The following is a 67003-nucleotide window of genomic DNA, read 5'->3' as shown; positions in this document are numbered from 1 at the left end:
CCTGATTGGATCCCCTGTGCGTTTAAGCTAGTTCTGCCCTCCTGCACTCCCCCCAGGCCTTGATTTCCCCTTCGAGAAAGGGAAAAGAGTGGGGCTCCTTAACTCTGCACGTCCTATAAGTCCAAGAATTATCTGGTTCCTGGAACCTCCCAAGCAAAGGCTATGCCAGGGAAGGGTGGGACCAGGAGTCGTGTGAGGGGTCGTGTGTGGGGCCTCCTGGCAAGCGTGGGTCAAAGGATCCATTACCTGGGGAGTGACCACACCCAGCGAGACACAACCCTATTTTCTCCTTTGAAGACACAACCCTATTTTCACCCAGCCTATTTTCTCCTTTGAAGCTGAAAGAAGACAGGATAGTCTCAGCAATTGACAGAGGAAGGAAACAGGCTCAGACCCGAGTAAATTGACCAGAAATTAACTAGCATCTACGACTCCTCATGGTCAGTTCTTCTCAGGCATGTAGTCACAAAGAGAAAACCTGGCTTTGAAAATCAGACAGACCTGATTTAAAAGTCTCAGCTTCTGCAGGTTGTGCCTGTGTGACTTTGATGAAGTTACTTCTCTTTTACAGAAACTTTGGTTTTCTGGTCTGTAAAATGGGATCAGTAATACTCTACCTGGCTCCCAGGTGGCTCAGTGATAAAGAATCTGCCTGCCAATGCAGAAGACACAGGCGATGCAGGTTTGATCTCTGGGTCAGGAAGACCCCCTGGAGGAGGAAATGGCAACCCACAACAGTAGTACTGCCTGGAAAATCCCATGGACAGAGAAGCCTGGTAGGGTACAGTCCACAGGATTGCAGAGTTGAACGTGTGTAAGCAACTGAGCACATAATACTATGCCTACTGAGTTATTGTGAGGATTAAATGGGGCAGTACCTATAAGACAAGTGCCATGAGAATAGTATCCCAATGCATGGGAGCTGTTGCTACGCTCTTATCAAGCTGGCGCATCAGATCTATCCTAGGCAGAGAGCTACTGCCTAGTGCTGCTCCTGCCATTTGACTCCTGAGTCCAAGAAATGACACCGACCGTAAGGCCTGGTTCCAATCCTACCAGGGTCCTGTTTGTCCCTCCTCCCAGGCCATACCTTCAACCAAGTCCTGGTAATATGGTAGGCATCCAATAAGTATTAAATGAATGAATAAATAATCTGTCGTGGAAAGAGGGGTTTGAAGGGAAATCTGAAGGAGCTAAATGTCAAAATGACTGAGATTCTGGGCACAGGCTTGCTTGCCTTGGAGGCAAGGAGTCAGGTGGTGGAGGGCAAATAGGAGAAGACTTTGAAGAGCTGAGCCTTGCAGGGTTAGTGAGAATAAAAGCATCTCAGATAGAAGGGACCAGAAAACAGAAGCTTGCTCAAGGGGCAGGTAGGAGAGTCAGATTTCAGCTCACATTAAGGAATAACTCTGGGGGCTTCCCTGGCAGGCCAGCAGTTGACTCTGTGCTTCCAAAGCAGGGGGTGCTGGCTCCATCCCTAGTTGGGGACAAGATTGGACTAGATGCCTTTTTAAAAGGAATTTATTTGGCTGCAGCACATAGGATCTTCAGTCTTCATTACAGCACGTGGGACCTTTAGTTGTGGCAAGTGGAATCTAGTTTCACAACCAGAGATTGAGCCTGGGTCCCCTGCACTGGGAGTGCAGAGTCTTAGCCACTGGACCACCAGGAAAGATATCTTTTAATATTCTTCTCGGGTCAGAGATTCTAGGAGAGTTATTAGGCAACTCAAGGGAGCCTGATGGATAAAGGTTCTTAAAGGTTCAAGCTGGTCTTAATCTGCTGTGCATCTGTTTCCGCTCCAACTGCTGCCTTATTCCTTTGTTCATATTCTTGGGTCCCTGAGAGTAATTGATTCCAAGTTTTGCAACCCAGGGTTTAAATGCAGTGGACAGGAGAAAAGGAAAAAGGCTATGCTCAGGGCCAGACAGAGGGGTTTTCTCCATCCTGTACCCCTTTTTGCTTGCTAGTTTCTTCTAATATTCACTCTCTCCAGCTTCTTCTTCTTTTTTTTTTTTTTAATATTTATTTATTTGTGTCTTAGTTGCAGCATGTGGGATCTAGTTTCCTGATCAGGGATCGAACCCAAGCTGCCTGTATTGGGAACGCAGAGTCTTAGCCCCTGGACCACCAGAGAAGTCCCTCTCCTACTTCTTTTAATAATAAAACTCTCCCCCAGTTTGGGCTAGCACGTGGCTAAGTAGTTATGTACTACGTGTCCCAACCTCTCCTGTAGTTGGGTGTAGTGATATGTTTAAATTCTGAGCAGATGCAATGTGTTCTGCTTTTAGGTTATGGCCTTAAAAATATATTATTGCGGCCTCCTTATTATTGGTCCCTTTCCCACTCTATTTACATAAGCTGAATGCAGATGAAATGGCAGGTACTGGAGCAGCTAGGTTGGAGTGCAGAGTGGTAGCCATGTTTGAAAAGTGGCTGAAAAACGAGCCAGAAGTAACTGAAATCCCTGACATGATGGAGTTGCCACTTTAACCCCAGAGTACCAATCCTTGGAACTGCTTTGTGATACAGAGAGAACTTTCTATCCTGCTTTGTTTGAGTCTTCATTATAGCAGCCTGAGTCTCTTTCTCAATCAACACACCCTACCAGCTCCCAGCATGCCTCTTACTTACTCCACATTTTTTCTGGAAGTCTGGCTCTAAGACTGATAACACTGGATAAGAATTTTCCTGCTCACCTGACTTTCCAGAACACTGTCCTGGTGGCCCCCTTGGCAAAGGGACCTACCTCACACCTGAGGACAATAAGAATCCTTGAATTTGAGCCCTGAGTAACTTGGGGCAAGTCCCTAAATGTTTTAAATCCCACTTTTCGCCATTTTGCAGATGGCACCAATAAATAACATTCATTTCAAGAGGTGGTTTGATACAAAGACGACATAAACAACAAGTTTGTTGTTCCAAAAATGGAGAGGAGCTGAGGAGGGGGCTTGTTTCATGGGCAGCATCTCAAAGAAACAGAGGAAATTCTCATACACCTCACGAGAAACCACAGAAACAAATGTACCCAAACACATATACACCAAAAGAAAAAAAAAAAAAAAAAGCTCACCTCTACGCCCATACAAAATTAGAAACACCCCTCCCAGACACAGCTCAAAACAAACACTCACCAAAATGCTCTCATTGGTTCACCCCAACGCAGACACTTGCAGGCAAGAAGTGTGCACCCAAAAAGCCACACAAAGAGAACAAAAACACACAACGCACAAACAGTCGGCAGCTGCTACACTTTGTTTATTTTTCACCGTCACCCTGGGGAGCTCCGGCTCCTTCTTTCTTTTTGGGGGGAGGTACCTTCTTGACTCTGCCTCTGTCTATGCTCTGGCTCTTGCTCCCCATCTTGTCCTTTCTCTGGGGCCGGGGGTGCTTCCTCCGTGGCACCCCCGGAGTCTCAGTCAGGTGGGGTTAAGTCCTGGGGTTGGGGTGGGGCAAGCAGGCCTGGATCCCGCCCCCAAGGGCTGGTTCCTCCTCGGTCCTATTTCCATTGCTGTGGGTGTCCGTCCTCTGGCCTCATCTGGGGGAAGGAAAGCAGCTGGTGAAAAATCCAGAAGCCTGGGTTCGAGTTCTGCCTCTCCTGTTCACTTGCTCCATGACTCTAGAGAAAGACCCTACCCTCTCTGGGCCTCAGTTTTCCTGTCTGTAAATCAAATGTTGCTCCACTTGCAAAGGGTCTGTTTCTCCCTTTGCTCTGGTCACTAGGCAACTCAAACGTATGTCTCATTTTCTTCTATGTTGAGACAACAATTCTTGGCTCCCTCCTCCCCGCCCAACCTCGCACACTGAGGTCTGTCCCGTCCAGGCTGAGGGACCTGTACAGGTGCTGGGGGCCCCTGATTCCTTACCTCCAGTCCTGTCTCAGGGCCGCGCCCCTCGCTTTTTCCGCTCCGTGTTCTGAAGCTTGGTCACCAGCTTCCTCTCGTGCCCACCAGGGCTGTGGCGGTTGGTGTTGATGGCAGCTTCTCTCTTGCTGCGACCTTTCCGGCCTCCCACTCCTGGGAAACGAGGCGAGAGTCCGTGGTGAGGTGGGCAGAGGTGTGAGGCTCAGGGGGTACGGAGGGCAGGGGTGGAAAGAGCTTGGGTTAAAGTCGGGAGGGCAGGGGATCGTCACCACATAGATTCAGGGCAGTCTTTGTCCCCACTTCCGCATCTGTGGATTGAGGGACTTCCCCCCTCCCTCGTGATCTCCAAAATTCTAGAAGTATGTGAGGTCCCAAGGCTGAGTAGGACAACACTCACTGGATGAGGGGTTGCGGGGAAGGGGGTGACTCCAGGGGTCAAAGAAACAGGCTGGAGAAGGGTGATGAGTGGGCAGGAGCCCAAGGAGGGATCCTAGTTTGGGGAGGTGGGGTTCAGTCCACTTGTGAGGGTGGGCATTGGAAATGGAAGGATCCAGAAGGTGGCGGGGCCAGACCTTACCCGGGTAAGAATGAGCCAGGCTGTAGAGGTCGTACTCATCTAGGATGGCATCTTCATCCTCTGGGCCTGGGGGCTGCCTGGACGGGCTGGCTGCTCTTGGGAAGGTGGCCATAATGTCTCTCTGTCTGTCTGTCTCTCCCTCTCCCGTCTTCTAAAGCTTTGTTTGTGTCTGGTTTGCTGACACCTCCCAGTTCACTGGCCTCAACTTATAAAGCCACGTCTCCTCCTCAGCCCACAGTCTGGCTCCGGCCCCTCAGGCCCGGTCTGATGCAATCTGGCCTTTTCCCAGAACCCAGCCCAGTAAGCATCAGTCACGAGAGAGAGAGCGGGGTGGGGGTGGGGGTTGGGGGGTGGTGGAGAAGAGCTGGTCCCGTGAGTCCCAGCCCCCTTCGCCTTCTTTCTCACTGGGGCTCGCCCAGCTGGGTAGTTTTCCATGGAGGAGATCCCCGCCCCTCAGGGGGGAGGAGGTAAGAGACAGGGTTTGGGCATAAACAGTGCTTGTGGTCAAGGCCCGAAGGGAACTGAGGGCCTCACCTGGCTGATTGCTTCCTTATCCATCTCATGCCCTCTGCCCTCTGCCACATACGCCTCCTGGGCTGGGGGTCATGGCCACACAGCTGAGCCCCACCCCACCCACTTCTGGCTCAGATTCAGGGCCCTGGTGGCAGAACATGGAGTGAAGGATCCAGGAGAGGGTCCAACCCACCATGTGTTGTCACTGATCCTCACACTGATCACACCCAACCCTCCTTTTTTTTTTAAATATAAAAAATATCCTGAAAAAAAAAATATCCTGAAAACCCCCCTTAACATCCTGAACTGGGGGTCCCTAGGTAATCTCCCTCTCCTGAGAGGGAGACTAGCAGAATGGTTAAGCCGATTCTGGAGCCAGATGTCTTGGATTTAAACCCTTGATCCACTACTTCCTGTATGACCCTGGACAAGTCAATTTACCTCTCTGAGCCTCCGTTTTCTCCTCTGTAAACTGAGGGTAATCGTAACTGTATCTACCTCATAGAGCTGGCATTTGTGCCAAGTCGCTTCAGTCGTGTCTGACTCTTTGCAACCCCATGGACTGTAGCCCACCAGGCTCCTCTGTCCAGGGGATTCTCCAGTCAAGAGTACTGGAGGGAGTTGCCATGCCCTCCTCCAGGGGATCTTCCCGACCCAGGGATGGAACCCATATCTCCTGCATTGGGAGGTGGGTTCTTTAGGACTAACACCACCTAGAGTTGGGGAGATCAAATGAGATAATCGATGCCAAAGTACTTGCCACAGTGTAAACTGCATTGCTCTCCTTGAAATGTAAAACAGACATAAAAGGAAATCAATTTAAAATAAAGTTATACACGGGGCTTCCCTGGTGGCTCAGGGGTAAAGAGTCCACCTGCCAATGCAGGAGACACAGGTTCCATCCCTGATTCGGGAAGATTCCACATGCCACGGAGCAACTAAGCCCGATCGCTGTAACTACTGAGCCTGTGCCCTAGAGCCCGTGCTCTGCAACAAGAGAAGCCACCACCATGAGAAGCCCGGGCACCGCAACTAGAGTAGCCTGCACAGCAACAAAGACTCAGCACGGCCAAAAATTGAAAAAAGAACAAAACCTTTATTAAAAAATAAATAAAATAATACATATTTCAAACCATGGATATACTGAGGTAGAGACCATTGTGAAGTAAACAGATGTTTGTGCTAATTTAATATGAATTAAAGGAAGGGGATCGGATAAGAAACAGGGGAAAGTGGAAATTTCCACTCTTGCCTGAAGGGCCTGACCCTGTGGGTCCGTTGACCCAGATGGGCCACACCCTGAGTTGCTTTAGCTGAGGCTTGAGCACTTTGGACAGTGAGGGAAGCAGACTGCAACATTCCATTTTTCTTTTTCTTTTTTTTAGCTCCGTGGTCTCAGTCCAGGATAGGTTTTAGGTGTTAATTCCCTGCTCACATTCCCACTTCGCTGTGAGCCGACTGAAACACTGTTCCATTTCAATATTACCAAAACTTCCGTCTTCCCCCCCCGAGCCTTATAATAACCCAGTATCATTCTCTGTTGAACAAGAAGGGACACTCTTGCTTGCATTTCTCCCTGGCCTGAGCCAGAATTAGATTTAGCTTCTGGTTTCCCGGGGATCATAATAACAGAGCAGATGATAAGAGAAAGAGGAATTTAACCGTAACTTAAACATGGGAGAAGGAAATGGCAACTCTCTAGTATTCTTGCCTGGAGAATCCCACGGACGGAGGAGCCGAGGAGTCCATGGGGTTGCAGAGAGTTGGGTGCAACTAAGTGACTAACAAACATAGTAAACAAACATAGCAAACACACCAAGGCAAATTAAGGTGGAGAAATTAGGAAATATGGAGTTCTTGCAAAATAGTGGGCTTTATCATGAAGCGTTGTAGCAAAATAATTCCCTCCAGCATGACACAAGGGGGCTTCCCTGGTAGCTCAGTGATAAAGAATCCACCTGCCAGCGCAGGAGACAAGGGTTTGATCTCTGATCTGGGAAGATCCCCTGGAGAAGGGGATGGCTACCCACTCCAGTATTCTTGCCTGGAGAACCCTATGGATGGAGGATCCTGGCCGGCTACAGTCCATGGGGTCACAAAGAATCAACACAACAAGAAGCATAACACAAGATGGGATAGGCTCGAGGGTAGGTTCTAGGCTCGGGTCATTAAAATAAGCTTTATTTTTATTTTTTTAAAGACTCATTTATTAGGTTATTTCATGAGATCAGAAGTGTGTGTGTGTCTGTGTGTTAGTTGCTCAGTCGTGTCTGACTCTTTTTGCGACCCTATGGACTATAGCCCGCCAGGCTCGTCAGTCCATGGGATTCCTCAGGCAAGAATACTGGAGTGGGTTGCCATTTCCTTCTCCAAAGTTTTATTTTTAATACCTTCATGAATGTCTAGCAGGATAGTCAGATGTCGTGACAATTCTGGGCAGGATGAACTGTTGTGCTCCAATCCGAGGTCATCGTGACTACCAACATGCTCACAAATTCCTGAGCTGCCTCTAAGGGGCGATCTTTCCACTCATTCACTTCTGCTGCCAGTCCCCGGCTAGCTGCTCGGAGATCTTGAATCCCCTCTGAGCTTCAGTCGGGTCATCTGTCAAGGGAGAAGGCAACAGGGCCTGATGTGGCAGAGGGCTTCCTCCAGACCCGAGCGTGGTGCACTGCTATTTCCCCCAGTCTTCAAAGAAGGAAGGGCTTCCCTGGTGGCTCAGTGGGTAAAGAGTCTGCCTGCAGTGTGGGAAAGCCGTGTTTGATCCCCGGCTTGGGAAGATCCCCTGGAGAAGGAAATGGCAACCCACTGCAGTATTCTTGCCTGGAGAATTCCATGGACAGAGGAGCCTGGTGGGCTACAGTCTATGGGGTCAAAAGAGTCGGGCATCACTGAGTGACTAACACTCGAAGGAAAACTGAGACTCAGAGAGCGACTTGCTCAAAGTCACACGACTGATGAGTGGTGAAGGGTTCCTCCCACCGTTTGTCTGACCCTAGTTCCAGGCCTCATTCTAAGTCAGCACAGCTGACCAAACACTGGCAAAGATTTGACAGCCGTGTGTATGGAGGCAGCTGTCAGAGTTTCCTCCTTCTTCCCCTCCTCCCAAACAGTGCCTACCTTGGACCAGGCCAGCTACCCAAGAAGAGAGGAATGACATATGTGCCCTCTGGGAGAGGCGGGTCTTCAGCAAATCAGTGCACATTTCCTATCCATAATACCACACAATCTCTCAGTACATTACCTTTTCATTTTACTTTCTCCATGGCATTCAATTATTACTAATCAAAACTATCTTTGTTTACTTCTCCATGATTTGTCCCCACTAGTTCTGTTGCTGTTGTTCAGTCGCTCAGCTGTGTCTGACTTTTTGCGATCCCATGGACTGCAGCATGCCAGGCTTCACTGTCCTTCACCATCTCCCGGAGTTTGTTCAAATTCACGTCCATTGAGTCAGTGACACCATCCAACCATCTCATCCTTTGTTGCCCCCTTCTCCTCTTGCCCTCAGTCTTTCCCAGTATCAGAGTCTTTTCCAATGAGTTGGTTCTTTGCATCAGGTGGCCAAAGTATTGGAGCTTCAGCTTCAACCCCACAAGTCTAGTTAGCAGTTAAAGGAGTAGGCTCTGCAGTGAGACTGCCTGGGTTCAAAGCATGGTTCTATTAATACCAATTGTACCCTTAGACAAACTACTTAACCTCTCTATTCTTCAGTATCCTCATTTGTAAGATGAGATTGATAATAGTACAATACCTACCTGGGAGGATTGTTGGGAGGATTAAAAGACCAATTTTTATAAAAACTTAGTACAATACCTAGGTGGCTCAGATGGTGAAGAACATTCAGTTCAGTTCAGTTCAGTCACTCAATCATGTCCAGCTCTTTGCAACCCCTTGGACTGTAGCACACCAGGCTTCCCCGTCCATCACCAACTCCCGGAGCTTGCTCAAACTCATGCCTATCGAGTCAGTGATGCCATACAACCATCTCATTCTCTGTTGTCCCCTTCTCCTCCTGCCTTCAATCTTTCCCAGCATCAGGGTCTTTTCCAGTGAGTCAGTTCTTTGCATCAGGTGGCCAAGTAATGGAGTTTTAACTTCAGCATCAGTCCTCCGAATGAATATTCAGGACGGATTTCCTTTAGGATGGACTGGTTGGATCTCCTTGCAGTCCAAGGGACTCTCAAGAGTCTTCTCCAACACTGCAATTCAAAAGCATCCATTCTTCTGCACTCAGCTTTCTTTACAGTCCAACTCTCACATCCACACAGGACTACTGGAAAAACCATAGCTTTGACTAGACAGACATTTGCCAGTAAAGTAATGTCTCTGCTTTTTAATATGCTGTCTAGGTTGGTCATAGTTTTTCTTCCAAGGTAAAGAACATAGTAAGTGTTCAATAAATATATATTTTGGCTTCAAACATGCAGGACCTTAGCTCCCCAATCATGGTTTGAACCCAAGCCCCCTGCACTGGAAGTGCAGAGTCCCAACCACTGGACTGCCAGGCAAGTGCCAATGGATGCAGTATTGATAAGACTGTTAAATACACATACTCCCCGAGAAATCTCCTACAGAAATACCCCCAGCTTCGTTTGTAGTGATGAAAAACTGGAAACAACTGAAGCGTTCACCAGTAGGTGATTGATCAACATCCTTCTGTGAAATATTCTGTAACCATTAAAAAGAATAAGCTACATTGCTGGCCTTGATGAGAAAGCTGTCCATAAATCATTGTTAAATGAAAACATTAGGTTAACAGAACATCATGTATACTATAATTCAAATTTTTGCATTATATCTATTGAAATAATATAGATAATGAGTATTTCATTTCAGCATAAAACAGGTGTGACATTTCTCTTGGTAAGTAAAGAAGATACATGACCAGATAAAACAACAGTAGAAAACTCTAGAATAAGAAATTCTATTACTGTAAGTCTCCCTAGAGTCAGCAAACCAAACCTCATTTAGCAAACAAGGAAGTATGGACCAGAGTGACTAAGATTCTCTGCTCTACAGATGTGAGGGCATTAACCATATGCTAGGGACTTCCCTGGTGATATAGGCTAAGACTTCATGCTCCCAGTGCAGGAGGCCTGGGGTTTGATCCCTGGCCAGGGAACTAGATATAGATACCACATGCTGCAACTAAGAGTCCATATGCTGAAACTAAAGATCTTGCATATGGCAATGAAGACTGAAGATCCTGAGTGCAACATTTAAGACTCAGCACAGCCAAATAAATAAATATTAAAAACACAAACTGTATGCAAGTTACTTGTTTGGTGCTGGGATATAAAAGTAAGTGGAACATGGTACCCACCTTCAGTGGGTTTGTAGACTAGCTACTGTTATCAGACAGTGGGATAAGTAATGCAAGAAAAACAAATTCAAACTGCAAGGTGGACCTCATCCAGACTGGTAATTCCCAGAGTAGGTTATGTGTTAGCTGACCTGGAAAGGATGACCAGAAGTCAGACCAGGAGGCTGTGAAACAGGGTCCCAGGAAGGTGAAAGGGGAGAAAGTGTAGTGCACTTAGCTAACCAAAGGAGTTGGAGTACAAGGAAATTCTATGCCTGGATTTAGGAAACAATAGCCTCCTGTCTTCCAGTTCAGGGCTATTTTTTTTAATACTGCCTGGCTCTCGAAGTCTACTGACAAGTACAAGATGATTCAGCATGTCTACAATTTTCTGACATAAAGAAAAGAAAACATACATGACTCATGCTCACCCAGGTGTAGACATTAAGGTTTTCTAGGAACTTCCCTGGTGGTCCAGTTGTTATCTGCCTGACAATGCAGGGGACGTGGGTTCAATGCCTGGCTGGGGAAGAGCCCACATGCTAAGGGGCACAACTAGGCCTGTGTGAAGCCTGTGCACCACAGCTAAAGAAAGGCCACAAGGAAGACCCTGTGCAGCCAAAATAAATAATTAAAAAAAAAAAAGATTTTCCAAACCCTGTTGCTTAAAGTGTCTTTTTAAACTGGATAGCTACATGTAAACAAATGAAATCAGAACACTCCCTAATACCATACAGAAAAATAAACTCAAAATAGATTAAAGAGCAAAGTGGAAGACAGGATACCATAATACTCTTAGAGGAAAAGATAAGACACTCTATGATGTAAATGGCAGTGAGATCTTTTTCGATCCACCTCCTAGAGTAATAAAAATAAAAACAAATGGGACCTAATTAAAAGCTTAAGCACAGAAAAGAAAACTATAAACAAAATGTAAAGACAACTCTCAAAATGGGAGAAAATATTTGCAACCTAATGCCCCTCTGACTGGAGAAGACTCTTGAGAGTCCCTTGAACTGCAAGGAGATCCAACCAGTCCATCCTAAAGGAAATCAGCCCTGAATACTCATTGGAAGGACTGATGCTGAAGCTGAAGCTCCAATACTTTGGCCACCTAATGAGAAGAACTGACTCACTGGAAAAGACCCTGATGCTGGGAAAGACTGAGGGCAGGAGGAGAAGGGGACGACAGAGAATGAGATGGTTCGATGGCGTCACTAACTCCATGGACATGAGTTTGAGCAAGCTCCGGGAGTTGGTGACGGACAGGTAAGCCTGGTGCGCTGCAGTCCGTGGGGTTGCAAAGAGTTGGACACACTGAGCAACTGAACTGAACTGCCCCTTCCACCACTGGGTGCCAGCCCAGGGCTAGATACCCAAGGGGAGACCCTCCCCTCCATCCCTACCTCCCACTCTCTCACCACAGGGAAAGCCTGGGTCCAAGGGATTGCTGCCCAAGCATGTCTATAATCCTATTTCTATAATAAAAACTATTTTAATTATTGAAAAAAAGGGGAGTGAGCAGTGGGGTCGTGTACCAAACTCTCCATAGAGGTTATATCCTCAACTGGGATTCTGGAGAACTTTTACTTCCAGATGCTAGATCCCGGCAACATTTGACTTTTTCACAGTGTATGAGGAGCCTGGTGGGCAAGAGTTCATAGCGTCGCAAAGTTACCTGTTTTAGAAGGAGGGGAGAAAAGGAAAATGTTAAGGGTCAGTTTAATTCATCCCTTTCCTTTACTCAATTCCACGCATACTATGCCACCTTCTGGTCAAGATATGGCTTTTTGTCTGTGTCAAGGAAAATCACCATTAAAAGTGAATACAATGGTTACAGTACCTCCTACCTCCCGCCTCCCAAGGTGAAGAGAAAACTTTTTGTTTTGCTCAAATGGGTGAGGAGTGGGTGTGAACAGGGTCAAGCTGAGTGACTGTAGGTTTTTTTACACAGAAAGTGCCTGAAGCCCTCATGTAAAAAAGCCAGTCCTCAAGCAGGAGAAAGCAAAGAGGAGAGACAGATGAGAGCATGGCCTTCAGGAGTGTAACTCTGTCAAGGGAGGAATTAGTAAAAGGATGAGTAAAAGGAAAGCACTCTGTGTAACTCTCTCCATGTGCCCTCAAGCGACCTTCAGTGAAGATTGCTGTGACTTTTCAAGGCTCTTTGGGAAAGCATTTCAGATGTGTTAGATGAAGAAGGATAGACAAGGAAGCCCCAGATTCCTTTGCCACATTGTAGCTTTCTCAGAAGGGCTTCCCAGGTAGTTCAGTGGTAAACAATCTGCCTACCAATCCAAGTGCCCGCGGGTTCAACCCCTGGGTGGGGAAGATCCCCTGGAGGAGGGCGTGGCACACAAAGACCCTGGTTTGGTAAAATAAGGTTCGGCCGAAAAGCCGGGAGCAGTGTGTCACAGTGAAAAATACATTTCCCAAAGGGCAGCGCGGCACGTCACAGAGGATGACGGCGCATGCGTAGAGGGGTCCTCCGCGCTGCGACTAAGCTCATAAGAGGGAAAAAAAGCTGTGTGGGTCTCGTCCTGCCGCGAATCTTCGAACGTAAAGGGCGTTGTCATCTGCAGACTCTGAAGAGCATTCGAGGGACCGCGCGCCTGCTCCCGCCGTCGCAGTTACCAGCGCGACGTGCTTGTTCCACCCGTGGCTCTGTAGGTAGGTATGGATCGCGGTCTGGGACAACCCCCTTCCGCCGCACACCCCCGCCTGCAGGATGGCGGGAGCGGAGGGCTGGTGGTCTCCATGTCCCGGCCTCGCTGAGGCGGCTCTTGAGGGGCGGCGCGCATGCGCCTTGGGGGAGAAAGGCGGGGCGCCGGGAAGGAGGGCTGGTGCAGACTGTCTGTACCGTCTGCGCGTGCGCCTGCCTGCTCTGCGCGGGTGGGAAGCCGCCGCATGTGGAGCTTGGCTCAGTGGCCTGGGGAGGTGGGGTACCCAGGCCAGGTGCTAGAAGACAAAGGCAGAGGATGGGCCCCGAACCTTGATAGCATTTGTTATTTGCTCACGATGTGCCCATCTTAACCGAATGACCTCATTCTTCATTCATATTTCTCTTGGCGCCTTGTTTCTCTGCCCTTGTTTGCAGCCAAAATTTCGGTCTGTACTCACTAGCACTTTTTCTCCTCCAAACCCACTCCAGTCGGGCCTGGGCCCCCACCCTTCCACTGAAATAGCGCCTTGTCAAAGCCACCAGTCATCTCTAGGTCACCAAATTCAGTGTTTAGTTCTCAGACCTGTAGCAGTTTTTGATGCAGTTGCAGGAGGAGAAGGGGACAACAGGGGGATGAGATGGCTGGATTGTATCACTGACTCGATGAACGTGAATCTGAGTGAACTCCGGGAGTTGGTGATGGACAGGGAGGCCTGGCGTGCTGCGATTCATGGGGTCGCAAAGAGTCGGACACGACTGAGCGACTGAACTGAACTGAACTGATCTCTTTTTGCTATGGAATGTGCTGAAGTGTGACAAAACTTGGAAGGAAGAGTATAGATTTTATAGTTTGCAGGCTTGCAGTGGCAGCTCGACTACTTGTATTTCCTGAGTTACCTAGCATAACTTCATCCAACTGAACTAAAGCTTCCCCAGCTGTAAAGAAGGTGGGCTTGTAGCATTGATATAGGCTTAAATGAGAGTCACCTATGTAAGCTTCAGTACCAAAGCCTGGTAGGTATTGGGTTGGGGTGCAGGGTGGGATAGGTGGAAATCATCAGGTCTCCTTAATTTTAAAAAGGAAGCGAATTGAGGGACTTCCCTGGTGGTCCAGTGGTTAAGAATCTGCCTTGCAATGCAGGGGACTCAGTGTTTGATCCCTGGTCAGGGAACTATGAACCCACGTGGTGTGGGGCAATTAGGCCCAAGCACCACAACTACTGAGCCCATAGCCACAACCAGAGAGTCTATGGGTCCCACATGATGCAACGAAGATGCTGTGTGCTGCAGCTAAATGAATGAATAAATAAATATTTTCTAACAAAACTAATGTAGATTCTTACCGATGTGGCTAAATGGAGGGTATGGGATCTGAATGTAGTCTTGGATCCCTTGCTTCCCTTTGATTCATGACAAAGCTTTTATTGTCCTAAGTCCTATGTGATTATTTTTAGAGTGGTTTAAGTATAGACTATTTTCATTTGTTTGAGAGGGTCAGAGAGCAGTTTTAGGCTGTATGTATAGCAGTTACTATGTGCTTTTCCTCACAGCCTTGGTCCCTATGAATTACCTCTTTTTTAGTCAAACTTCTTAGTTGCATGTAGCCCAAACTAGCCTAAGCAGAAAAGGAGTATCTGTTGACTCTAACTAGAGTCCCAGGTGTACCAGCTCCAGGTATGGCTGTGTCCAGAAGCCTTGGTTATGTCACCAGTATTTTCTGTGTCTTTTCAGCTCTGCTTTCCTGGAGAATGCAGCATTAGTCTTAAACCAAGGAGCAGTTGCGTAATCCCCATAAGGTTTCAGAATTCTTATGAATTTTGAGGCAAGGCCCAGTAACCCTAAACCCCTCAGGCAGGCAAAAATCTCCATCAGTTCTAGGCTTCTATGCTACTCTTCTAGCCAACAGAAAGAGGTCTTTTTTTTTTTTTTGTAGATCGCTTTGGCAAGAGATTTGAAATTGATGTTGGCCAGATTTGGGTCACATATGGTGGCTCAGAGGTTAAAGCGTCTGCCTGCAATGTGGGAGACCTGGGTTCTATCCCGGGGTCAGGAAGATTCCCCTGGAGAAGGATATGGCAACCCACTCCAGTATTCTTGCCTGGAGAATCCCATGGATGGAGGAGCCTGGTGGGCTACAGTCCACAGGGTCACAAAGAGTCGGACACGACTAAGTGACTTCACTTTCACTTTCACTTTCATCTCTTCCAGAACCAGTTGTGCTGGACAGGAAGACTAAAACTTCTGTGGACCCAGGTGGTGTAACCAGCCTTGGAGCCAAGATGAAGGATGGTTTCCCAAAGGGAAATTAGAGTACTGTTACAAGACCTAAATGTTTACTTAGGGAAAAGGAACAGGTTTCTTTAAAAAGATTCACATGTGACTGCTCTTAGCAGTTTTATTCATAATGGCCCAAAATGGACATAGATGCTATTTAGAGAAAACAGGTTAGATAAACTGGTTTGTTCCTACAATTAATGCAACTCAGCTATAGAAAGGAACAAACTCCTAATACACACAGCAACACAGATGAGTCTCAAAACACATTAAGTAAAAGAAACCAGACACTAAAGTATACAGATGGCATGATTATATTTCTGTGAAGTTCTGGAAAGGGCATAACTGGTCTGTAGTAGAACGTAGCAGAACAGTGGTTCCCCTTGTGGGTAGAAGTAGAAAGTCAGTGGAAAGAAGAGGGTTCTAGGACCCAAAAGGTTTAGGGTTACTGGGCCTTGCCTCAAAATTCATAAGAATTCTGAAACCTTATGGGGATTACGCAACTGCTCCTTGGTTTGAGACTAATGCTGAGATCAACTGGGACCCTTGAACTTGGATAACAGGCAGTTTGGGCTGAACATTCAGTTTCCTCCCAGCTGGGAGCTCCTTGGCCTTTTTGTTTAGCTGTGGTTCCAAGTCTGTGTTCCCACTTGTTTTGCACCAGCAAGTTTAGTGTTTTCAGAGTGGAGAGCTACAGGAACCTTTACTGAGAGTGTATTTTCTGGGGAAATTCAAGTTCACAGCTGACTGGATCTGGAGATAGCAGTGTGTGCATGCTCAGGCACAGAGTTGTGTCTGACTCTGCGACCCTAGGGACTGTTGCCCACCACTCCTCTGGCCATGCATTCTCCAGGCATTTGCCTGGAGTGGGTTGCCATTTCTTCCTCCAGGGGATCTTCCTGACCCAGGGATCAAACCACATGTCTTGTGCATCTCCTGCATTGGCAGGTGGATTCTTTACCACTGAGCTACCTGGGAAGCCCAGAGATAGCAGTAGTTTATTGTAAAATCATAAAATGAGGTGCTTCTCCCAGGCAGGGTGCTACCTAGTGGACAGAGCTCAAGCAGGGGAGGGCCCCTTAAATGATGGCGGCCGTGATCACTCCCCTATGCTTGGGATGTGTCAGCATTTTCTGTTGCTTGTGCCTTTGACTGCTTTGCTCAACTTAATAATACAGTCCCCTGTCTTTTCCTGGCACTGCCTTATTTACACTTCAGAATTACTTCACATCAAATAGAAAGAAGGTGAGATGAGAGCATTTAAAAAGTTACAAGTGAGGGTTTTTTTGGTGTGTGAGTGCATCCTGACAGTTGGTGTAGGGTCTTCCTCTGCCTTAAGACTGGCCTCTCGTCTAATTTGGGGCCCTCCTTTCCCGCTGCTGCCTTCTGGTTGCAGGATGAGGCCCTGCCTGGCTTGGTATTTGACCTACTCCTCCCGACCAGGTGGGTCAACTTTTTCACTTGTTTGCTGACAGTTTCAACCGCAGTTTCGTGTGTCTGTTTCTGCATCTACTCATTGCAAAAGGTTTTATGAGACAGCACTTTTTTTTTTCTTAAATATACATGGGATCTTTGTGGAGAAATACCCAAGAAACAACAGTGTTTGCTTCAAGGAGTGGGCAATTTCCTGACACTGCTTATCAGTGGGGTTATTGATGAAAGGGGCTTGTTGAAGACAGCAGAGATGACTGTTCTTACCTGTGGAGCTTTCTAGGCTGGGTGGAGAAGAAAAGATCTACCTACATCTACTGGCTGAAAAGCTGTTATAGATCTAGGTGAAAGTGTTAGTCACTCAGTCGTGCCCAGCTCTTTGCGACCCTGTGGAATGTAGCCCTCCAGGCTGCTCTGTCCCTGGAATTCTCCAGACAAGGATACTGGAGTGGGTTGCCATGCTCTCCTCCAGGGGATCCTCTCAACCCAGGGACTGAACCCAGGTCTCCTGCATTGCAGGCAGATTCTTTATCTTCTGAGCCACTAGGGAAGCCTGTAGGTCTAGATAGGTTCCAGGAAAAGTCAAATAAGAGTAAGTTAGGCTTCTTTAGGGTTAGTCACACAAAGCCAGTCTTGAGCTGGTTGTTGAGGAAAATGGACCCTGACAAAGAAGGAAAGGGTAGGTTTTCCCTGGTGGCTCAGTGGTAAAGAATCCGCCTGCCAGTACAGGAGACCTAGGAAACATGGGTTTGATCTCTGATCCAGGAAGATCCCACATGCTGCAGAGCAACTAAGCCCGTTTGCCAGAACTACTGAGCCTGTGCTCTAGACCCCAGGAACTGCAATTACTGAAGCCCATGCACCCTAGATCCCGTGCTCCACAAGGAGAGAGTAGCCCCTGCTCGCCACAGCTAGAGAAGAGGCCGCACAGCAGGGAAGACCCAGCACAGCCAAAAATAGGTAAAATGAAAAAGAGGGGAAGAATGTGCCTTTCAGGCTCTTTGGAGGGCAGGGTGGGATGGGACAGGACATCTGTGTTTGTGAGTCTATAGATAAGACACACTGGAAGGAATGTCAGCAGATGATGACACTAGATAGGCCTCAGGGCTGGACCCATCCTTCACCCTCCTGTCCCTTCACATGCAACCCTGTTCTCTTATCCTGGGACTTGTTCTCGGTGTGCTCCTGCCTCTCAGCCAACATGCTTCCATTTCCTCCACCTGTAATCCCTTTGTCTACTTGCCTCCCTCTCAAGCCTCCACCGCTGTCTCTGGGTCACAGCCCTGCTAGGTGGGAATTGCTGTCTTCGTTGCTACCACACCCCTCCTGCCTGGTCCCTCCCATTGACAGTGTTTTCCTCTCTCCCAAGGTCATCAGTAACACCCTATTCAGTTCTGGAGACAGTCCTTTTCTGTGGCATGTGGTATTATCCATCACCCTCTTTAACTTTGAGGGAGATTAAGATTTGGAGATATCATTGCACAGACAGGGCTGGGGGAGGAGTTACCTAGGAGTGAGAGGGGACAGCAGCCCGGCTTGAGCCCTGAGGAGTGCCAGCGTTTATGACTCTCTTGATTTATGTATTTGGCTCTGCTGGATCTTTGTTGCTGTGCGGACTTCTTCGTTGCAGTGAGCGGAGGCTGCTCTGTGGTTGAGGTGTGTGGGCTTCTGTCTTTGCAGAGCCCAGGCTCTAGGACACGTGGGCTTCAGCGTGAGTGGCATGTGGCTCAGCAGCTGTGGCTCACAGGCTTAGTTGCTTAGTTGTGGCGCCATGGCCTGTGGAACCTTCCCAGATCAGGGATCGAACCTGTGTCTCCTGCGTTGGCAGGCAGATTCTTTATCCCTGAGCCACCAGGGAAGCCCAGCTCCAGCATTTAGAGAATGTTCAGGAGGGAGATCAGCCCAGGAGACCAAGGAGGAGCTGAGATGAGGTGTAGGCAGCCCACACAGCAGGGAGGCCCTGAAGCCAGAGGTGGAGGAGGGAAGGGACACCTGTGCCTGCATGCTGACACGTCAGATTGGATAAAGCAGGAAAGGATCCAATGCTCTGACCTGTAGGAAGTGATTCACTTTTCTCGAGAACATTTTTGCTGGACTGGTGAGGATGAAGCTAGCTGAAAGTGGGTTGAAAAGAGAAATAGGGGTGAAGAAGTAGAGAGGCACATGCTTGGACAACTTTAATTTTGAAGTGGAACCAGGGATGGGTGGGTCTGTGAGGAGAGCATGCGGTTCAGAAGCTCTTATTTTTAAGATGGGTCCCTGCCCCAAAGTGTGCTTGTTTGCTTGTAAAGCATAGGAAAAACATGTCAAGTGGTACAAGAGGAGATGGGGTTCAGAGCACAGATGAAGGAGGATTTAGTCTTCAGTAAGTGAAAGGACAGTCTTCTGTCTTGAGGGGAAGGTGGAATGGAGCTCTGCTGCATGAGGTCATGGTTTTGATGATGGGATCGTTTCCAGAGACCTCATGATCTCTGGCTTGTCATCTGAGCAAAGTAGGAACCTTGGACATCAGTAAAGGGGACCCAAAGTCAGGTATGAGGGCAGGAGCAAAGGTACTGAGGAGAGAACAAGTTTGAAGTGTCCAAATTATCAGAGAAGGTAACTGATTGTAGTAGCAGAATGGGAGTGCTTGCTGTCAACATTTGTATAAAGTAAAACCCACCTGTCCATTTGCGGGGCTTCCCTCTGTTTTAATATGCACAGCGTAGGCATGTAGAAGGCAGGTGGTTCCAACCAGGATTCTGCTTTGTGTGGCAGGATTTGTGTGGCAACATTTTTCCATGCTGATCTGGTCTTTCCCAGGATCTTCCCATGGGACTCATCCTTGGTCCACACCCTCACCTTGGTTGTGGTTCAGTGGGGGCTCTTTCCCCCTTTTTCTTTGCTCAGCAGATCATCTGTAGCCTCATCAATGACCTTTATGCTATTCATCCTCAAATTTATCCGCTTTGAATCTCTTAAACTCTAGATCTCTGATTTCATGTGGTTCTAATTAGTGCAACTAGACTTTTTTTTCTTAAGGGACATGTTATTCTTTGTATTAAAATGCATTATATAAGGCCTGCAGTGGTAAAAATAGCACTGCACATGTGAGGAAAAAAAGATGGGTGGCAGCTAAGTTGAACTTCATAAAAATTGAGGACATGTGCTTTAAAGGACACAATTCAGTAATCACTTTTATAAAACCAGTAAAAATGGGCAAAGGGCAGTTCTCCCAAGACGATACAAAAATGGCATTTAAACACATGAAAAGATGTTCAACATCATTAGCCATCAAGGAAATGCAAAGCAAAACCACTGGTTAGCATTTCATACCCACTCAGATGGCTATAACAAAAAGGCAGATAATATCACATGTTGATGCAGATACCAGAGATAGCAGAACCCGCCTGTGTTGCTGATGGAGATATAAATGGCACATCCACATTGGAAACAGTCCAGCAATTCTCAAAAGCTTCAATATAGAGTTACTATATGACCCAGCAGTTGCACTCCTTGGTACATGCCCAGAAAATGAAAACATGTCCGCAAGTATTTATAGCAGCGTTGTTCATAATGGCCAAGAAGTGGACACAGCCCAAAATGTCCATCAGTTGAGCTGATATACAAAATGTAGTATATGCAAACATGGAATATTATTGAACAATAAAAGAAAATAAAGTGCAGAATAGGTAAATATCTAGAGACAGAAGGTAAATTAGTGTTTGCTGAAGGCTGGCAGAGATGGAGATGGACATGTATTTAGAATGTATAATTCAGTCAGTTCAGTCGCTCAGTCATGTCCGACTCTTTGTGACCCCATGGACTGCAGCACACCCGGCTTCCCTGTCTATCACCAACTCCTGGAGCTTGCTCAAACTCATGTCCATTGAGTCGGTGATGCCATCCAACCTCTCATCCTCTATCTTCCTCTTCTCCTCCTGCCTTCAGTCTTTCCCAGAATCAGAGTCTTTTCAAATGAGTCAGCTCTTCACATCAGGTGGCCAAAGTATTGGAGTTTCAGCTTCAACATCAGTCCTTTCAATGAATATTCAGGACTGATTTCCTTTAGGATGGACTGGTTGGATCTCCTTGCTGTCCAAGGGACTCTCAAGAGTCTTCTCCAACACTGCAGTCAAAAGTTTCAATTCTTCAGTGCTCAGCTTTCTTTATGGTCCAACTCTCACATCCCATACATGGCTACTGGAAAAACTATGGCTTTGTCTAGACAGACCTCTGCCGGTAAAGTAATGTCTTTGCTTTTTAATATGCTGTCTAGGTTTGTCATAGCTTTTCTTCCAAGGAGCAAGCATCTTTTAATTTCATGGCTGTAGTCACTATCTGCAGTGATTTTGAAGCCCAAGAAAATACAATTCAGTGGGTTTTAGTATATTCAGAGTTGTGTGGTCATCACCACAATCAATTGTATAATATTTTGATCACCTGGCCAAAAAACCTTATACTCATTAACAGTCACTCCCCTTCCTTTTTCAACTATCTCCACCCACCCCCTGCCCTGGCCAACTTTCTGTGAACTTGCCTATTCTGGCTATTTCATATAAAGGGAATCATATAATATGAGGTTTATTGTGTCTGGCTTCTTTCACTTAGCACAATGTTTTCAAGGTTTGTCCGTGTTGTCACGTGTATCACTACTTCATCCCTTATTATTGTAATAATATAGTCTGTTGTATGAATAATACATTTTACTTAACCCAAACCCACTCATACAGTTTCTCCACGTCCTCAGCAGTGCTTGTTATTACGTCTCGTTTTCATTACAGCCATCCTAGTGAGTGTGAACTGGTATCTCCTGTGGTTTTGATTTTAATTTCTGGATGGCTAATGATACTGAGCGTTTTTTCAGGTGCTTGTTGGCCGTTTGTATATCTTAGGAGAATTGTCTAATCAGATCATTTTTGTATATGGTCTGAGGTAAGGACCCACATTCACCCTTTTACACGTGGACATCCAATTGTCCTTGCACCACTTATCAAAAAAGACTATTGTTTCCCCATTAAATTGTCTTGGCAACTTTGTGGAAAATCAGTTGACCATGGATATAGGTTTATTGGTGGTTTCTTGATTTTGTCCCATTGATCTTACGTCTACCTTTATGCCTGTACCGTACCACCTTGATTACTATAACTTTGTAATATGGTTTATAATTCAAGATTATTCTGGATCCCTTGGATTTTCATGTAAATTTTCAGATGAGCTTGTTAATGTCTGCAAAGAAGCCAGCTAGGATTTTGATAGGGCTTTTGTTGAAACTATAGATCAATTTGGGGAGTAATGCTGTTTTAATAATATTAAGTCTTCTGATCCATGAATATGGGTGTCTGTTTATGTAGATCATCTTATTTTTTTTAAACAGTGTTTTCTAGTTTTCAGAATAAAAATTCTGTACTTTTCTTATTAAATTTATTCCTAAGTATTTTATTCTTTTTGATGCTATTATAAATGAAATTTTTTCTTAATTTCATTTTTTGATTGTTCATTGCAACTGAATAGAAATGCAACTGACTTTTGTCTTAGCAATCTTCTCTCCTCTAACCTTTGTTAGTTCTTATAGTTGTTTAGTGAGTTTCTCAGGATTTTCTTTAACTTTTTATATTGTATTGGAGTATAGCTGATTAACAGTGTTGTAATAGTTTCAAGTGAACAGCAAAGGGACTCAGCCATACATAAACATGTATCCAGGGTTTTCTGTGTACAAGGCCATGTCTTCTGCAGGTGGAGATAGTTTTACTTTTTTCTTTCCAATCTTGGTCCTTTTATTTCATTATATTGCCCTAACTAGAACCTCCAGAACAGTGTTGACTTGTTGCTGATGTTAGGGGGGAAAGTTTTAAGTCTTTCACCAGTAAGTATGATGTTATCTATGGGTTTTCATAGATGCCCTTGATGAAGTTGAGGCAGTTCTCCTGTATTCCTGGTTTTTATATTACTTTTTAAATAAACAAAAGCAGAAATTTTAAGATATGAATATTTACATACAAGGAATTCAGTTTACTACTAGGAGGGGTGGGGGAGATTCAGTGTGAAGCTGATCTTTGTGGATATGGAGATGTATTAATTGAACCACCTTTCCCAGAAGGTAGGGGGATCATGTAAAATTTCAACATCCTAAAAAATTTTCCTTTTTTCTTCCCATCTCCTTTTCTCTTTAAGCATATTGTCCATTTTTACCTAGTTACAAAAGCTTACTTAAAAAAAAAATTTTATTGAGGTATAGTTGATTTATAATGTTGTGTTGATTACTGCTGTACAACAGAGTGATTCAGTGTTATTTATATATATATATATATATGAAAGTGAAAGTGAAGTCACTCAGTCTAGACCCCATGGACTATATCCTACCAGGCTCCTCTGTCCATGGAATCTTCCAGGCAAGAGTACTGGAGTGAGTTGCCATTTCCTTCTCCAGGGGATCTTCCCGACATAGGGATTAAACCTGGGTCTCCCGCGCTAAAAGCGTCTGCAGACGCTTTACCCTCTGAGCCACCAGGGGGCTTATTTACACACACGTTATTTTTTCCTTAATTTTTAAAATCATTCTTTAATTTATTTTTACTTTCTGGCTGTACCATACAACTTGTGGGATTTTGTAGTTCCCCTGACCAGGGATTGAATTAAGGCTCTCAGCAGTGAGAATGCAGAGTCCCAACCACTGGACCACTAGGGAATTCCTGAAATTCTTTTTTAAAATATTCTTGTCCATTATGGTTTAATCATAGGATATTGAATATAGCTCTCTGTGCTATAGAGTATGACCTTGTTATTCATCCATTCTGTGTATGAAAACTTATATCCCCTAACCTCAACTGCCCACTCCATCTCTTCTCCAGTCCTCTTCCCCTTGGCAACTACCAGTCTGTTCTTTGTGTCCATGATTCTGTTTCTGTTTCATAGATAGATTTCATTTGAATCATGTTTTAAATTCCGTATATAAGTGATATCATATGGTATTTTTCTCTCTCTTTCTGACTGATTTCACTTAGTATGATAGTCTTCAGTTACATCCATGTTGCTGCAAATGGTATTATTTCATTCTTTTTTATGGCTGAGTAGTATTCCATTGCATACCTGCACCACATCATCTTTATCCATTCATCTGTTGATGGACATTTAGGTTGTATCTTGGCAAAACAGTAGCTTGCTTTTAAAATCGCCTGTTATTGTCTTTTATCCTGCTTATCTACTGTTGCATTTTATTCATCAGAATACATTTATCTTACCTTAAGTTAGAAACTTTTAGTAGTTAATTTCTCTTCCCTCTACAGTAAAAAAAAAAAAAAAAAAAGGTAACAGTACTTTATGACTTGGAATGTGTCTTCATATAAGACCTTATTTGAGTCTTCATTTTACAGATTTGAAAAAAGGGCAAAGTGAAAGTCTCTCAGTCGTGTCCGATTCTTTGCAACCCCATGCATTATACAGTCCATGGAATTCTCCATGTCAGAATACTGGAGTGGGTAGCCTTTCTCTTCTCCAGGGGATCTTCCCAATCCAGGGATCAAACCCAGGTCTCCGGCATTGCAGGCGGATTCTTTACCAGTTAAGCCACAAGGGAAGCCCAAGAATACTGGAGTGGGTAGCCTATCCCTTCTCCAGCGGATCTTCCTGACCCAGGAATTGAACCAGGGTCTCCTGCATTGCAGGTGGATTCTTTACCAACTGAGCTATCAGAGAAGCAAAGTTTAAAAAAAAAAAAAGGCGGGAGGAGGGTAAACCAGAATGCTTGAATCCAAGAGCTGCTTTTGGAAGGTACTTACTAAGTACTCCTGACTTGTTTGAACATACCGAATCCAAGCATCATTGGACTGGGGAAGAATTCCAGGACCACTTGCCACTGTATTAGTTTCCTAGGGCTGCTATAAACAAATGACCATAAACTAGATGACTACAAACAAAAGAAATGTATTCTTTCACCGATCTGAAGGCTAGAATTCCAAACTCAAGCAGTTCTGTTAGTTGCAGAATCAAGGGTAGGGTCCTTCTTGGGGGCTCAGAAGGAAAATATGTTCCATATCTCTCTCCCAGTTTCTAGTGGTTGCCAGCAATCGTTGGCATTCCTTAGCTTGCAGCTGCCTACCTCCAGTCTCTGCCTCTGTCAGATGGCTGTCTTTCCTCTGTATATGTCTGTCTGTCCACCTGGCATTCTCTTTGTGTATCTCTTGTTTCTTCTCTTACATGGACACAAGACATATTGGACTATGTGTGTGTGTGTACACAGTCGTGTCTGACTCTGCGACCCCATAGACTGTAGCCCACCAGGCTTCTCTGTCCATGGAATTTTCCAGGCAAGGAAATTGAGCATGTTGCCGTTTCCTACTCCAGGGGATCTTCCCGACACGGGGACTGAACCCACGTCTCTTATGTCTCCTGCCTTGGCAGGCAGCTTTACCTGTGTGTCTTTACCACTGTGTCGCCTGGGAAGCTGCATGAACCACCAGGGAAGCCCTCATGTTGGACTAAGGCCCACCCTTTTCCAGTATGATCTCATCTTAACACACATCTTAATTACATCTGCAAGGATGCTATTTCTATATGAGGTCACATTCACAAGTACCAGAGGTTAGGACTGCAGCGTCCTAACCAGAAGAATGGTTAAACCCACAACAGCCACTAATAAGTTCTCTTTTCCTCCCCTCCTCGCAGGCGCCTCTGTATACCATGGCCCTCGTGTCTGCTGATTCCCGAATTGCAGAACTGCTCACGGAGCTCCATCAGCTGATCAAGCAAACCCAGGTAAAAAGCCACAGCCCTCCACTCCTAGACGGGATCATGGGCTGTGATACTGAACTGTGGAGGGGGCAGGGGCGGTGGTGTTCAAACAGATTGGACACGCGGGAACCACAATGATGTCATGAAGGTGAGAGGAGGAGCATGTAGGGTATGACCCGCCGTGCCTATTGGATTTTCTGTCACGTGCAGGATTTCATGGTTCTTTTTGGTTAGTAACAGCAATATTGCGATACTGAGCTGTATTCACATACGGTTCACCCACTTAAGGTGTACAGTTCAATTTGAAGCCAATATTCAAAGTGTTGTGCAACCATCACTGTCATCAATTTCAGAACATTTTCAAAAAAGCCCCATACCCAGTAGCAGTCACTTTCCGTATGCCTCCACCTCCTTGTTCCAGGTAAACAGAGACACTCTTATCAGGCAAAATATTCCAGGTATGTTTGGAGGTTATTTCCCAAGAGCTTGTCAAGGGCCAACCTTGTTTTGAAACGCCTAGCCTTCGAAAACCCTAGCCTGCTGAATTAATCCTTAACTGCATACCCACCTCCCTTAGCCCTTGGCCTAGGCTCTGTTACAGCAAAATAATCATTTCAACATTTACATTTAGTATACCATTTATAGACAAGGGCATGGCAACCCACTCCAGTATTCTTTCCAGGAGAATCGCCATGGACAGAGGAGCCTGGCAGGCTACAGACCATAGGGTCACACAGAGTTGGACACAACCAAAGCGACTTTGCATGCATGCACAGCATTTATATAGCAGATACAGGTATACCTGATAGAGTAGTATCAGGATGAATATGCCTGACATTTGCAGGAATCTTTGTAGGGTCGAGATAGACTTAAAGAAACAACTAAATCTGTTCTATAGAACCATTACGTGCGCTTTCATATTTTTGTGCTAACTTGATTACCCAATTTCCTCTTTCATCTTCCACTCTCTGTGCCTTATGAGAGATTTATGTGAAACTGTTTAGCGTTAAAATTAGCTGACGAGTCAAATCCAGTTCCTCCTCAGGCTAGTCATTTTTTATCAGTATTTCATTCTCAAAAGACTTTGACTCAATCTCTTAATACATTTGGTCATCACTATCAGTATTAGCTTATGATTTACTTAAAAAAAATAGTTAAATCTTACTGACAGTACCAGTGTGTTATAACATAATGAAGTGTGATCACAGTAAAATTGGTTTCATCATAGAACAGTAAGAATTACAGAGCAGTTTCTTTTACCTTTGCAACAGAATTGGCCCTGCCCATTTACCAGATTTATGAACAGGCTTTAGTACAGTTGGCCATGATTCATTGATTTCTGAATTAGTGGGCTGTTTCAATTATGTGATATAACTGCATTCACTCTTAACTCCATTTTGCCAGATGGCTACCCCCTCAGGTTTTTAGAAATTCTGACATAAAGGTTAAAAGGTAAAATTACAATTTCTTTCTTAGGAATCATCCTAGCTCCCAGCATCTTCACTTGCAGCCTTGGTCCTAGGATCACTGATGTGGGGAAGAATTGTACCAGCTTCCTTCCCTACCCCCGCTTCCCCAGATGAATTGATCATAGATACATGTGTTAATTTCTAGACTCTCAATTCTGTTCCATTGATTAATATGGCAGTGTCACACCCTTCGACTACTGCAGCTTTGTAGAAAGTTCTGAAATTGAGAAATGTGGGTTCTCCCATGTTATTTTTGTTTTTTGAGATTGTTTTGGCTATTCTGGGTCAGTTGAATTTCCATATGAATTTGAGGATGAGCTTTTCAGTTTCTGCAGAGAAGTCAGCTGGAATTTCGATGGAGGTTGCGTTGAATCTGTGGATCACTTTGTCTATTTTGATAAAGGAGTGTCATTAAATGTATAATCTGCGATTGAACTTTAATGCCTTTTGTACTGCTTTTGCATTAGGTGGGGGAAAAAATCCTGTTGCACTTAGGGATTTGGAAGTTGGATTTACAAAATGAGGGCCCTATTTATGGGGCCTCTGGCCAGGGCTGTAGGGTACTTAGCACAGCAGCGTGAAGGGCCCCGTCATGTCCTGTCAACCTCGTCCTTGCAGGAAGAGCGTTCGAGGAGTGAACACAACTTAGTAAACATCCAGAAGACCCACGAGCGGATGCAGACCGAGAACAAGAGTGAGTAGCTGGGCTCAGCAGAGAAGGGTGAGGAGGGGCTGGGTGCGAGCTGAGACTGGCTGGCCTCATTTTCGAGAGCGACTTCTGCGTGTGTCTGCCTGATCCGAAATGAACTGCTGCCTAGGCCTGAAGGGCAGTTTTCACTCGGGCCAGGTGACCCAGGATGACCCGGGAGATGGATGACAGACTCCCGTGCGCCCATCTCCCTGTGCTTACTCTGCAGTCTCTCCCTATTACCGGACAAAGCTGCGTGGCCTCTACACAACTGCCAAAGCTGACGCGGAGGCTGAGTGCAAGTGAGTACTGTCCCTCTGCTTTGCCGGTGCCTCCCTCCTCACCCAGGTGCTGGGCTGTAGGAGCCCACGGCCCCAGCCTGCCCACCCCCCCTTCAGGGGTAAGCAGATCCTGACTCCCAGCCTCTCCTGTAGGGCCCAGCTTCTCTAGAGCCCACTCTCGTCCCTCTTCCCCGGCCCCACTGTTGTATAAATGGCAGAAGGGTGTATATCAAATCGCAGCTCTGCCTTTTCCCTACCACTTGACCTTGGGCGGTCTCTTGAGCTGAGACTCAGTCACTCCCCCATTAAAATAGGGATAATAACTCCCTATAGAATTGTCAACATAAAATGTGGTAATGCATATAAAGTCACTAATATCTGTATTTTTCAAACCGTTTTGACCATAACCCACGGTGATGCCTGGTGCTGGGCAGTCTCCACAGAGACACACAAGGATGGTGAGGGGTCTGCCTTCAGGGGCAAGCCATCCAGAAAGGACAGATGCGCTAAAAAAGTTACAGGACAGTATAGTTGGTGGGCCGGCAGAGAATCTGGGACCCTCTCAGGGAGGAAGAGAAACTTGAGCTAAGGATGGGTAGGCAGACAGGATGGAGTGTGCCAGGGCCGTGGAGGAGCACGTGCAGGGCACGGGCATTTGGGGAGTGAGAACAGCCCTGTGTGGCTGGGAGAGGGGAGGGCCTTCAATACTCGGACTTTATCTTGGAGGCAATAGGAAGCCAAAGATGGTACAAGAGCAGGGGAGAAATGCCCGGGTGCCACACAGAGAACAGACTGGGTGAGATTCAAGCCTAGCTTGGAGACCAGGCATAAGATATGATGGAGTTGGGCTGAGGCAATGTCAGTGGGGCTGGAAAAACAAGAGGCAGGTTCTGAGATCAAATTGGGGACCAGATGGGAGAGGAGAAGCTTTCCAAGGTTTTTAGCTTAGACAAAGGGGTCTGATGGGGAGCAGAAACAAAAAAGGGTGGGGCTGACTGGCAGGGAGGGGACACGGTGAATTCTGGTCGGAGGTGTTGCTTTCTTGGCTTTCCAGCCTGCCCTTGCCCACCCCCATCTTCTCCTGATTAGAAGGTTCACTGTGGGGCCCTTTCCCACTAGAGGGCCTGGAGTTTGGGTTGTGTAGGTCAGAGTGACTCACACTCATTTGAAAGTAAAAGGCAGACGTTCCCTTCTCAGATTGACTGCCGGCAGAGTGAGGCAGAGAGGTGACCGCTTCTGCAGCCAGATGGTGTGGGCTCTTCTCTGGCCTCGACTTTCCAGAGTTTAACACTTAAAGCTTGTTTCAGAAGTACAGGTCCCTGGCAGTTGTGCTGCCGTTTGACTTTTTCAGACTCTCAGAACTTCTTACGTTCAGTCACTAAATATTAAGTAAGGAGTCCTCTCCTCCAGATACCACACTGGGAACAGAAGAGCGAGTGAGGCAGATAAGACACCAGCCATGCCCACAGGAGCTCTGCGTCTGGGTGGGGAGAACGTGGTGGTATTCGTACCCACATGGCCCTTACCGGGTGCTGTGGTGCCTGTCAGCCCTTCTTCCTGATATTTGTGGTAAACCTCTCGTGAAACTGCAGAGGCCCCAGGAGCACATGCTGCTTCATCACCTACTCTGCTCTTCCTTCATCTGAGCCTTCAGCTCTTCCCAGCAGTTTTCCTCCTGCTTTTGCAGAAAACACAAAACCCTCTGTCTTCATTTAACAATCGTCTCTTTTGGCAGGAGTCAAAGGAGACGGATCAAAGATGTCACTTTCCATGTGCCAGTGGAGACTGGTAGCCATTCCAGGGGGGACAAGATATTTTCTTTTCCTGTTTTCAAAATGTATTTTTAAAATCTTTTTGTTTTGTATTGGAGTGTAGCCAGTTGACAGTGTTGAGATTCTTTCAAGTGCATAGCAGTAACTCAGCCATATATATACATGTATCCATTCTCCCCCAAACACCCAGACTGGTGGGAACAAGATATTTTCTGACACTGATTCAGAAGGCATTTCTCCCGATGCAGCTTCAGAAGGGCAGAGTGTCAGGGATGGTGTCCTCTATGACTCTTTGGCCACAGATACTAGCAGCCTCGCTCAGAGTTCCATTGAAGGAAGGTAGTTTGATGAGTAGTTAATCCAGTGCAGGCAGAGGTCCAGTTTAACTTTGTGAGGACCTGGGTGGTCACAGCCTTAAACGTTAAGTGCCTGGAGCAGAGAATGAATGCCTTAGCGCCTGGACTGTCTGTCTGAGCCAGGCGCCAAGGTCTGGTCAGCAGGCTGCTTATGTGTGGGCACCTGAGGCGTGGACACCCTCCTGTGGTGCTGACGGTGGGGGAAGGGTTCTCATCTCTGTTGAGGTCCTTTAATGGATCGGAACCTGGTGGTCCAGAGTCGACAATAAGAAAGTAAAAGAGAGAGAGAAAGAGGCTGATGTTCCTTGGTTTACACAGAAAACCAATAAAGCCCTTGACACGGGGCTTCCACTGCTTCACGTAGGCACAGGACACCCTCTCGCGAGGGTCTTGCAAGACCGGGCAAGGAAGTGAGCTCAGCGGGCTTCTGCGCTCCAAAGAATTAGCCTGAGAAAGAGAGAGAAACAGGAAGAAAGACACGGGGACCCAAGCTCTGATGGAACAAGGGTGTTTTATTCAACATAGTGTGGGTATATATACTGTCTTACAAGGTAGCTTTGTTCAGCTACCTTGTAAGATAAAGATCAAAAGTCCAGGCTTACAAATTATCAAGGAAACATAAGGCAACCCATATCAAAGAGAGAGGGTTGTAAATAATGACTTTGACCGTATGGTTCATAAAAAGGAAGAGGGTCGTAATAGTTCCACTGTATGGAAAAACTAACGAAGGAAATGCATGCATTCCTCAGCCCCGAGAGTGGTTTGGAACAGAAGATTCATGACAGATCCAAAAGAGCACATAGGAAGCCTCCTGTTAAATGCTTCATGACAATTCCCCCTATTTTATCATGTTTGTAAAAAAGGTCCTGACCAATTGAGTTTGCTTAGTATTAACCAGCCTTATAGAAAGGCAATGATGAACAACAATGACAGTCACCAAAGTTACAGTTCCAGACCCGATGCTGTGGGTAATACTTTGAAACCATCCTTGTGGGTCTAGCCCAGATAATTGGTCAGCTAGTTGTTCAGCTAAAGTTTCCAAATTAGTGGAAGAGGGCAGACGTTTAGAAAAGGTTTCAAAGATTTCCTTTTGCAGTAATTGTACATTCAGAGAGGCATTATCATGTACGTTTTGTAAATGAAATTTGATTTGTTCCCAGTTGTGGGCACTATGATTGAAATGAACAGGAGTAACACAAAATTGAGTAGAATTCCAATCACATTTTAGTATCACTTGTTTTTGCAGATCTATTAATTGATCTCCGACCCATTTGATGGCTGTTTTTAGTTCCTGTATTTCCTCTTGAATATCCTCATCTACCTGAGCCTGAGTAGCCCACATATTATGAGCATCTTCAGTCCATGATAAAATCATGTGTTTGAATCGAGGTGTGTAAAGCAGCAACAGCAGCAGTGGTGCAAATAGCTGTTAACCCCAAAATGCCAAGAATCAGCCATCCAACGAATCGTTTAGATCGTTGGAGCAGTTTAGTAAGTAGTCTGGAAGCAAGTCCAGCCATGGGACCTTCTTCCCAGGGTTGTTGGAGATTTATCGGTAACCACAAATTACGTCGAGATCGAAGAATCAAAAGGGAATCATTTCTTAAAGAAATAGAGGACTTATGTATATAGTTTGCAATTAATACAAGTTACAGAACGTAAAGTCTTATTGAATTGTAAATTTCCTATGGCTATAACAAAAGGAAGTGGGACACAGGCCTGTATAAAATATGATTGATTATAGTGAAATAAATAGTTACTTTGACTACGACTGGTCCCTGTGAAATGTCCCGTCCCAAGTCCCAAGTTCTTTGGTGCTCGCAGCAAGTTTCCAAATGTCCCATTGTTCAGGCCCACTCTGTTTATCGAGGACAATCCTAGGACTAGGTGGGGCCAATCCACCGTCAAGCCACCCAAGAAGCCCTCTGTCATGGTAGTGCTCCATCGCAGTGTCATTAACCTTCCATGCCGCTTGAGCAGTGTGGTCACACACAGTGCTGTTAACATCTGAGCAGTTAGATAACCACATACCATGGGGTCCCCAATCAACAGTTATATGATTAGCCACAAACATTAATTTTCCTGATTTGGCTTGACATTTGTCCCAACAAACAGGAGTATATGTAAAGTTCTTATAAGTAAACTCTTTGCATAATGTTCTTTGTTCTTTCCCTAACTCTTTCCCTAAAGTCTCAGTAGTATAAACATGGTTCACAGACAAAGAAAAGGCAGTAAATAATCCAAACAACGTCCAAAAATCTTTTTTGGGAGGCAGGGCAAAAGCCCAAGTTTGTTAGCTAACATTTATGCATAATTCTGCTGGGCCCAGGCACAAAGGAAGGACTTCACAACCTAGAGAAATATTAATTAGTTTTCATTCTTCGAAGGGTGTGAGGGCCCTTTAATGTTCCAGGGAGCAGCCATTGTATAGAGTCATTGGTTGAAATGATTGGTCCTCTCTCCCTCCATTCAACCACCTGTGGTAGAGGGGGGCTGGGTATGTAAGCCCAGTAAGTATGATTAGTTAGAGCTTGAACGGGGGAGGCACAGGCAAGCAGACTGAGCATTGCCAGGAGAATGTATTCAGGACTCCGAGGTATTCCCTGTTGAGAGACCAAATTTTCAGCTCAATTAGTAAGGGTTTTATTTGTCCCCAAGTGGGGAGATCATAAGGTTGATGCCACCAAGGGCGGTGCTTCCCAGAGAGCTTTAGAGCCGCCATGGCTGGTATTGGAATTTCTTCCTCCTGGGGCTTTTGTTGTTTCATCTCTATTTTGAAGGCCAGAGGCCCCCTTGGGTCGAATCTTCCAAAGAGGAAGCCATGTGAGTTCGTTGGATCCATCTGGGGAAATACAATCATACCCCTTTCCCTGTAAGATTAGTTTCCCAGATTTCCACTGTTTTGTTAACCCGTCTTCGTACCAAATGGGCAGAGGAAGAGAAGTGTCCTTCAATTCCTCGAAATGCTTTTCTGCTCTTGTTAAGGTATCTCCCTGTGGTAAGTTTAAAAAATTTAAAACAAATAAAGCTGTATTAACAATAGTTATAGGTTTAGAAAATATCTTACGTTGGAATCTAGTAAAGTCTGCTTTAGATAAGAAAGACAGTAGTGTTCCTGTGTATTCCCCCTTTTAAAATTTTTTTATTTGCAACTTTAGTGTGTGATGTGCTCGTTTGACTATGCCTTGTGCTTGTGGATTATACAGAATACCTGTAATATGTTTAATAGAAAAAGATTGTAAAAATTGTTTAAAGTGTCTAGAAATATAAGCAGGGCCATTGTCTGTTTTTATAGAACTAGGAGTTCCCATTACAGCAAAACAAGCTAATAAGTGAGTTATAATGTGTTGTGTAGCCTCACCACGAAGAGGTGTGGCCCAAATAAAAGAAGAATTAGTGTCGATACAGACATGCAAGAAAGAAAATGGAGAAAGTTCAGGGCAATGAGTTACATCCATTTGCCATAGTTCATTAGGTTGCAAACTGCGAGGGTTAATACCTTGTGCAATGGGTCGAAGATATAGGGATTTACAAGTAGAGCTATTACTAATAATTTCTTCAGCCTGGCGGTATGGGATTTTCCATAGCTGGTGTAGGGAGCCAGCATTGTTATGCAACAGAGCATGCTTCTCCTCTGGAGTGTCATGAGTCGTGGGGCCGGGAAGGCAAGACTGTGCTTGAATATGTGTAATATAAATGGGAGAATTGCAGTTTTTAACAACAGATTGTAGTTCAAAAAAGAGTTGTTGAATAATAGGCTGATTGGAGTTTATGGTGGAGGTTTCTGTATTTTGTAATACAAAAACTGAATATAGAGTCAGACTATATTAAGGGGGTAAGGATGTAGGCAAATAACTTGAATAACAGCATATAATTCATTTTTGTTGAGCAGAATGAAATTTAGTATAAAAGACTTTATATTCCTTAAGAGACCAGAATGAAGCTTTGGCATTTTTAGTCCCATCTGTATTAAAAAAAACCTCAGCTTGTGGTATAGCCTGTGAGCTGATGATGCAGGAAATAATAAATTCAGTATTTTTGAAGAAATTCCACAGCTTACCAGAAGGATAATGAAATGAAATTTCTCCAAAATTTTCCAGAAAAGCTATTTGGAAATCAGTAGAAGTTTGTAATGCGTTCTCAAACTGAGATTTATTGATATGTACTACAATTTTATGAGGATCAGAGCCAGTTAGCGTTTTAGTCCTATTTCTTCCATTGATAATGATTAGAGCAATTAAATCAAGGTAGGGTATAAGTGACTTTAACCCTAAAATGGGTATAGATCCATTCTACTGGGTGTTCTTGTTGGGTAAGAAGTCCTGTGGGAGAATGAAGAGAGGGGAGTATAAATAATTTTAGACGTAAATCTAGTTTGACTCGAGTAAGAAATTGTTTTCGTAATTCATTTTGCACTAAATAGAGTTCGTCTCATGCCTCTTGAGAAAGTGAATGAGGTCTATTTAAATCAGGATCTCCTTTTAAAGTATTAAATTGAGTTGATAATTAGCAATGCCTAAAGAAGGTCTTGGAGAAGGAGATGGCACCCCACTCCAGTACTCTTGCCTGGACAATCCCATGGATGGAGGAGCCTGGTGGGCTGCAGTCCATGGGGTCGCAAAGAGTTGGACACAACTGAGTGACTTCACTTTCACTTTTCACTTTCATGCATTGGAGAAAGAAATGGCAACCCACTCCAGTGTTCTTGCCTGGAGAATCCCAGGGATGAGGGAGCCTGGTGGGCTGCCATCTATGGGGTTGCACAGAGTCGGACGTGACTGAAGCGACTTAGCAGCAGCAGCAGCAGCAAAGAAGGTCTAATCCAATTTATATCACCTAAGAGCCTTTGAAAATCATTTAAGGTTGATAATTTATCAGTACGGATCTGAGTTAGTTGAGGAGTAATAGATTGTCTATTAACAACAAACCCCAAGCAATGGTAAGGTGTAGAGGTTTGAATTTTTTCAGGGGCAATGATTAATCCAGAGTTTTTTAAGCATAGTTGAGCTATATCAAACATGTGTTGAGTTTCTGAGATAGATGGAGCCGAAAACAATATATCATCCATATAGTAAATAACAAGAAAGTTAGGAAATTGTTTTCTCACAGGCTCAAGGGCTTTAGCTACATAAGACTGACACATGGTGGGAGAATTCATCATCCCCTGTGGCAGTACAGTCCATTGGTACCGTTTATGAGGTCCGATATGATTAGGATGAGGGAGAGAGAAAGCGAATCTCTCTCAATCTAAAGGGTGTAAAGGTATATTAAAAAAGCAATCTTGTAAATCAATAATAATAATGTGCCAGTTTTGAGGAACAGTGGTAAGTGATGGGATTCCTGGTGCACCCATAGGTTTCATAGATACATTAAGTTTTCTAAGGTCTATTAGGAGACGCCATTTGTTAGATTTCTTTTTTATAACAAAAATAGAGTTCCAAGGAGAACAAGATTCCTCAATATGCTTTAATTCTAGTTGTGTATCTATAAGTTCCTTCAGTTCAGTTGCTCAGTCATGTCCGACTCTGCGACCCCATGAATCGCAGCACGCCAGGCCTCCCTGTCCATCACTAACTCCCAGAGTTCACTCAGACTCATGTCCATCGAGTGCGTGATGCCATCCAGCCATCTCTTCCTCTGTTGTCCCCTTCTCCTCCTGCCCCCAATCCTTCCTATCACCAGAGTTTTTTCCAATGAGTCAACTCTTTGCATGAGGTGGCCAAAGTACTAGAGTTTCAGCTTCAGCATCATTCCTTCCAAAGAAATCCCAGGGCTGATCTCCTTTAGAATGGACTGGTTGAATCTCCTTGCAGTCCAAGGGACTCTCAAGAGTCTTCTCCAACACCACAGTTTAAAAGCATCAATTCTTTGGTGCTCAGCCTTCTTCACAGTCCAACTTTCACATCCATACATGACCACAGGAAAAACCATAGCCTTGACTAGACGGACCTTAGTTGTGCTATATAGGTTGGTCATAACTTTTCTTCCAAGGAGTAAGTGTCTTTTAGTTTCATGGCTGCAGTCACCATCTGCAGTGATTTGGGGGCCCCCCAAAATAAAGTCTGACACTGTTTCCACTGTTTCCCCATCTATTTGCCATGAAGTGATGGGACCGGATGCCATGATCTTCGTTTTCTGAATGTTGAGCTTTAAGCCAACTTTTTCACTCTCCACTTTCACTTTCATCAAGAGGCTTTTAAGTTCCTCTTCACTTTCTGCCATAAGGGTGGTTCCTTAGCCACCTGTAATTTCTCATTCTTGAGGGGCCACTGCTCTGTCCAAATAGGCTTGTCATTCTTCCAAGTTATTTTAATAATTGTATTGTTTCTTAAATGAGCAGTGGTCCCTAGGAAAAATGTGGAATGTATATCTGAGTTTGCCATTGCATAAGTAAGTCCCTTCCTATTAGATTAAGGGGTGCATCTATCACATAAGGTCTTAATGTTGCAGGTTGGGTTTCTGGTCCCTCACATGGGTAAATTTGAGTACTCTGATAAATTGGTTTGAGAAATCCCTGCAGTTAGGCAAGAAATTTTTTGTACAGGCCAGGATTTGGGCCATAAATGTTTGGAAATACTAGTAATATCAGATCCAGTGTCGAGGAAACCAGAAAATCTTTTACCATTAATTTTGATATTTATAGTCGGTCGGGCAAATTCAGATACTAATGATGTCCAAACGGACTGTTTTTGATCTGTACTGCCGAATCCACCCGTCCGTACATCATTAGAGGAGTTAATAGAAATGTAAAAGAAGTAATTGAGCAATTTTATCCCCCTTTTTGAATTGCTGTAAAATCTGAGATGACATCATAATTTGAATTTCTCCTTTATAATCTGAATCAATGACCCCAGGGTGAACAGTAATTCCTTTAGAAGTCAAACTAGATCAGCCAAGTAAAAGACCAAAGGTTTGTGGGGGGAGATTTTTGGAGGTTTTTTAGTAGCTTTCTTAGGGCAGTCCCTTTTTAAATGGTTCTTATCTCCACATGTAAAGCATCCTTCATTTCCCTTTCTTAAGGCAGCAACCATTGTTTCAGCTAGCATTTGCATCTTTTGAGTTTCTGATCCTAGAGTGCAACAAGCCTTCACATAATCCTTTTGACATTCCTGATTTGCATTTTCATAAGCAAGTAATTTCTCTAGTTGCCTTTGGCTTCTTCTCCAATTACAGTACGGGAAATAGCAGTTTCGAAGCTAGCTAAATTATCAGCATATGTTTCATTAGGTCCTTGTAATATTTTAGTGTAGCTACCTGTAGGCTCCCTTGAGGAGTAACTTCATCCCAAGCTTCAAGGGCCACTGTTTTTAATTGTTCATGTAACAAAGGAGGGCACTGTATTTGAGCTTCTGTAGTGTCAGATTGTCCTGTACCAGATAGCATCTCAAATCCCATGGACGGAGGAGCCTGGTGGGCTGCAGTCCAAGGGGTCGCTAAGAGTTGGGCACGACTGAGCGACTTCACTTTCACTTTTCATTTTCACACATTGGAGAAGGAAATGGCAACCCACTCCAGTATTCTTGGCCTGGAAAATCCCAGGGACGGGGAGCCTGATGGGCTGCCGTCTATGGGGTCGCACAGAATCGGACACGACTGCAGCAACTTAGCAGCAGTAGCAGCGTCAAATTGTCCTGTACCAGTTAGCATCTCAAAAGTAATTTGATTTTGGGGAGCACCAGCTCAAGCCTTTCTGTTAGCCTGGTCTCTGGCTTTATCATGAAACCACATTATCCACTGAAGATATTCTCCTGGTTTAAGGAGAGCTTTTAATTTGTTGCATGTGATAAAAGTTAATACCCTCATATTGAGTGTCAGGATTTCTAAAAAACTGGAAAGGCGGAGAAATCATCGGCTTCAGAGACTTGTAAAGCCAGCAATTCAGAAAGCCTCTGTCATGAAGGAGAGTGAGTAGGTAGCAAATTTTACAATTAAGAGTATGTGGTAAAAACTTACTATTGTTATTTAGAAAGGTCTTGTCGGTTTTAATGTCAAAAGGTGTCTTAGGGGAGTTATTGCCGGAATCATTAGGTTCTAGCAAGGGAGAGACTTTGGGATTTGTGCCCACTGGCAGGGGAGGAGTGCTTGGAGCAACCAGGGCAGGGCTTATAGGAAAACTCTGAAATATTTTATGTTCTAATTGGGCCTTTTGTGAGGTTTCATCATCTAATTCATATTCATGTAATAAGTGTTCTGCCTGTTGCTGAATATCAGGAGGGCTAGAATTTACCTTGAAATGGCAGAATCACAGCTTTAATGAGAGCCCATAGGGGCCAGAAATCTATCAGAATATTTTTTCCCTGTCTGGCGGCTTGTTCAACATTCTCTTTGACCTGGTGCGAAATTTCTAAATCAAAACTACCTTCGTCAGGGAACCAAGGGCTACATTCAACCACTGTCTGAAGGCAAGCCTCTATTCGCTGGCACGAAACTGAAAGTCCCTGAAGTTTTAATAAGTGATGAAGTAAAGTAGAAAAGTGATGGGGCTTTCCAGCCGTTTGTCCCATGTCTTAGTACTTACCCACCTCAATAGGTCACTCCGTCCGAATCTGCCACATGTACCAGGTCCCTGTTCTGGGCGCCACTTGTTGAGGTCCTTTAATGGACTGGAACCTGGTGGTCTGGAGTCAACGATAAGAAAGTAAAAGAGAGAGAGAAAGAGGCTGATATTGGTTTATGCAGAAAACCAATAAAGCCCTTGATACGGGGCTTGCACTGCTTCACGTAGGCACAGGGTGCCCTCTCACGAAGGTCTTGCAAGCCTGGGCAAGAAAGTGAGCTCAGCAGGCTTCTGCGCTCCAGAGAATTAGCCTGAGAGAGAGAAAGAAAGGGAGAGAAACAGAAAGACATGGGGACCCAAGCTCTCTCTGATGGAACAAGGGTGTTTTATTCAACATAGTGTGGGTATATATACTGTCTTACAAGGTAGCTTTGTTCAGCAAAGATAACGATCAAAAGTCCAGACTTACAAATTATCAAGGAAACATAAGGCAATCCATATCAAAGAGAGAGGGTTGTAAATAATGACTTTTACTGAATGGTTCATAAAAAGGAAGAGGGTCGTAACTAGTTACTTCTCACTGTATGGAAAAACTAACGAAGGAAATGCATGCATTCCTTAGCCCTGGGAGCGGTTTGCCACTCCTCCTAATTCCTGAATATTCAGGAATTAATAAGAAACAGAGGATTCACGACAGATCCAAAACAGCACACAGGAAGCCTCCTGTCAACTGCTTCCTGACAGTCTCTATCCATCATAGGATGTGTCCGCTGGGAAGCTGAAGGGAAGGTATTGTCCCTTCTCAGGCCTGACAGGGTCATACGCAGACACAGACCAGTTACAGGGGGGCAGAGAAGCCATGTGCCTGAAAGTCTAGAGTCTATTGCGTTTATCCTCCCATGGGGCCTGGGGCTGAAGGAGACCCCGCAGCCAGCACCGCTGCTAGATTCCTTCTTCTGTATGTGGCCAGAGGGTGGGCAGCTCATGGGCAGTTCCATCTGTGCAGCACCCCTTGGCTTATTAGCTGCTTTCTGTCTGCGTCTGCAAGCACAATTCCAGCTATCTCAGCAAGAGAGAAGAAAGCCCACAAGGAATTTTAACTCATTTTCTTTTTAAAAGTTCACTCGAATCAAATAATTACTGTGAGCTGGTATGCAGCAGTACTGGATTACTTTAAAGAGCCCACACTGGTTAGGCCCTTACTAATGGTTGGGGAGGGAAGTTAGGGCTCAGGGTTCTTGGCTGAGGACCCTTCAAAGGATCAGCCAGCAAGAGGCCTTTCCTCCACTATCCCAGGGGAAGCAAGCCTCTTGGGGTGGGCCTTCCCTGAGGGGTGCTGATAGGCTGGCAGGCTGCCTGCTAGAAGGTACAGACCCATGCTTTGCTGGTTGGTCATTCTGGTTGATCTTTCTGGTTGGAGAGGCAGAAATTTCAGTTCCAGAAAACTGCTCTTGAAATAGTAAAGGATCTTAAAACATTGTTTCCTCAGACCTCCCCAGTGGAATTTCAGTAATTTTGTTGTGGTTCAGTAGCTAAGTTGTATGAGACTCTTTGCAGACCCCCATGGACTGCAGTAATGTTACATTCCTTTCCTTGGAGATTCACAATGCAAATTAAAGTGGTAAAGGCTATGCCAAGTTCTGCAACAATTTCTTTAACTCAGTATTTCACAAACTTACCTGCCAGTGGAGTACATTTACACACTAGTTCTCAAGTCTGGCTGTGCCCAGAGGTTCTGATTTAACTAGGGTGGAGTTCTTGCACTGGTATTAACTTTTTATATGATCTGCTGCTGCTGCTAAGTCACTTCAGTTGTGTCCGACTCTGTGCGACCCCATAGACGGCAGCCCACCAGGCTCTGCTGTCCCTGGGATTCTCCAGGCAAGAACACTGGAGTGGGTTGCCATTTCCTTCTCCAATGCATGAAAGTGAAAAGTGAAAGTGAAGTCGCTCAGTCGTGTCCGACTCTTTGCGACCCCATGGACTGCAGCCTACCAGGCTCCTCCATCCATGGGATTTTCCAGGTAAGAGTACTCTATCAGACTTATGTAATGATCAGACTTATGTAAATCTGTATATGATCAGACTTATGTAAATATATATTTACCACATTCGCTTTTATTGCTCTCTGTATAGTCAAAAATTTTTTTTCTGAACCTTGTATGTTGCAGACACCATGCCTGATGCCTCTTGACCTCTAAACACGTTAGTCAGCATGTGGTTTACAAAAGGACATTCTTAAACAATCATAGCACATTTCTCAAAATTATGATATTATGCTGATATAAAACTATTAACTGAGCTACAGGTCTTAGTTAAATGACCTTGATAGCAAAAGAACAGAATATTTTCCTAGCGCAGATTAGTTTTCCTGTCTCTTTAGTCTCTCAATGTGGAACGGTTCCCAGGCTATCTCTGCTTTTTGTGACTTTTACATTCTGAAAATGATAAGCCAGTGTAGAATCTCCCTCAGTTGGGTTTGTCTGCTGTTTCCTTACAATTAGATTTCAGGTTTTACACTTCTGGAAGTGATGTCCTCCGCCTTCATATTAGAAGGCAAAACTCTCACTGGTAAAGGCGGGCTCTTCCATATTTCTCCTCAAGTTAGGACTATTTTCATTGTGTAATTGACAGGTATCTTAGATACTTTGAGACTATGTACATAGCCCATTTCACATCAGACTCCCCTACCCCCTACTAGTTTTGGCATCTGCTGAGGATTCTTAAAACAATTAGGATTCTTTTTAAAAAGCTCCCCAGAGCATTCTGCTGTCCATCAAAGGCTGAGAACCACGCCATCAGTACCTCACAGAATATAATTTGGGACCTAACTACATAAAAGGATGTCCTCCCAACAGGCCCAGAAGCAGTGATCAGACTTTCCAAGTTCCCTTTGGCCTCCTGGAGCTTACTCCTCTGCCTGGTTGCCCTGTGTCCCAGTGCTCACTCACAAGCCCATGGTGGGTCTGGCCGAGTGGTCCCTGTGTCTGACGCCAGCCACACTGAGCTTCGATGCTCTGAGCCTGCGGCAAGATGTTCATCCCTCGCTGCTTCTATTTGCCCAGTTCCCTCTGCCAAGGCTGCCCCTTGCCCAGCCTTCTGGCCTTTGCCTGACAGGTCCACAAGAGTCACACCCTCTGGGACACCTTCTGTGAGCCTACTATGCTGTGTTCTCGTGGGTCTCATGCTGAACCAAGGCTTTCCTTAACACGTGGGTTTTTACTAAAGGTTTGCTAGAGCCGTGGGCTGCGGAATAAATGACCTGAAGTGGATTCAGCACTGCTCGCTGCTGTTGAACTACTCTTTGGGGGAGGTCCCCCATACTCTGGGATGAAGAAGCCTTTTTCCAGCAAGGACTGGTGTGCACTTCTGCTAAGGTGTCTTGGGTCCCAGCCACTCTGGAGCCCCCATAATTGAACTCCAGGGGTTTCCAGGGGGTGGGGACAAGTTCCCGCCACCCCCGGCCCTGCTGTGGGCCGAGACAACTCCCCATAGCCCTGCAGAGTGTCTCCTCTTACATGTGTGACTAGGGCAGACTGCGAACCCTAACTTCTGTCCTCCAAAATCTCAATTGTTAGAGGCTGCCAGCACCCCAACAGCCCTTCCGCAGCGTTTGTGTGGTGCCCTCAGGCAAAGGGAGCCCTCCACTTCACTTACCAACCCTCTTAGGTTGTTTATCCTACTACTTCCTCCCATCTCATCCGCTCTTTTGTGCTTTTAAGAATAAAAAGTACCCACTTAGGGTTGATGGTTTCCAGCAGCAGGCTTGGTCCAAGCTGGCCAGCCTGCCGTAACAAGAAACGGAAGTCCGTGCTTTGTGCTTCACGCAGACCTCTTCTCTCCCTTCTCCCCCCACCTCAGCATCCTTCGGAAAGCCCTAGATAAGATTGCAGAAATCAAGTCTCTGTTGGAAGAGAGGCGGATTGGTGAGTTAGAGACCGCCCTGTTGAGTGATGGTTCCTGAGAGCGACAGTCGGTCTCCCTGTGGGGGCGCCTGTGACTTCAGTCCAGTGGGATCGTCCAGGGGCTTCTGACGGAGCAGGAGCAGCCTGGGGCTGGGAAGGGAATGGGGATGGTCCCCAGTGCTCCCTGCGGACCACGCTGATTCCCCTGCTCTGTCTACTGTCTGGGGCACTCACTCCCCACTCCCTTCACTACTGCCACTCCCGTTTCTTTTTTAAATCCACACCCTCAGCCATGAAAGCGCAGAGTTCTAACCACTGGACTGCCAGGGAATTCTCCCCACTCCCATTTCTTGCTCTGAAGAGAACCTGGCTGTGTTTTGAGAGCTGCACCCTGGGTGTCTTGAAACCAGCCTTCCGCATGGAATTATGAGGCGCTGGCTTCCAGATCCCTCAGGCTCCCAGGGCCTTCCCAAGTCTCTTGCCCCAGTGAACCCACAGTCCACACCTCCTCATCCATCAAAAATGCTGTCACGCCACCAGCTGGGTTTGTATGAGGTGGCTGGGTGTGTTGAACCATGCCCGAGGAGATAGGGGTCTGTCCACATATGAGTTTGTTTTTAAAAATTTTTTTGTTGTTGAACTACAACATATGTTAATAGGAAAGAACACAGATGTGAACACACAACTTGCTGAAACTTTTCACTAACTGAACAAAATGTTCCTGGCACCCAGATCAAGAACTAGAACATGACCACTCCCCCACAACCCCAGCTTCTGCCCTTTCCTGTTCCTTCCCCTTAGGGTATCCACCTCTCCATCTGTCAGTCTGGGTGGTCTCGCTGCGGGCATCTAGAGGAAGGGGCAGGATGGCACGTGGGCCCTTGGTGCTCACTCAGGCCAGGGTGCTGCAGGCTGAGCTCTGACGGGCCAGTGTGGGAGGGCTGGGGTGGGCGCCCTATCTCTGATGTCTTGAGGGCTTTCTCTCTCCCACAGCGGCCAAGATCGCGGGCCTGTACAATGACTCTGAGCCTCCTCGGAAGACCATGCGCAGGGGGGTGCTCATGACCCTGCTGCAACAGTCAGCCATGACCCTGCCCCTGTGGATCGGGAAGCCTGGTGACAAGTGAGGGCGGGCCCTGGGTATGGTAGGGGCTGGCAAGGTGGGGCTAGGACTGAACATTTTAATTCCTCCCTCAGGCCCCCGCCCCTCTGCGGGGCCATTCCGGCTTCTGGGGACTATGTGGCCAAACCTGGAGACAAGGTGGCTGCCCGGGTGAAGGCCGTGGACGGGGATGAGCAGTGGATCCTGGCCGAGGTGGTCAGTTACAGCCACGCCACCAACAAGTGAGTGGTCCCCAGCCCCATGGGCTGCTCTCCCGTTACCATAGCCGCATGGGCTACACACTCACCCATCTGCAGGCTGGGAGAAAAGTTACACCCCTGGGTGCCTGTGGGGACCAGGGGACTGCTTCCCCTCCCTGCCCTCCTCTCCCTTCCTCACGACTCCTCGACTTGGACTGTGACCCCGACCCTTTTGGCATCCAGCCCTTTCTTTTGTCCACCCGCAGGTACGAGGTAGACGACATTGATGAAGAAGGCAAAGAGTGAGTGTGCTGGTGGGGAGGGGGGGCCATGGAAGCCTGGGGGCGGCCAACCTGCGGGGACGGGGCCCCCACCTGACCTCAGCTCCACCCCCAGGAGACATACCCTGAGCCGCCGGCGGATCATCCCACTGCCTCAGTGGAAGGCCAACCCGGAGACGGACCCCGAAGCTTTATTCCAGAAGGAGCAGCTTGTGCTGGCCCTGTATCCCCAGACCACCTGCTTCTACCGTGCCCTGATCCACACACCCCCACAACGGGTAAGGCAGCCCCCACAGGAGAGGCCGTCCCTAACATCAGGGCCAGGTGGCCAGATGGCTCCTGGAGTCACCTTCCTACCTCCTTCCCCTCTTGTCCTCATCTCACAGCTTCTCTGAGCTCAGAGGGCCCTGCAAGTTGCTCTGTCTTCTGCGTAGTCTGCCCTCCAGCCCTGCCTTCTGGGGCAGCACTGGCCCACCCTCCTCTTTCGGAGCTTCAGAGCCTTAGCGAGCCCTGAGCTGAATGGACGTGATGTGTACACTAGTCTAACCTCCTCTTTGCATTGAGATGGGACGCTCCATGCCCAGGGCCTGTCTTGGAGCCCTAAACTCCAGCCCCATTGCCTTTTCCTCAGCTGAACCGCTTCCTGTCATGCTGTTGACCACATTGCTGCTGATGATCACCTGATGAAAGAGTTTGAAGGCTATTCTTGCCTCTTCCTCCGGGATCCTTGCTGTTGCCCTCTAGGTTGTCCTTGATCCCTTTAACCCAGGCTCCCTGGTACCACACCCTCCAGTTACGGCCCACCCATGTAGGTGGTGGTCTCCTTGCTCTTCATCCCTTACCCTTGGCCTTTTGTTACTGAGGAAGGAGTTCTGTAGTAACAGGGACTGTGTTCACACATCTCCACTTATGAGTGACTATGAGGACAGGCGCGTCTGGGGGGCCACGAGCCAGAGGTTCCTGTCACTAAGCTTAGTGGTGGTACTGTCGGGCGGGGGGCTCGCCTGGAGCTCTCTGACCAGTCCCTCCTGTCTGCCTCTGCTGCAGCCCCAGGATGACTATTCCGTCCTTTTTGAAGACACCTCCTATGCAGACGGTTACTCCCCTCCCCTCAATGTAGCCCAGCGGTACGTGGTGGCTTGTAAGGAGCCCAAGAAAAAGTGAAGTGGCCTAGTAGACTCACAATCAGCTGACACCCTCAAAGGGGGACACACAAGATTTTGTGATCAAATAAATATTCTTCCTCCTTGTCCATGTCTCCTGGGTTTTGCTTTTCCAGACCCTTCTCTCCCTCCCCACTAGGGCGAGCTAGAGGCCACTGGGGAGATGGCCTCATTGGGTCCCAGTGGGCATCTACCCTTCTAGCTCAGGTTTGTTCTTTGCTCCCAACAGAGGCTCTCTGTTTAACACACATCAGATTTTATTTCTGAAGCCATGACTGGGCTTGTTTCACACGCCTCCAGATGCATCTGATTTTTTTCCTGAAGCCATGGCTGGGCTTGTTTCACACGCCTCCAGAGGACCACTCACAGCTCCCAGCGGAAGCGGAGCTTGCAGCCCGCCATCTTCTCAGCATAGTGGGCTTCAAAGAGCTCATTCTGGGCCACAGTGAAGGTGGATTTCCAATCGCCAGTGACGCCTGGGGAGAGATGGCAGGAAGGAGGTCCTGGGCGCAGAGGTGGCCCCAAATGGCCAAAGGGCAGCTCCATTTGAGGCTTCCCTCCTCCCCAAATGCCCACGCCCACCCCTGGGGCGGCTCCCACCTTTCCTCATGAAGGCAGAGATGCTGTGGTCCATGATTTCAGTGGGTATGGTGCTGTAGTTGGTCATGGGGTTCTTCTTCATCTCTTTGAAAGACGTCTGCTGGACGATGCGATCCACAGTCTCCTCCGGCAGGGAGCGCCCCACAAACTCCAGGATCTTCTGAATCTCCCTTTTGGGGTCCTGGAGCAGCGGAGAAGCTCTTCAGTGGAGGTTTGGATTACTTGCTGAGCAGAAAAGGGAGGCAGGCGCCTTTCTAACCCTGGGGGGGTATCTGGCCACTTCTGCCTAGAGACCTCAGGCCCTGTTCCTTGACTCTGGTCCTCTTTCCCAGGGGCAGGTGTGACTGCCTTCTACCCTGTGATCCTTTATCACAGAGGTCTGGCTCCTTTTGGCTGAGAGGAGGGACAGTCCCCTTTCATAACGGTGGTCCCAGAAGCAGCACTGGCAGTACAGAGCAGATGAATGTCTGCACGTGTTGCTGACCCGGGCATTAGGAGATAAAGGGCTGCACAGGGTGCTGCCACAGAGCGGACACTCCTCCTCTTCAGTCCTGGCCAGGGGATCCAGGAGGGCTGGTCTGTGGGCTGCCATAGGGGAGGGTGCTGAGTGGGCCTCAGCAGGGCCCTGTGAGGTGTGTGGCACGGAGGGAACTGGAAGCTGGTGGTCTCACCTCCTTTATGTCCTCGTAGAAGAGGTAGAGAACAGGGTGGGTGTGACTCAGCTCCCACCACTCCCGCACGTGCTGGTACCAGGACCCGTAGCACACTGGGGAGAGGGCAGATGGCCGGACACAGAGGTTGGCATGAATTGTAGCTGGTGCCCCTTGGCTCCAGCCCGCCCCCTCCCTCCTCCAGAGTCAGCCTCACCTTCCCCGGCCATGAACTTCTCCAGGAAGCTGTCCCAGGGGCCAGGGTCAGGGTGCACCTTGGCCATGCGATAGAAGTGGTAATAGGAGACGGCCACATCCTTGGCGTTGCGGGCGATGTAGATCATCTGGAGGGGCAGGCAACCCCCAGCCCCAGCATCGTCACCACGTGGCATGCCAGGCACTAGGTGCCCCACCCTTATGGCCTCCTTGCCAGGGAGCTTCTCTCAGTTTGGCCAAAGGAGAAGCAGGTAAAGGCTGACTCGCCTGCAGTCCTGGAGTGCAGGCGAGATCCTGCTGGGACCTGAACCCTGCTCTGATGCTGAACTCTGGGCTGGTTCCTGAAACTGTTATTTTATACTAATCTAATCCCCTCAACGCCACTCTGTCTGGATTTGGAACAAGGCATGCCAGCCCCTCCTCCACAGGCCTGTGAGCACCCAGACTCTGCACAGAGGAGTCTCGTTTTCACCAGATACTTGACCCCACTAGAGCATCAGGCAGATGCCCCTCACCCAGTCCTTCTTAAGATGAGACCAGGCGGGAGGAAGTGAGACCTTCCCAGAAGGCAGGGCCAAAGCTGGGATGGCCCTAGCAGCCTCCTTCTCTGGCTCCCTCTGCCATTCACCTTGACTTTCTGATCCAGCAGGGTCTTCGGAAGCAGGGCCAGGGGCAAGTGTGTCTTGAGGAGCCGTGGGGCCGGTGTATCTTTCAGAACCTCAACACCTAAGCCGTAGGTAGGGCAAGATCCATGAGCTGGAGCCCCAGTCAAACCTCCCTCCTCTCTGCTTGCCCCCGACAACCCGCCACACACCTGTGGGAACCCCAGGGGCCTTGAACTCAAGGAAGGGCACCCGCATGAAGACAGGGGCTCTCTGACACTTCTCCAGGTCACCCTCCTGGTAGATCAGGTCCAGGATCTCGCTCACCCAGGTGGTGCCTGGTGGGTGGGAACGGACGGGGGATGAGCAGGGCTGAGGCCATACCCCTCCCAGCCCAAGGTGGGGACTGCAGCCCAACGGAGGCCTGGGTATCCCCATCACTTACCAGACTTGGGGTAGGTGCTGATGAGCAAGTCATCAGGCCAGGCTTCAAAGCTCTGCAGTGGCCCCAGGGCCTCTGCAAAGTACTTGATGAGAGGGATGCCCTTCACATACTTTGCTGGAGGGCGGGAGGTATCCTGGATCAGTTCCATGCTGTCTCCTCAGGGGCGCCGGGAGGTGGCCTCCTTCCTTGAACAATATGTCAATGGTGCCAGCTGTTGAATTCTTGAAGTAAAGAACCCAAGGCTAAGGGAGCCTGAGCCACTTGCCCGAGCTCACAGAGCTAGCTCACAGTGTGGTGGGGCGGGGATTCAAAGCCAGATCCTGTGTTCCTGCAGTGGGTCACAACTCAGGCTGCATTTTCATTTGCCTGCAGAGCTTTTAAATCAATTAAATCACTCTCTGGAGATGGGACCCTGATAGCAGTTTTTTGGAAGCTCTCCAGGGGATTTCAATGTGCACTTGAGAAAACCTCTAGGGCCTGCCTGTCTGAACTTCCGGCCAGCCCCCAGCTTGCTTTGTCTTCTCCCTTCTGCTATATGCCTAATTCTGATGGGCTCCTCCCTCTGTTTCCCCCTTGAGCTCCCCTGGGCCCAAAACTCCCAAAGGCCACCCGGGCCTGAGATCTAGCTTGCCCAACCAGCCCCTCCCAGTTGGAGAAAAACACAGCCAATTGAGCAACTGTTTAGGGGGTCAGAGTTTTGCATGTGAATGAGCAAAACTGATGACTCAGCAGAGAAAAAGAAGGGCAAGGAAAAGAGGGATTCAAGCCAGGCTGGAGACTGAGTTGAGCACTCCTAGGGAAAGGGCACCCACTCCAGTGTTCTTGCCTGGAAATCCCAGGGACAGGGGAGCCTGGTGGGCTGCCATCTATGGGGTCGCACAGAGTCAGACACAACTGAGCGACTTAGCAGCAACAGGAGAAAGCAGCAGCAGCAGAAAGCAGCAGCAGCTGGGGAAAGGGTGGGATGTGAGAAGTGGGAGCAGAGAGATCAAGTGACCGGATTGGAGCCAGAGCCAGCAGCAGCGAGAGGTGAGCGGGATCCAGCCCTGCTGCCCCCCAACCTCGCTCTCACCTGATCTCTCTGGATCTTGGCCTTGTGACCCTGCCTGTGTCTGCGTGGGGCTTAGAACAGGCGCGGTGTGGTGAGTGCAGGACTGCTCTCAGAGCTGCAAGCTTTGTAGTTCTCAAGTGGGAGGGGCCTGGCGCCAGCACTGGGACTTGGCTGTCCTCCAGGAAGGAGAGGGTGAAGTTCCCTCCTTAGCTGGAACCCAGCTTAGCCTGGCCTGAAAACCCAAGATGTGGGTTTAGTGTGTAGAAAACAGAGGGCTGAAACTAGACGCAAGGGTGCAATAGTTTTTCAGGTTTTTTTTTTTTTGGTGTTTTGAGCTGGAATCCTGGCTCCTGACCTGCCCTCTAGACTCCACCTCTGTCGAGAGGGCCAAGAGACAGCTTTTTCTAATGTGCCTGGTCTAGAAAGGGCAGGGGAGAGGAGGGGAAACGTGGGGGCACTCACCGTTCTGCTGGCTCCAGGCCAGGTTTGAAGATGCCAAGGATTCAGGGGGAAGGGAGCCCGCAGGCCCCCAGCAGCCTGAACATTCCAGGAACTTCTGGCTCTGACCACAGGGCGAGTCCAGAGTCCAGAGGGATGTACGTGGGCAGGGTGACGGGGTTTGGGGTGGAGCCACGCAAGGCAAGCTCTTTTTGAGGCAGCATAGGATAGGAAAGAGCCAGAACACTTGCGTCAAATAACGCTGGGAGTGTGCCCCTGCTCCACGACTCCCATAGGGAGCTCCAAGGACGGCGTGGAGCCTCATTTATGGTTGGTAAAACAACAGCCCCCAGAAGGTGCTTTTCTTTCTCTGGGTTTGAATGAGGCTCTGCAGACAGAGACAAGGAGTTGGGGCTTCGAGAGTCACAGGACCCCGTTGGGGGAGAGCACCCTCCTCTCCTCCTCGGCCTTTGTTCTTACTCTTTTGATTAAAGTCCAGAGTCTTCCCTGCTGGCTCAGACAGTAAAGAACCCACCTGCAATGCAGGAGAACCAGGTTCAATCCCTGGGTCGGGAAGATCCCCTGGAGAAGGAAATGGCAATCCACTCCAGTATTCTTGCCTGGGAAAAGTGATGGACAGAGGAGCCTGGCGGTATACAGTCCATGGGGTTGCAAGAGTCAGATACAACTTAGCAATTAAACCACCAGTACCACCAGAGTCAAGCTGGGCACTGGAGCTGAGTGGGCTCTGAGTGAGTCTCCTAAGCCCTCAAAGGACAGTATGACTTCAGAGGCTGGTCCATGCTGCGGCCAGCAGCCCCTCCCCGTTCCCTTATCCTCTTCAGGCCCCAGTTACCATCAGGGTCTCTGCCTCCTACCCATGCTCCCCACCCCTGGCAAACACCAGCAGGTACCCTGAACTCAGACTTTTTATTGTATTCAAGTAAAAACTGGCCAGAGCCACAGAGGGTGGCAACAGGAAGGAGTGGGTAGAGGTTGAGGATCCTGGGCATCAGGTCTTGAGCATGTCAGTCCAGTGCTCCTGTGGAGACAAGAGGGTTGGTGAAAGGCAGCCCAGGAGACAGGGTGGGGTAGAAAGGCTGGAGTCAAAGCCACCTCTTACCTCTTCTAATTCTGAGTCCTCCTCGTCCTCCTCAGTGCCCATCCGGCACAGCCAGATCAGGTCTCCCCACAGCAGTGAGTTCTTACAGCTACCAGGGGGTATGGTTGATAGGAAACAGAGTCAGGATCACAAGCCTCCTCCAGGCCAGGACCTGGGTGCCAAGAGAAGGCTTTGGCTACCCCAGGCCTGGACTTGGGCAATGGGCACCCCCTTCCCACCTCCCTCCAGTTAAACCAGCCTGGAGCAGGGATGTGGGACTCACCCAGGGCATGCGCCCTCTAGAGGCAGAAGCTGCCCTGGTTCCTCCTGCAGGAACTCCTCTGCCAGGCAGATCACATGAGCCCTTAGGGAACAGCCAGGGTGCGGGCAACATAGGGGGCTGTCTTCATCCTGCAGGAGGTGGCAGGCAGGTAAGAGAGAGAACGGGGAGTAATCATGTAGCTAACAACGGACCACACACTGTTCCAAGGGCTTGACATAAAAAACCTTATGAGGCATGTGCCACTATTATTTGCATTTATGCAAAAGAATCCACCTGCAATCTGGGTTTGATCCCTGGGTTGGGAAGATCCCCTGGAGGAGGGCATGGCAGCCCACTCCAGTAGTCTCGCCTGGAGAATCCCCATGGACGGAGGAGCCTGGCGGGCTTCAGTCCACAGGGTCGCAAAGAGTCGGACACGCTGAGCAACTAAACACAGCACATAGATAAGGAAACTGAGGCACTGAGAGGCTAAAATACTGGTCCACAGGGACTAAGCTGGCCAGTTTTCTCTGAGTGCTAGCAGTGATTATGTAACAGCATGGCTAGGGCAGCCAGACCTAGAGTTCCTTACAGGTTGAGAGATCTCAGACAGGTCACTTAATCCTTGAATGGCAAGAATTCAACTTACACTTACTGAGAGCTCAGTAGAAGCCAGACACAACATCTCAGTTAATATATTAAATATTTATTGGCCACTTGCTCTGCACCAGACCCTTGTTCTACAGTAGTGAAAAGGAACTAAATGCCCCTGTGGAGTTTAATATGGGGGTGGGGGTGGGAAAGACTGATAATAAGGTAAATAAAATATACAATATGTCAGACAATAACAGGTGTTAAAGGAAGCCAGGGAGATGTACAAGAAAGAGAGGCAATTTTAGATGGAGAGCCAAGGAAGAGTTGACCGGAGGAGAGGTGGCATTTTCTTAAGATGGAGGGTCTAGGGAAGAATCTTCCAGTTCAAGGGGAAGGGCAAAGGCCCTGAGGAGGCCCTGGCCTTGAGGAATAGCCGCAAGCACTATTCCCCTTGTAGAAATGGGAGCAGACTTCCCTGGTGGACCAGTAGTTAAGAACCCGCCTGCTAGGGCAGGGGACACAGGTTCGATCGCTCGTCTGGAAAATCCCACACGCCTGGGGAGCCCGAACTTGTGCTCCACAAGAGAAGCCATGGCAATGAGAAGCCCGGGCGGCAAGCAGAGATTAGCCCCCGCTCTGAGCAACTAGAGAAAGCCCATGGACAGAAAAGACCACCGAGGGCAGACAAAAGCAAAAAAAAAAAAAAAAGGATAGAGATGGGGGTAGAGTGCCCAAAAGGTGTCAGTGGACGGCCCTGTCATTTGATCCTAAGTCCTCTGAACCATAAACTGCCCTGACCCATCTTACCTGGAGCGCGCGTGCGCACAGGGTGCAGCGCGCGTTGACGTCTTGCTGCGGCTTGCATCCCGTGTCGTCGGAAGGACCTGCTTGACTCCTCGGGGCTGGGGCCCGGGGCGGCGGAGGCCCGAAGGCCAGTGGCATGTGAGGTGGCGGCGGTGGGCAGAGGTCCTGGCGGAAGTCAGCGCGCAGCCAGCGCAGGGTGAGCGGAAGGCGCGCCCAGGGAGGCGCGCGCAGCATGTGCGCCAGGACGCGCAGGTGGAAGGCGAAGGTGGCTTCTCCGCGCAGACGCCGACCCACGTTAGTCAAGCGGCGCGAGGCCTGTGGGTGTTGCCAGGCCCACTCGAACTGCAGGCGAGGGGGTACAGAGCTTCAGGATCATCTGAGGAAGGGGTCCACGGGGGGGAGGGGGTCGCCTGGGGAAGGGGGCAGCCCGGGGAGGGCCCTGAGCCCCAGCCCTGGTCCTCCCGCTGCCCTCAACTCCTTTTTACCCTAAGGGCGGCCACTGCAGAGGGGAAGCCGTGTACGATGAGCACCATCTCCCTAGGGAAGAGAAGGAGGGCACGCGACCCGTGAGCCCCCCGCCCCACTCCGTGTCAAACCGAATCCCCTGGCCTACCGGAGAGTGGAGTCACATCGGCTTCACCCCTAGCCCACGAGGCCCTGCCCCCTTCGTGGTGATATAGCCAGCCCCTCGCACCAGCCCCTCAGGCCCCACCTCTAGTCACAGGAGCTTAACAGCCCTCCTCAGTTCCTCTCCCTTCCAGGCTTTCTCTATTCCAACCCAGTCTTGTTCACCAAACTCCCTGTCACTGACCAAACCTAGATCAGTCCCCTTCCCACCCAACCCCGTCTTCTGAGACCCAGGCCCAAACAGGGCTCCTCCTCTGCGGCGATAGGCCCGCCCCCGTTACTCCTGCCCCCTCGCGGGCCCCGCCCACTGCCACAGGCTTGGCTCCACCCCTCTCAGCCGGCCTCTCCCTCGCCGGCCCCCGCCTTCTCCTTGAAGTCCTCCTCCTCCTCACAATGACCCGCCTTTTCTTACCACGGCCCGCGCCCACTGGTCCGCCAGGCTCCGCCTTTTTTGCGGCCCCCGTTGTGCTGCTGCACCCGACGAGCAGGGTTGACGGTGAACCCCACGTAGACGCGGCCCCGGTGCCGAGGGTTCAGACAGTAGAGCAGGTAGACGCCGAAGAAGCATCCGGGGCCCATCGCCAATTTGGGGGTCGATTGTTGTGGCTTGTGACCCGAAGGCGGCTGGGCTGCCAGGGCCGCAAGATGCTTGTCTCAGAGAAAGCGCCTGGGAGCTATCCCGAGGTACCCTAGAAGTCACAGCAATGCAAACTCGTGCACCCTCTCCTAGTTGGAGCTAGGGTGTCCAAACCAGCACACAGAACCCGGGTTGCTGTTCAGGCGGCGGGTACCGATTAGAGTCCGCTGGAGCCTCATGCAGACTCTGACAGGAGCGGAAACCGAAGGCAGTTGGAAAACTGGGCTTGGGATAGGGCGGAAGTGCTGAGTTTATGGACGTCTTAGTAAGGGCGGAAGTAGATGCCTCAGCGGAAGTGGTGCCAGTAAGGGCGGAAGCAGTGTGGCTGGGGTCAGAGCTGGGGTTCCATCCCCGGTGGGCTGCCGCCCTCGCTGGGCTGCCACAATGGAACTCAGTGCCGAGTACCTCCGGGAGAAGCTGCAGCGGGACCTGGAAGCGGAGCACGTGGTGAGTTGAGCGGCCTGGGCTCGTCCAACGAGGGGAACAGGGCTTCTGGGGGGCTGACTTGGCACCATCCACGCCATTCTGCCCCGTAGGAAGTGGAGGACACGACTCCCAACCGTTGCGCGTCCAGCTTCCGAGTCCTCGTGGTGTCGGCCAAGTTCGAGGGGAAACCGCTGCTTCAGAGACACCGGTGAGATTCCGGGGACACCTTCTTCAGCGCGGCCCCAGCTCTGGGACCGCATCCCGGGCCGCTTCCTGAAACCTTAACTCTCACTCCCATCCATGCGGCCCCACCACAGACCACCACCCCAGAGATCCCGCCTTCGTGGCCCCAGCATCAAATACTGAGACTTAAGCCCTCTACCTCTCTTGTTCCCAGGTCCCGGGGACTACAACCTGGGGGACCCCTCCAGTCTCCCGGCAGACCCTAGCTTCAGGGACTGCGACCCAGGCGCCAGCCTGCCCCATTTCTAACCCCATCTCTCTCCCAGGCTTGTGAACACTTGCCTAGCAGAAGAGCTCCTGCACATTCACGCTTTTGAGCAGAAAACCCTGACCCCAGAGCAGTGGGCCCGTGAGCAGCAGAAATAAGGGACGCGGACCTGCACACGCATTAAATTATGGATCAGGGCCAGCTCCTGTGTCAGCGTGTTGTGTGTATGGGAGGTGTGCAGAGGCTGGGGCTAGAGCCTGGCTTCTCCCTGCCCTCCACTCTCCATTGTTTTACTTTGGGCAAGTTCCTCTCCACACATAGGCCTCTGTGTCCCCACTTATAAAGTGAAATGTCTGTCTTTAAAGTCCCTTCCGGGGTGGGCCTTCCTGGACTCCTTGGGTACTTCCAATACTCACCCAACCCCTGATTCTTTGACCATTTCTGGGCGTTCTGTTCAGTCCTCTTTCAAAATACACAGATGAGGAAGTGCTCAAGGTTTCAGGACCCTGGGCAACTTGCAAACCTCTTCTTCTTCCCAGTATATCACCCCAATGTCAAAGCATGATAGAGGATTCCACACACCCCCTACAAGTCCTCCACAGTCTCAGGAACCTGGTCCTCCAGCAGGGGCTTCCCAGCACCTGGAATTCTGGTGTTTTCTGGCCCCTGGAGAAGGTCCAGTGACCCTTTGGTCCTGGGCTTGATGTGGCCACAGCTGTCCCCGGGGTGAGGTTTTTCTGGAATGGAGAGGTGGGCTGGGCATAGGGGTAGGGTTACAGCAGGAAAATAAGGTCACCAGAGCCACACAATTGGGGCAGGTGATGCCTTGGTGTCAACACGGGTGACAGGGTTGCCTAGGCCTTACACAGACAAGGTCTCAAGACCCAAGAGGAATAGCAAGTGTCCTAATTGGGGCCAGGGCTCTTTGGGGGAGAGAAATTGTGGGTTTCAACCATCCCACCCACCCTGTTCCTCTGTTTTCAAGGCCAGTTTCTTGGCCCCTAAATTACTGTCTCACACACACACACACACCCCACCACCTCTCTCTCTTGTTTCTCTAGCTCCTCAGAGGGAGCTAGGAGTCATGGTGAGTAGGAGCTAACCTTTCTGAGTTCCAGGGATCCTTTCCTGAGCTTTTTTTTTTTCAGTTTCCCTGGACCACAAGAACTAGCAACTACTCACAAGTCTGCTTCACTGGGAGGGCCCAACATCGCATTGTGTGTGTGTGTGTGTGTGTGTGTTGGTAGGGTGGGGGTTGGGGGGGCTAGGCTCAGGCTCCAGCTCCAGATGGTCTGCTTCTCTCTATGCCACACCCCTGACTGGATCCACCCCCACCCCTCCATGTTCACAGAGCTGTGGCAGAATCCCTCCCCTTTATATAGATGAGCAACGGAGGCCTGGAGAAAAGGGACTTGCCCAGGGTCACATGGCTTACATAGAGATTGAGGCTCAAGTGGGCAGACGGGCATTTGTATGACAAGCCCAAGGGGAGTAGGGGTTCATAAGGGACATTTCCTCCTTGCTGGTTCCTGCACGGATGAACGAAGCCCTGCTGTGGCCAGGACACCCATCCTCAATAGCCCTGTGTCCCAGCTCAGGGAATCACCTGCGAAGTTGGCCATCAAAAACCTACTTCCAACCCCCCTTCCCCCAACCCCCTCCCCACTCCTTGCCAGTACAGGTCCCTCTTATAGAGGCCAGGCCCAGGCAGAAGCCACTGACACGGCTCAAGTGGCAGCTGCATGGGGCAGGAAAGGCTCTGAACTGGATGGGAAGACTGTGTCGTGACTCAGGATCTGCCCTCTCCTGCTCTGCCCCTCAGTTTCCTCACTTGTAAACTAAGGTCGGGCCCACTACTTTGGTTCTAAGCTTCCTCCCTACAAAGAACCCCTTATTTTGATCCCTTGGGCCTCCAGCTTGACAGCTGTCATGTAAGTGCTGGTTGCTTCATTTCCCCCACAAGCAGCAGGGTCAGGACAGCTGATGTTGTGGTTGACTAGCAAAGGCAGACTGGGGAGTAAACATGAGAATGACTGAGGCTCCATCCAGGCTGGAGCCCTGAGCAGCTCAGACCTACCAGCTGGGAAATGGGGCAGGCTCCCTACCCATGTCAGCACAGGGTGGCTCCCCCCTGCCCCGCAAAGGCCTGCTCCTGTCTGCCGAGGGCAAGGGTTCCCAGGCCCCGGGATCTAATGCCTGATGATCTGGGATGGAGCTGATGTAATAATAATAGAAATAAAGTGCACACTAAATGGAACGCACTTGAATCATGCCTGAACCATCCCCCAGCCCACCCTCACCTCCCTATCTGTGGAAAAATTGTCATCCATGAAATCAGACCCTGGTGCCAAAAAGCTCAGGGACCACTGGTCTAGGGTCATCTAGAGGCATCTCTCCAGCCCCTGCCAGGGGTCAGGCTCATCAAGGCTATGGAGAGGGAAGCATAAGGCAGGTCAGTTCAGCATACCCAGCATCCCCTTGACTAGTCATCAGAGCCTGCGATGTACCAGAAAATAAAGCCATTTTATTATTATTTTCTTATCTGCCATTGTGGCCTGAGGAGTGGGAGTGGAAGGAAGGGAGGTGAGGCCGTCGGCCCCAGCTGATGGTCCTCTACTTGGCCTGGACTGTCTCCTCCAGCCTATCCAAGCGCTTCTGCAGCTCCTGCACCGTGGCCTGGAGCTTCCTCATCTCCTCCTCCAGCCGGGATATGGCATCCTGGGGGACCCCAAGCAGCATTAGCCCCAGGCCCTCCTGAGCCACTAGGCCTCCTCCCACGAGCCCCCGGAGCTTGGGCCCCTTTGCCTCTCATCCAGAGAACTGCAGGCCTATAAGCCTGGAACCTGTTTTCTGAGGCCTCAGTATTATCCACTCCCAGCCCCCAGAGGATCCCCAGTATTGTGTATGTGGCTGCCCCCAAATGCCAGCCTCTTTCTACTGGGTCAGTGACCACATCAGTAGCACTCCTGCCCTACCCCACCTTCCTGCCCTGGTTCCCGGAGTCCCATCTGCCTCTCACCGAGCTGGGAGCACCACTGGCCTCAGGTGCCATCCTCTTGCGCCCAGTGTCCAGGCCCCGGTTGACCCTCAGTTCCCGGCTCTTGGGGGGCACGTAGCCATCTTTGAGGGAGATGAGGAGGGGCCCAGCATCCCGACCCCCCAGCCACTCCTCAGCCGTGAGGGCAGCATCAGGCCCTGCAGTGGGCGGGTACAGGTCTTCCTGGAACAGGTCCGACTGTGGGGCAAGGCCAGGACTGGTTAAGAGAGTGCTCAGGCCACACCACCACCCGACCACTCTGAGAGCCTGAGGAGGGACCCGCGAGCATCACCTTTCTAGGCACCGTCATGGCAATGGGTTCACACTTCCGCTCGTGCAGCTTGTAGAATCTGTGGAAACAGGAAGGTGAGCAGTGCCCACAGCGGAGCTGGGACTAAAGGTCAGCGTGGGAGTCAGTGCTGCCCAAGGAGCGCAGTCAGGTCAGGGGCAGGGGCAGTCACCTGGCAATCTCACACTTGTTCACTTCCAGACCACGTTTGGGCATGTAGCCCATTCCACGCTGGGACTCCTTGGAACTGAACATGGAGAGATAGTGCAGGAATGGGGCCTCAGAGGTGATCTCGAAGTACCGGATAGAGCTGTCCCCCTGCAGGCGGTAGGTCATGGGAGGGTCAATACCAGCGGATGCCTCCAGCTGTGGTCCTTTCTAAGTCCCCCTGCCCACCTCGCTCCCCCAACCCCCTGCCCGTGGGGCCACCTTGCCACAGAGGTAGACGATGTTGGTGTCAGGGTCGAAGAAGGGCAGCAGGACACCACTGCTTGTGTCCAGTTCCTGCAGGGACAGTGGCTCCTCCAGGTGCTTCTGTAGAGATGGGCAGGGGACAGCCATGAGCTGGGCCATGGCAGGCCTCCACCCCTGGGGGAGTGGGGCCGGGGGCTGAGAGGCCAACCAGCGGAAACCCCCATCTCACGGTGGGCAAACAGGCCTTGCCCTTCCAGCCAGGCACATGGCGGGGCAGGGGGGACTAAACCAGGTCCCTGCCCAGCACTCACCGTGTCCCACAGTGCCACCTGCCGCTCGCTCATGCGGCTGAAGCCCGTGGTCAGGATCTTTCCATCGGATACAAACACGGCACGCACGGGCCGAGTCCCCTCATGGGGACGATCTTTCTCCTGGAAGGAAAGGGAGGGGACCGGTCAGGCATCCGCACACACCCTCTAAGGGCCAGGCCCCAGCTGGGAGCTGGAGAGGGCAACATCTAAGGGGGCCTCATTGGGGGTGGGGGGGTGGGGGGTTATGCTCCTAGGGTCAAAGGTCAAGGCAACTCACAGCTACTATGGTGCCTTTTCGGGGCTCAATGATGCGGACTCGCTTGTCTCGGCAGGAGGTACAGATGAGGGCACCATCTCGGCTCCAGTCCACACTGTAGATGGTGTCCGGGTGCACGTCGGAGCCCAGCGTCAGCACGGCTGCCCCCGTGCCCACGTCCCACACCAGGATCACATTGTCGCAACCTGGGCGATGTCCCCAGTGTCAGAAGCCAGGAGTCTCCCCCCTGACTGTCAGGCAACCAGCCCTCCCTGCGTCCCGCCCTTGGCACCTGCACTGAGCAGCACGTTCTGGGCGGTGGGGTGCCAGGCCACAATGCCCACGCGCTTGGTGTGGCCCTCCAGGGTGACGACAGGCTCCCGCAGGGGCAGCGTCAGGCCCCCGTCGGGGATCTCCCACACCTGTGGAGAAGGGGCGAGCAAGTGAGTCTTGGCGGTGCCCAACATCAGCTCCAGTGCCTGAGCCCCCTCCTGGCCCCTGGGTGCCCCCCATACTCACCATGACGGAGCAGTCCTCGGAGCCACTGGCAATGACGTTATCATTGTGCGGGCACCAGGCGATGTCCAGCACCGGGGCTGTGTGGCCACAGACCATAGGCACATTCTTGTCTACACGGCCGGTCTGGAGGACACAGTGGGGCCTCTGAGGGAGGTGCTCTGGCCCGCCAAACCCAATCCCACCTCCCCACGCCCCTTCAGAGAGGCACAGAGGGGAAAGGTGTGGGGTCCCTGGAAGGCAGAGAGAGGCCTAGGGTGAGAGGGTTTGGGGCTCTGCCCATCTCAGAGCTGTCTGGGCAACTCAGAAGGCTGGCCACAGGTAGCGCAGGATGGACATGCGGGCTTGGTCCTGCCCCTCTGTCAGACCCTGGCCAAGTTCCTGCCAGCTCCATCTCAGCCGGGGCCTGGTACCCCCGCCCTCTCCCCCACCCCAGATTCTTCCATGGCACAACAGGCCAAGGCCCCCGGCATGATTCAGGCTGAGGGTGTGGTTGTATCAGGGCTGGGGTTCCCCAGGGAAGTATGTGTGAATGATGGGGCTGTGGGGACAGATCCCCCCGAAAAGACAAGGATGGGGAAGTCTGTTATAACGGGTTTGAAATGGCTGCTTCCGGGGACGGCTGCTACAGCACGGTTTCCTGTGTGAAGCGCGGGCCCAGCTCTTACTCTGACAACCACTTCCTCTTCTCTATGTTTCCATCAGCCCTTTTAAGGTAACAACCGAGGGCCCATCTCCCCTTCCTGTCTCACCCCCCAAAAGCACGGGAGTGTGCTGGGGCGGGGGGGTCCGCAGACAGCAGGGAGGGCAGGATTTGAGGGAGGCCAGGGTTGGCGGGGGGAAGAGGGTCTCTTACCTCATCTCTGCCTGTGAGCTGGGAGCCACTGAGCTCGCTGGGTTCCCAGGGGCTCAGAGAGGTCCCTCCAAACCCTAAGAGCACTGCTGGGCCCACCCAGACCCCATCCCAGGCCTCTCTGCAGGAGAAAGCTCCAGGTTGAGACTTGGGAGGGCTAACCCTGGGTCTGCAGGACTTGCTATTTGACACTTCCCGTGTCACTCCCAACCCTGAGCTTCAGCTCCATCCAAGCACTGCATGGAGGCGCTGGAGGAAGTATAAGGTTCATGCAGCTCAACCCAGTTTTGCAGAGGGCAACACTGCGGCCCACTGTCCTGAGCCGCAGACCTCATCGGGACCCCCAGGGGGCCAACTAGATGACCTGAGGCCCCCTTAGGAGGAGGGCCTGTCCCCAGGGCTCCAGGGGCTCACCTTGCCCAGGGGCAGCACCAGGAAGGCCCCTCCCCCGCTGGCCTCACAGATCAGGGCCACGAATTTGGGGTTGACAGCACAGAAGCCACTATCCCAGGTGTTCTGTGAGACGCGCACATCCTCATAGCACTGGTCGGCCTTGGCCGGCTGTCCAAACACGTGGCGGAACTTGCTGGAACGGACCACCTGCCGGCTCATCCTGGTGAGACAGGGGTGAAAGGCTTTGCTCCCCTCAGGTCAACCCTGACCTTCCAGTGGCCCCCATCTCTCCCAGGACACCCACCCCTCAGTCTGGCAGCCATGGTCTCAGCTAACTTCCCTGTCGCTCTCCTCTGTCACTGACATCCAGCTACCCTTATACACGCCTTGCCCACCCCTCCTCATCCCTGGCTGACCTGCAAGGCCCACCGTCTCAACCCGTCCCAGGCTGCCACAGCAGAGCCTGGGGTGAGGGGTAGCACCTAGTGCCAACTTGACCGCGGACTGGCTGACAGTCCCAGGGCCCAGCCTCTCTGACGGGCCACCTTCCAGGGCCTCAGGGCAACAGTGTGGAGGGTGCACTCAGCCTCAGCGTCCAGACCTCACACCCTCATACCCACATGAGGAGCCATCTAAAAGGCAGGGGCCCTCCCCACCTCCAGGTCCAGGCTGGACACACGGAGGGAAGTGGCATGTGGGTTTGCCTGGGCAGCATGTCCCCCATGGCTGGAGGGCTTCCCCAGCGGGTCTCTGGGCACCAGAAGCAGGCAGATGGCTCGGGTCCCAGCATCTCCTCCTCACACCTCAGCTTCTCGCCCCCACTTAAGCAGGTGCGCTTAAGTGCCTTCTCCACCCCACTGAAGCCATCCACAGGAAGGAAGCGGCTGGTGCTCACTTCTCGGAGGAGCAGCGAGAACGGTTTTCCTCCATGGCTGGGTGGACAGCGAGCAGAGCCAAGGGACCTGCCTCTGGCTCCCCAGGCTCCAGGCCCCATGCTGGGGCCCCAGAGCATCTCCTGCCAGCTTGGCCTGGGGGCCCCACGGCCTCTCCTCCACCGCCTCCCTCGTGCCTAGCCCTTCTCCCGCCACCCTCACCCACCCTGGGACTCTGGAGGAGGCTTGTGGGTCCACCTGTCCAGAAAGCGGATGAGGCGCCTGTGAGAGGAGGAGCTGGCTGGGGGCAGGGGACCCGTCCAGGAGGGAAGCTTGGGTCTGGGAACAGGGGAGCCCCAAATTGGAGGCTGGGAGACAGGAAGCCATCGCCCCACCCTGCCTCCCCCCCCACCGCAGGTACCCGGCCCCGGAAACCACGGAAAGGGGAACTTGGCCTTTTCTTGTTTTGCTCTCAACCCCTTCCTGTCTCCAAGCTCAGGGCAGCTACTGGGTTCACCCCACCCTGCCCCCCACCGCCACCCCAAAGACTCCCGTTCTGGGGAGAGGCCGGCGGGTGCCCTGACCCCCGGGCTCCCCCACCTCCATCTTGGCTGCGTGGCCCCTCACCCTCGGCCCCTCACGGAGCTCTGGGACACACGGGTGGACCCTCCCACGCGCACCCACACGCTCAGGCGAGTCCCTCCACGCGGGGCGTGGACGGGCGCCGTCTCCACCTCGGAGCCAGCGGCTCTGACAGTCTGTCCACCCCCATGGCCGGCTTCTGCCAAGCTCTCGCCTGCCCCACAGGTGGCCCAGGGCAGCGATGCCGAGCCCGGGTCGCCGGGCTCCAGCCTTACCTGCGGCTGAGAGATGAGCGACCTCCCGAACGGAGGAGGGCGAGGAGGAGGAGGAGGAAGGAGCCGGCGGAGCCTGAGACCGTCCGCGGAGGATGCTCTTGTCAAGACAATGAATGAGAAGCGGCGGCGCCCGCCTCCTCAGGGGTGGCAGCGCCCCTTTGGGCGGAGCTCTTAAAGGGGAGAGCCCTTCCCTCCGCCAAGGCGCCGCCTCGCCCACCAGCCCGCAGCCTCCCCTCCCTTCCCGCCGCGGCTCTCAGCGCCTCAGCTGCCAATTCCAAACCAAAACAGATGCTGCTGGCCAGTGGCTGAGAATCTAATCTGCACCTTTTTAATGTCAAAAATGCAAAAATAACCTGTTCCTTCTTCCCTTCTCCAGCCCACCCCCAGCTTACTCGCCATCCTTTCCCTGGCATCCATAAAATGGCCCATCAGTCCCTTCAAAGCGGGCCTTAGTATAGCCCCCATCCCTAGCAAAGGCTGTGCTACCATCCTTCTGCCCCACCTCCAGTCAGGAAAAAAGTGGAGGCGGAGCGGCAAAGAGGAGGAGGAACCTTGTGTCCACCTGCACCCAGAAGACCTGGGGTCTACTCAGGCCCCTACACGCACAAATGGGTGGCCTTGGGAGGGTCACTTAACCTCTCGGTGTGTCTTCACCTAGGAGCACCCCCGCCCTGCCTGCCTCCCAGGGGCAAATGACATAATTTGGTGTTATAGAGGTGAAAGAGTCAGAGTTTCTGCCCCAAAGAGCTCTCAGCCCACTGGAAGGAGAAGCACAAATAACAGCTCCAAGAAGTAAGCAGAGGCCGGAGCCTGGGCTTGAGACTCAAGAGGAAGGGGTTCATTCCCATCCTTTGGTTCAGAGACTGTGTCACGGAGGTTGCCATGTGAAGGTCAAGAAAGGCCACTCCAGAATCAGATGCTTTATGGATTTGACTCCCGGATGCCACACCTCCTGAGTGACCTTGGATGGATTCCCTAACCTCCTTCAGCAGCCTCAGTTTCTGCATCTGAAACAACGTCTGACCCACCTCATGACGTTATGAGAACAGAAAGCCTTCTGTTCAAAGTGTAGCAAGTGTAGCCTTCTGTTCAAAGTGTAGCCTCATCCAAAGTGTAGCAAGTGCTTAATAATATTACCTGGCATGTAGGAAAAGTGAGCTCACACAGAGGACTACAGATGCAAGATATGAGCAGACATATTCTAGACGGAGAAGGCAATGGCACCTCACTCCAGTACTCTTGCCTGGAAAATCCCATGGACGGAGGAGCCTGGTGGGTCGCTAAGAGTCAGACACAACTGAGCGACTTCACTTTTACTTTTCACTTTCATGCATTGGAGAAGGAAATGGAAACCCACCCCAGTGTTCTTGCCTGGAGAATCCCAGGGACGGGGGAGCCTGTTGGGCTGCCGTCTATGGGGTTGCACAGAGTCAGGCACGACTGAAGTGACTTAGTAGTAGCAGCAGCATTCTAGACATCATTTGAGTAACTGGATCAAGATGTGCCCAAATCCCTTAACCTTTTAATAGGTTCCCTTTCCCAATTAAGTCAATGCTTTTGAGTTGGATTTCTGGCATTTACACCCGAAAGAGTTCTGACTGGTACACCTGCCAGGAAGGAGACAGGACCACAGGTCCTTCCAAGGTGCAAGATACACACAGTAAAGAGGAACTGAAGTGCTGAACTCAGAATAAAGTCCAAACTCATTAGCAAGGCCCAAAAGGTCTCCTCTGGTCTGTCCTGGCCTAAAGGGTCTGTAAAGCATGATGGAGTCAGCCCAGAGAACCTTTGCTCCATGGTTTTCAGGATGTCTCAGTGATGCTTTCTCACCTGTAAAAGGTGCACAGCACTGCTCACTTAGCCTAGAGTATGTGCCCATCATCCAAGTTCAATAATTATCATCAATCAGGACTCTCTGGTGGTTCGATCCCTGGTCGGGGGACTAGGATCCCACATGTTGTGTGGTACTGCCAAAAAAATAAAAATTAAAAAATAAATTAAATAATATTTAAAAAATAAAGGTCTTGAAAAATTTAAAACAAACTAAAAACCCAGTTACTCAGTTACCATCAACTGGGAAGCAACAGTTAGAACTGGACATGGAACAACAGACTGGTTCCAAATTGGGAAAGGAGTATGTCAAGGCTGTATATTGTCACCCTGCTTATTTAATTTATATGCAGAGTACATCATGAGAAACGCTGGGCTGGATGATTGCCAGGAGGAATATCAATAACCTCAGATAAGCAGATGACACCACCCTTATGGCAAAAAGCAAAGAAGAACTAAAGAGGCTCTTGATGAAAGTGGAGCCTCTTGATGAAAGAGGAGAGTGAAAAAGTTGGCTTAAAGCTCAACATTCAGAAAACCAAGATTATGGCATCCGGTCCTATCACTTCATGGCAAATAGATGGGGAAACAGTGGAAATAGTGGCAGACTTTACTTTTCTTGGCTCCAAAATCCCTGCAGATGGTGACTGGAGCCAAGAAATTAAAAGAAACTTACTCCTTGGAAGGAAACTTATGACCAACCTAGACAGCATAGTAAAAAGCAGAGACAATACTTTGCCAACAAAGGTCTATCTAGTAGAGGCTATGGTTTTTCCAGTAGTCATGTATGCATGTGAGAGTTGGACTATAAAGAAAGCTGAGTGTCAAAGAATTGATGCTTTTGAACTGTGGTGTTGGAGAAGACTCTTGAGAGTCCTTTGGACAGCAAGAAGATCCAACCAGTCCATCCTAAAGGAAATCAGTCCTGCGTGTTCATTGGAAGGACTGATGTTGAAGCTGAAATTCCAATACTTTGGCCACCTGATGTGAAGAACTGACTCACTGGAAAAGACCCCGATGCTGGGAAAGATTGAAGGTGGGAGGAGAAGGGCGCGACAGAGGATGAGATGGTTGGATGGCATCACCGACTCAATGGACATGAGTTTGAGTGAACTCCAGGAGTTGGTGATGGACAGGGAGGCCTGGCATGCTGCAGTCCATGGAGTCGCAAAGAGTCGGACACAACTGAGCGACTGAACTGAACTGGGACTTCCCTGGTGGTTCAGTGGTTAAGAAGTCACCTTCCAATTCAGAAGACATGGGTTAGATTCCTGGTCAGGGAACTAAGATTCCACATCATGGGGGCAACTAAGCCTGCGTATCACAACTACTGAGCCCATGTGCCGCAACTAGAGAGAAGCCCTTGCTCTGCAATGAAAGATCCCATGTGCTGCAACTAAGATCTGAGGCAGCCAAAAATAAGTAAATATTGAAAGGAAACAAACAACAAAGAAACAGTTACCAACATATAACCAATACTGGTTCATTCTGTCTTAAAAAATAAAATAAACTTTATTTCCATACAATATAACACACTCAGTTTAAGTACAATACATGGATCAATTAGTTTTGACAAACGTATATACCTATATAATTACCAGGCTTCCCCCGTTGCTCAGTAGTAAAGAATCTGCCTGCAATACAGGAGATGCAGTTTCGATCCCTGGGTCGGGAAGATCCCCTGGAAGATGGCATGGCAACCCACTCCAGTATTCGTGCCTGAAGAATCCCATAGACAGAGGAGCCTGGCGGGCTGCAGTCCTCTGGGTTGTAGGGAGTCAGACACAACTGAAATGACTTAGCAAGCACATGCATCTAACTACCACCATAATCGAGATATGATTATTTCCATCACTCCCCAAAATTCACACCCTTCTACAATCAATTCCCACTCTCAGACCCCAGCAACCATTGATCTACTTTCTGTCAGTATAGATTAGCTTTGCCTGTTCTAGAACGTTCCATACAGATGAAATCATACAGTATGGGTCTGGCTTTTCTCATTCATTTCATGAGAAACCCGTATGTGGATCAAGAACCCTGAATGGAACAACTGATTGATTGAGGATTGAGAAAGGAATAAGACAGGGCTGTCTGCTGTCACCCTGTCTGTTTAATCTATATGCTGAGAACATCATGAGAAATGATGAGGTACAAGCTGGAATCAAGATAGGCCCAACAAACATCAACAACCTCAGATATGCAGATGATACCACTCTAATGGCAGAAAGCAAAGCAGAACTAAAGAACCTCTTGAAAAGGGTGAAGGAAGAGAGTGAAAAATCCAGCTTGAAACTCAACATTGAAAAAACTAAGATCATGGCATCCAGCCCCATTACTTCATGGCAAATAGAAGGGGAAAAGGTGGAAGTACTGACAGATTTCCTCTTCTTGGGCTCTATAATTACTGTGGATGGTGACTGCAGCCATGAAATCAGAAAATGATTGCTTCTTGGCAGGAAAGCTATGACAAACCTAGACAGTGTGTTGAAAGCAGAGACATTACTGGTCCATATAGTCAAGGCTATGATCTTCCCAGTGGTCACATACGGTTGTGACAGCTGGACCATAAAGAAGGCAGAGCACCAAAGAATTGATGCTTTTGAACTGTGGTGCTAAAGAAGACTCCTGAGAGTCCCTTGGACAGCAAGGAGATTAAACCAGTCAATCTTAAAGGAAATCAATACTCATTGGAAGGACTGATACTAAAGGTGAAGCTCCAATATTTTGGTCACCTGATGTGAACAGCTGACTAATTGGACAAATCCCTGATGATGGGAAAGATTGAGGGCAGAAGGAGAAGAGGGCATCCATCAGAGGATGAGATGGCTGGATGGCTTCACCAATGCAACAGACATGATTGTCTAAAAAGTACAACCCAAAAGTGAATTTTGTTTGTTTTTAAAATATATTTATTTTTTAATTGAATGATAATTGCTTTACAGAATTTTGTTGTTTTCTGTCAAAATTGAGGGAGAGAGGTTCAAGAGGGAGGGGACATATGTATACCTATGGCTGATTCTTACTGATGTTTCACAGAAAACAACAAAATTCTGGAAAGCAAAAGTGAATCTTAACATCATCAAAAGTAGGACAACCAGACATTATATGCCTCCTATAAAATAAATTTATGTGTAGCATCACCTTTGCAGTATTCTTGTCAAAATCATCATTGTCATCATTACCACCACCTGGAAACTAATCAAGCCTCTATATTTAACTTCCCTGGTGGCTCAGCTGGTAAAGAACATGCCTGCCCAATGCAGGAGACACAAGAGACACAGGTTCAGTCCGGGGTTGGGAAGAGCCCCTGGAGAAGGAAATGGCAACCCACTCTAGTATTCTTGACTGGGAAATCCCTGGGACAGAGAAGCCAGGTGGGCTACAGTCCATAGGGTCAAAAAGAGACAGACACGACGGAGCAT

General features: G+C 49.2%; 6 protein-coding genes across 18 annotated transcripts; 2 read left to right on the top strand and 4 right to left on the bottom strand.

Moving 5' to 3' along the window:
- Positions 1-3256: 3256 nt before the first annotated feature.
- On the bottom strand, positions 3257-4696 carry NUPR1 (nuclear protein 1, transcriptional regulator). Its single transcript, XM_068968367.1, has 3 exons — positions 4441-4696; positions 3867-4016; positions 3257-3538 (listed from the first exon to the last, which is right to left on the bottom strand). Exons 1-2 carry the CDS (start codon positions 4550-4552, stop codon positions 3880-3882), a joined length of 249 nt encoding a protein of 82 aa, XP_068824468.1. The 5' UTR covers positions 4553-4696; the 3' UTR covers positions 3257-3538; positions 3867-3879.
- An 8073-nt stretch (positions 4697-12769) lies between these two features.
- On the top strand, positions 12770-45077 carry SGF29 (SAGA complex associated factor 29). Of its 5 annotated transcripts, XM_068968183.1 has the most exons (11): positions 12770-12925; positions 15126-15170; positions 25266-25355; positions 27419-27494; positions 27718-27790; positions 42256-42320; positions 43293-43422; positions 43497-43643; positions 43868-43903; positions 43998-44160; positions 44930-45077. In XM_068968183.1, the coding sequence occupies exons 3-11, from the start codon at positions 25281-25283 to the stop codon at positions 45044-45046; spliced, it is 882 nt and encodes a 293-aa protein (XP_068824284.1). In that variant the 5' UTR covers positions 12770-12925; positions 15126-15170; positions 25266-25280; the 3' UTR covers positions 45047-45077. The 5 variants fall into 5 exon arrangements, with proteins under 5 accessions (XP_068824284.1, XP_068824285.1, XP_068824283.1 ...); XM_068968184.1 differs by lacking the exon at positions 15126-15170; XM_068968182.1 differs by lacking the exons at positions 12770-12925; positions 15126-15170 and adding an exon at positions 16504-16634.
- Positions 45078-45302: 225 nt separating this feature from the next.
- LOC138076527 (sulfotransferase 1A1) lies at positions 45303-49174 on the bottom strand. Of its 5 annotated transcripts, none has more exons than XM_068968743.1 (8): positions 49072-49174; positions 47559-47743; positions 47326-47451; positions 47140-47237; positions 46513-46639; positions 46317-46411; positions 45646-45826; positions 45303-45521 (listed from the first exon to the last, which is right to left on the bottom strand). In XM_068968743.1, the coding sequence occupies exons 2-8, from the start codon at positions 47704-47706 to the stop codon at positions 45409-45411; spliced, it is 888 nt and encodes a 295-aa protein (XP_068824844.1). In that variant the 5' UTR covers positions 47707-47743; positions 49072-49174; the 3' UTR covers positions 45303-45408. The 5 variants fall into 5 exon arrangements, with proteins under 5 accessions (XP_068824844.1, XP_068824845.1, XP_068824841.1 ...); XM_068968744.1 differs by having other exon boundaries at positions 47559-47739; positions 49072-49151; XM_068968740.1 differs by lacking the exon at positions 49072-49174 and adding an exon at positions 48631-48760.
- Positions 49175-49715: 541 nt separating this feature from the next.
- SLX1A (SLX1 homolog A, structure-specific endonuclease subunit) lies at positions 49716-53487 on the bottom strand. 4 transcript variants are annotated; one of them, XM_068968746.1, is made up of 6 exons: positions 52849-53477; positions 52295-52346; positions 51813-52145; positions 50433-50560; positions 50171-50258; positions 49716-50089 (listed from the first exon to the last, which is right to left on the bottom strand). In XM_068968746.1, exons 1-6 carry the CDS (start codon positions 53013-53015, stop codon positions 50060-50062), a joined length of 798 nt encoding a protein of 265 aa, XP_068824847.1. In that variant the 5' UTR covers positions 53016-53477; the 3' UTR covers positions 49716-50059. The 4 variants fall into 4 exon arrangements, 3 of the variants coding, with proteins under 3 accessions (XP_068824847.1, XP_068824846.1, XP_068824848.1); XM_068968745.1 differs by having other exon boundaries at positions 51813-52151; positions 52849-53475; XR_011144680.1 differs by having other exon boundaries at positions 50041-50089; positions 50171-50321; positions 51813-52151; positions 52849-53475.
- On the top strand, positions 52187-54133 carry BOLA2B (bolA family member 2B). The gene is made up of 3 exons (XM_068968748.1): positions 52187-53520; positions 53610-53707; positions 54009-54133. The coding sequence occupies exons 1-3, from the start codon at positions 53458-53460 to the stop codon at positions 54106-54108; spliced, it is 261 nt and encodes an 86-aa protein (XP_068824849.1). The 5' UTR covers positions 52187-53457; the 3' UTR covers positions 54109-54133.
- A 2352-nt stretch (positions 54134-56485) lies between these two features.
- CORO1A (coronin 1A) lies at positions 56486-61873 on the bottom strand. Of its 2 annotated transcripts, none has more exons than XM_068967543.1 (11): positions 61749-61873; positions 60041-60239; positions 58777-58899; positions 58550-58679; positions 58279-58463; positions 58002-58121; positions 57706-57810; positions 57449-57594; positions 57280-57337; positions 56970-57185; positions 56486-56668 (listed from the first exon to the last, which is right to left on the bottom strand). In XM_068967543.1, exons 2-11 carry the CDS (start codon positions 60236-60238, stop codon positions 56564-56566), a joined length of 1386 nt encoding a protein of 461 aa, XP_068823644.1. In that variant the 5' UTR covers position 60239; positions 61749-61873; the 3' UTR covers positions 56486-56563. The 2 variants fall into 2 exon arrangements, with proteins under 2 accessions (XP_068823644.1, XP_068823645.1); XM_068967544.1 differs by lacking the exon at positions 61749-61873 and adding an exon at positions 61118-61227.
- Positions 61874-67003: the final 5130 nt, after the last annotated feature.

Source organism: Capricornis sumatraensis, chromosome 3, assembly GCF_032405125.1.
Source record: "Capricornis sumatraensis isolate serow.1 chromosome 3, serow.2, whole genome shotgun sequence".
In the NCBI taxonomy this organism is placed as follows: Eukaryota; Metazoa; Chordata; class Mammalia; order Artiodactyla; family Bovidae; genus Capricornis; species Capricornis sumatraensis.
The sequence above is the reverse complement of the archived record's forward strand: the minus strand, read 5'-3'. Positions and strand labels throughout refer to the sequence as shown.

What these genes read in the sequence shown, in the direction of transcription:
- NUPR1 (XM_068968367.1), bottom strand. Translation starts at nt 4,552, where the DNA reads ATGGCCACCTTCCCAAGAGCAGCCAGCCCGTCCAGGCAGCCCCCAGGC. An exon ending in CCTGGCTCATTCTTACCCGG is followed by an intron (nt 4,017 to 4,440) that starts GTAAGGTCTGGC and finishes CTCGTTTCCCAG; the next exon opens with GAGTGGGAGGCCGGAAAGGT.
- SGF29 (XM_068968184.1), top strand. Translation starts at nt 25,281, where the DNA reads ATGGCCCTCGTGTCTGCTGATTCCCGAATTGCAGAACTGCTCACGGAG. An exon ending in GATGCAGACCGAGAACAAGA is followed by an intron (nt 27,495 to 27,717) that starts GTGAGTAGCTGG and finishes CTTACTCTGCAG; the next exon opens with TCTCTCCCTATTACCGGACA. An exon ending in ATTGATGAAGAAGGCAAAGA is followed by an intron (nt 43,904 to 43,997) that starts GTGAGTGTGCTG and finishes CTCCACCCCCAG; the next exon opens with GAGACATACCCTGAGCCGCC.
- LOC138076527 (XM_068968743.1), bottom strand. Translation starts at nt 47,706, where the DNA reads ATGGAACTGATCCAGGATACCTCCCGCCCTCCAGCAAAGTATGTGAAG. An exon ending in CAGCACCTACCCCAAGTCTG is followed by an intron (nt 47,452 to 47,558) that starts GTAAGTGATGGG and finishes CCCACCCACCAG; the next exon opens with GCACCACCTGGGTGAGCGAG. An exon ending in CTCTGCCTTCATGAGGAAAG is followed by an intron (nt 45,522 to 45,645) that starts GTGGGAGCCGCC and finishes ATCTCTCCCCAG; the next exon opens with GCGTCACTGGCGATTGGAAA.
- SLX1A (XM_068968745.1), bottom strand. Translation starts at nt 53,015, where the DNA reads ATGGGCCCCGGATGCTTCTTCGGCGTCTACCTGCTCTACTGTCTGAAC. An exon ending in ACCAGTGGGCGCGGGCCGTG is followed by an intron (nt 52,347 to 52,848) that starts GTAAGAAAAGGC and finishes TCTCTTCCCTAG; the next exon opens with GGAGATGGTGCTCATCGTAC. An exon ending in CTGCAGTGGCCGCCCTTAGG is followed by an intron (nt 52,152 to 52,294) that starts GTAAAAAGGAGT and finishes CCTCGCCTGCAG; the next exon opens with TTCGAGTGGGCCTGGCAACA.
- BOLA2B (XM_068968748.1), top strand. Translation starts at nt 53,458, where the DNA reads ATGGAACTCAGTGCCGAGTACCTCCGGGAGAAGCTGCAGCGGGACCTG. An exon ending in ACCTGGAAGCGGAGCACGTG is followed by an intron (nt 53,521 to 53,609) that starts GTGAGTTGAGCG and finishes TCTGCCCCGTAG; the next exon opens with GAAGTGGAGGACACGACTCC. An exon ending in CCGCTGCTTCAGAGACACCG is followed by an intron (nt 53,708 to 54,008) that starts GTGAGATTCCGG and finishes TCTCTCTCCCAG; the next exon opens with GCTTGTGAACACTTGCCTAG.
- CORO1A (XM_068967543.1), bottom strand. Translation starts at nt 60,238, where the DNA reads ATGAGCCGGCAGGTGGTCCGTTCCAGCAAGTTCCGCCACGTGTTTGGA. An exon ending in TGGTGCTGCCCCTGGGCAAG is followed by an intron (nt 58,900 to 60,040) that starts GTGAGCCCCTGG and finishes TGTGTCCTCCAG; the next exon opens with ACCGGCCGTGTAGACAAGAA. An exon ending in GAACGTGCTGCTCAGTGCAG is followed by an intron (nt 58,464 to 58,549) that starts GTGCCAAGGGCG and finishes GACATCGCCCAG; the next exon opens with GTTGCGACAATGTGATCCTG.